Source organism: Pinus tabuliformis, chromosome 8, assembly GCF_031772625.1.
Source record: "Pinus tabuliformis cultivar Carrire ecotype Pingquan chromosome 8, CPIR1, whole genome shotgun sequence".
Taxonomy (NCBI): domain Eukaryota; kingdom Viridiplantae; phylum Streptophyta; class Pinopsida; order Pinales; family Pinaceae; genus Pinus; species Pinus tabuliformis.
The window spans coordinates 1,871,893,046-1,871,965,134 of record NC_142294.1 but is presented as its reverse complement, the minus strand read 5'-3'; the positions used below and the strand labels follow the sequence as shown (position 1 = coordinate 1,871,965,134).

The window sequence follows — 72,089 nt, the reverse complement described above, 5'->3', positions numbered from 1 at the left end:
ATCGTAGCAATGAAATCAGATAAATAAATTGAAATTTTACTGTGTTTTTTGTATCTCTTCTTATGTCTTTGATTCCCACCATACTAGTGTTTCACCCTCCAGCCTCAAGGAAGCTAGTTTAATCTTTATGCCATCCTCTTGAAGGTTTTGGATTCTGCAATAGACCTACAACTGAAAAACCCAATTGTTAAGCTTCTCTGCATTCACTTCATCATTATACATGGGCAGTTCAAATTTAACATCAAGTTTTAATAGGAGTGATTTACCAGTTCCTTTTGAGGTATGTTGATGAGTATGAGTAAAGGCTGTATTAGTGGAAGAGGGTGAAGATGCTTGTGAAGAAGAAGATGAAGAATATGGTGGAGAGGGTGTAGGTTTATCTCCATTTCCATTACCTCCTCCTCCTAAATAACCTTCTACTTTGGGAGACTTGGAGCTCTCACCTTACAGTCTGGTATTCGTCTCTTCATAGAGGACCTTCACCATCTCTGTTATATCAAAGAAAGCCTTCCTAAAGACCTTCCCATCTTTTGTCATATTTGTAGGCTCTCCTTCATGAGACATGCTCATTGAAGTCTCAACTGCAACTTGAGGAAGAACTAGTGGTGGAGATTGTGGCAACCTTGCACTCCTTCTACTTGACCCAACTTCAAGGATTTCAACCAGCTTCCCTTCTCCTCTCTTGAGCTTCAACCTTGTAAGCATGACATTCACTTACAAACAGTTAAATCCTTCTTGCACAAAGAAAACCAAGAACTATGATACCAAACTTGATTTGATTGGGAAAATTAGTTTTGTTGTGCTAAATTGCTTTTCAGAATATGTTAAATGTGCTTAAGGATTCATGAGATTATTTGCAAGTTTAAAACATGCATTTTTTGTTTCTTTTATGTAATTTTTTTTTCTGCAAATTAACATAAACAAATGACTGAGTATCAACATATAATAGACATACCATCACCATAAACAATATCACAACAACACATGATGAAGGAGTTCGCCCCTCCTAGGCTACGTCTCCTTGGTTCAACTTCCAATGGCTTGGCCCTCTCTATTATGCTAACAATTGTGAATACATCAGTTTACAATGCTTAGAAAGATCTGAAACTTGTTCCATTAGCTCTAGAATGCCCAAAAATGCTTGTGTAGCCTCTTTCTGCTCCTGATTTGGTCAAAACTTAAAGGAGTTATGGCATTTCCAAGTTTTATGCTAATCACAAAGCAAATTCCCAAAAATCCGGCACCATTCTACAAATTTGCCCCAAAATGCACTAACGGAACGACTATTTTGTTGATTTTCAGGCGAAATTGTTAGACACTTTAATTAGCCTCCAATGCCTATAATCCGAACAATTTGGGCACATTGGGGCCACGTGCCCGAAGCTAAGGCCAACGGCCCACCCCCGCCAGCCGGGCCCCCTTTCCTGTCCGCTGGTGGTTGCATTGTGGTGGTGTGACCAAGGGCTAGCCACTACACCTAGCCCTACCCCTAAATGGCATGCTTATAAAATTTAAATATACATGAAGAACTTATAAGGTTAAGTTCTAATGCTATGGCATATTCGTGGAGGCTTTGGAATTGTGTTGTGAGGTTGCCGGTTCGACCCCCATTGCTGCTGCACAGACTCTACCCATAATTTTGGTGGCCCCTGGGCTACTACGTGGCGGTCTCTCACTAGGCCACATGTTAGCCCGTGGTTGGCCACCAATCCAACCAATGAAAAATCGTTGAATTTCATCCAATAAGAACGTACCACTTAGCACAATATGATTCATCGAATAATGTTGAGTAGTCAACCTACCACAAAGGCATGCATAGTTAGTGCCACGTTAGCAATACGGATTGCTAACTGGGCTGCAAAATTTTTACAAAAATTTGCTTGCTTGGGAATGTGAACAGAACATGATTCTGGGAGCATACGGTCTCTATTTCGCGCATAACAAGTTGCGCTGAATTCAGGATGACGAGCACTACGCGGCCGTCCAGGTTCCACACCAATCTGTCAACTTTAAATTTTGAGCTATTTTTTTGAGCACCTGATCAGGACACCTTAGCCTAGCCCATCTCTTCCTTCCCTCACTGTTATCACCCACCAGTGCACTCATAGCCAATGGGGTGGTAGAGGACATGGTAATGTTGGGGACTCACGAGCTCAATTCTATGTTGAAGATTATGTGGGTCACTTTCAGGGCCACATTGTCCCTGAGTTTCAATTAGAACTCCAAGCTACAAATGATGAAGTAGATCATAAACAACAAAACATTCAAGACATAGAGGGTCTCGATGGTCTCGTTGCATGTGAACATAGTTACCGATCAAACGAGAAAATGAACTGATACCCGTTTTTTTGAGGTAGCAAAAAATTACTCGATTTTGAAAAGTGGTGATGCGAGAATACAGTTTTTTAGCATATTTTTGGCACTTTAATTTTTCTTATGTATCAAGTATGAACATTTATTTTTAGATGTTAGTGATTTTCATGCTGATTTTGAAAAGTGTTGATGCATCATCAACCCTTTTTTTTAGAAGATTGATTTTTTACACTTTAAATTTTTTTATGTATCAAGTATGAACACTTTTTTTAAATATTGGTGATTTTTATCTCGATTTTTAAAAGTGTTGATGTAGCGCCAACCCTTTTGTTTAGAGGGTTTATTTTTTTATACTTTAACTTTTCTAATGTGTTTTTTTTTTTTTGTCGTTAAAAAACTAATTCTATTAGGAGAACATATGGTACAATGCATGCTTACAAGCAAGAGAATCAGGAACATAGGCCGCCGGAAAGGATAGGTAGTCCACTTCGGCTCCTAAGAGAGAAAGAGTGGAACATACGATGAACAAAAGAGCAAGAAGACAACTGAGCAGAGGCTTCTATCACAGAGCTACAGGAAAGACAAAAGACCGACAGACCGGAAATGATGGGATCATCAATCCTCGGTCTCGGAGGAAGAAACAAGCTCAGCTACAACAACAGATTCGCTGGCAAATACAAACTATCACGCTGTTATCCCAGCGGGGCAATGACTGCTCCACAAGATTTTTTCCCTTTCTTTTTGTTGACTTTCGTCCAGCCATCCCGGGGAAGATGGGCTAAAGCAACTTGAAGATTGGAGTTCTCTATCATTGGGGACTCCTTCTCTGAATCCGAGGAAGAAGTCTCATGGGGACGTTTCTGGGAGATTGCTGAGATCTGGGGGATCCCCATGTTTACCTGTGGCGGTTCCATCGGCTGCTGCGTCTGATCTGGTTCTGACTCTCTTTCCTCCTTCTCCATAGAAGGGGAGCTGGAGCATCCAGCTGGCTGCTGAGGACAAGGAGCCCAACGCTTGGGCTTAGAATGAGCGAAGAGTCCCTTTTTCGCTCTTGCTGACAGCAATGGGCAAGAGTGATGCAGATGCCCTGTTAGGTGACAGTGACGGCATCTGAAGGCAGTGTTTTCGTACTCTAAAAACTGGGTCCAGATGAGGTCCTTGAGCTTGAGATTAATATACTCTGGCAATCCCTTGCTTAAGTCAAGCTCCACACAAACTCTGGCATATGTATAGAGCCCCTGCCTCTCTCTCTGATAGTCTCCCGCGAGAAAGCTACCCAAGGTATTGCCGATTTGCCTGTATACTTCTGTACGCCACAGGTGAACAGGGAGATTTGGAAGCCTGATCCATACCGGGGCTTTGGTGATGACTGCTGTGGCTGGGTCAAAGTCGGGAAACCATGGAGTGAGGAAGAGGCCAGCTTCTTCCATGAACCAAGGTCCGTCGTCGAGGGCTTTGTAGCAATGCTCGAGGTCGTCAAACAACACTATGAAATATCCTTTTGCACAGAAATAAACCTTGCAACGGTCAGTCCAGTTTTTTTTGATCCAGTCATACAGATCCTGTGAGCGCGGCCAGAGCCCATTGAATCTGCAGATGATGGCTCTCTCAGCAAATTTCTGGGTGTCGTCTTCAAGATCAGGGTAAGAGATCTCAACTGAGGGGACTTCCTCCACTTTGTCAACCAAAAAAGGCTTGGGTGAATACTGCCTTGGTGGATCTGTCTTTTCAGTCTGTTTGGCATGGACAGCATCTTTATACGAAAAAGCCTTAGCTGTAGAAGGCTCTCCCACAGCTCCCCCTCGAAGCCGAAGGGTTAAGATAACAGATGCATCTTTCACAATGCCATAAGAAGAAATAGGGAACAGATCCTCAAGATGTTTACCTTCGAAGAGAAGCCTCTGAGCTGCAGCCGGGATCCCCAGTTTGATGTCCAATGCATGCTTGAGATTCCGCACCAGATCCGTCTGGCAGACCCATTGAAGCATAGTTTTGCCCGAAAGAAGCCTGATATGAATCTGGAAGGAAGAGGGGGTTTCTGAAAGCCTTTTTCCCCGATCGATCTGTGGAGAGGACAGGAAAATGCCTTGATGAATTTTCGGATCCCGCAGTTGTCTGGATGGCAAGGGCTGCGTGCTTCTGATAGACGCCATACCCTCCTTTCTGGAAGCTCTGGACAGAGGACAGGCCAAGGGATCTGCACGATCTATCTTGTTCGCTGCTGCATCCATCCAAAGGGGCCTGCATAGGCGCGCCGTGGAGACAGGGGGCCGGATCCAGGCTTTCCGGGTGCATTCGGCGAAGGGGTTTGCGGGTTCCTTTAGATCTGCAACACCCGTGATGATGGCTTGGGATTCTCGTATGTCTGCATTTGAGAGAAAGCCCTTTGATCTCTCCGTCCCCATCGCAGCCCGAACAATCTCAAACCCTGCGGCAGCATGAGGCATGGAGGCGTTGGTGCTGGGATTCAAGCTGGTGAATATGGCTAAGTCATGCTGCTGTTCTGCTTCTGATAGATGACCCTCAGGTCTTAGCTTAGAGCTCTCAAACCCCTGCTCACGCGGAGCATGCTGAGAGCTGTCGGCGGCCGAGGGCACTGGGGCGGAGGATCTAGGGTTCGCCATCGCTCTGTCTATCTCTCTTAATTCAACTTTTCTAATGTATTAAGTGTCAATATTATTTTTAAATGTTTGTGATTTTCATGTTGGTAACAAAACATTAAAAAAAAAAAAAAAAAAACAACAACAACAATGTGACAAAAAAACTCAAATAATAAAAAATATATATAAAACAAAAAAAACACCCACAAAAATGTAAAAATAAAAACAAAAATAAACTGTAGAAAAAAAAAAAAAAAAAAAATAAATAAATAAATAAATAAACAAATATATATATATATATATATATATATATATATATATATATATATTTCAAAAAACATATAATTTAAAGAAAAAATTTGAAAATTAAAAAAAAAAAAACACATTTATAAAGATTTTTTTTAACTAAAAAAATAAAAAAATACAACCACGTAATAATAATAATAATAAACACCTAAAAAAAATTGAAAAAAATTAAATATTTAAATTAAATAAAAAAAGGTTAACTTAAAAAATAAAAATAAAAAAAATCATAAAACTTATAAAATAAAAATAACAAAAAAATTAATCCAAAAAAAATTGAAAATAAAAAATACAAAAATTAAAAATAAAAAAAAAAAAATTGAAAAAAAATAAAAAAAAAAAAAAAAAAAAATTGAAAACAAAAAACAAAAAATAAAAGTTAAAAAAATAAATAAATAAATAAATAAAAGGAAAACAAAAATTAATAAGAAAAATTAACAAAAAAATTAATAATAAAAAATGAAAATTTGGGCCAATCGGCTTGCGAACCCTTGGGTGGGGTTGGCCATGGGCACGTGCAGGGAGGCAGACTGCATGCCCCTACCTCTACTCCTGCACCCACAGCCAATCATCCCCGTGGCCCAATTTTTTTTTTTTTTAACATTTATTTTTAATTTTTAATATTTATTTTTAATTTTTAACTATTTCAATTTTAAATTTATTTTTTTTCAAGTTGTTTTGTTTTGATTTTAATTTAATTTTTTAGTTTTGTATTTTTTTTTTATTTAAAAAAATATTTGTTTGTATTATTTTTAATGTTTTAAATTTTTTATAATATTTTTTTTTTGTTTTCTTTTTGTATTTTTTTGTGTTTTTCTATTGTATTTTTTTCAACATTTGGAATTTTTTGTATTATTTTTTGTGTTTATTTTTTGTGTTTTTATTTTTTTAATATTTTTTAAATTATTTGTTGTGCTTTTCTTTTATTAATATTAAGATTTTTGCTTTCTGTTGTATTATTTTTTTGTGTTTTGAATTTTTTTTAATATTTGAATTTTTGTTTTCTTTTGTATTTTTCAATTTTTTTTTTATTATAGGGTTTGTGTTGATGCTTGTCTAGCTACCCGATCCCATTATGGGCAATTTGATAGTTGATTTTAAAATTTTTCTTATAATGAATCGAGTATGCCCCCGCAATGTATCAATTTCATGATTGGTCTTTAAGTTTTCATTACAACGGGTCGAGTTCATCGAGACCGTGTGTCAATTTGATGGTTGATTTTTAATTTTTGTTGCAATGTAACGAGTTGTCTTAGGCTAAGATTTTAAAATCGCTACATATTTAGCATTTAAAGAATAAATTAATCTCAGGTGTTCATTTTCAAAGTTTTTTCATAAAAATTTCCATATGTCATGCTTGAAATATTTTGAAAAGTTGAGATTTTTTTGTAGTCATAATCTTTGGTTTTAATTGCATGGTTGAAAAATTATCAAGATTTTAATGTTTTTCTAAGTCATGATATTTTATCTTTAATGATATAGTTGAAAACAATTACAATTTTAGGTTTTTTTTAGAGTCAAGATATTTTATCTTTAACAACATGGATGGAAATAGTTGGAATTATCAGGGTTCGAGACATGATATTTTATCTTTAACATCATGTTCGAGAATTGTTGGAATTTTATAGTTTTTCAAAATCCAGATATTTTCTCTTTAACTTCATTGCTAAAAAATGTCAAATTTGTAACACAATTTTTTTTTTCTTATTCCAGAATAAAGACTTTTTTTAAAGATGTTTTTTTCATCTATTTTTCAAAACAAAAATGGTTTTTACTTCCATTTAAAAAAAAATGTTGAAAATTTACCCTAAAAAAAAAACATTGTTGGCATAAACAATTTTCATTTTTGGGTTGTTTTTTCATGTTTTTTTGGGGTTTTTGGGCTATAGTACCCATTTTGAGGTAGTAGTTCCCGTTTGATCAGTAACTATGTTTGTGTCCCTGGCATTGGGAAAATTGGGGTTAGACAAAATCTTTTCCTATATATGATTAATTTGTATTAACACTTAAAATATGCTTTTGGAAAAAGTATTAGTAGATGGGTGAGATGCTCAGGATGATATTCTTTATAAGCTAGATGAATTGAAGATGTTGATGATGGACATGTATAAGCCTGATGAATTGAAGATGTTGCCAATGGATTTCTAAGGCAATTTCCCTCATCTAGAAATGGGATCACATCTCCACTCAATAGTAGCATTGTCCCCACTCAATAGTGGCACTGTATGATAAGGAAGTAGACCATCCCATAGATTCATACACTTAGGCCAATCTTCTTGGGATGGTCTACTTCCTCTATGGGATGGTCTACTTCCTTATAATACAATATTAATCCTTGATCGATTCATACAACTATAAATTCTACAAGATCAATCCTTGATCAGCCTAAGATCAATGTTTAATAAATTCTAAGTAGTAACTAATACTCATTTGTATTTGGAATGATATAATACTTACTTGTAACTGTATTTGAGAAGTTCAAATTGACGCTAGAGATTCCATATTTTCCACCAACTTCCCATCGATTCCATTGCTATTCCGTTTATTGCTATTCCATTGCTAGGAATCAACGACAATACTTTGATTAATTACGTGCTAATCTATAGTTAAAGACATTCCTACAAGTAGGAATAGCTAATTTAATAGCTAGTAGCTAAATAATTTGTATTATATTAATAACACTAATGGCTAAATAGGGAATAATCACCATAATAGTGAATAGGGATCTTACAGTTATAAGGATTTGCGAATAGCAATATAATAGGTAGAAGCTAAATAGGAATAGTTAATTTAATAGTTATTATTCAAATAGAAAATTATTTAAATAGTTATTATAAATTATTAGATAAATGGTAAATATAGCTTTTTTTGGTAAGTAAGCATTTATGGGGAATTTGAACCAGTAATTTATCACAAGGAGTGCCTTAATAGTGCACCCATTCACCATCAATCCAAAACCCCTAGACTAAATGATAAATATAGTTATTTTCTAAAATTTAACTATTATTTTTTATATAACTAAATTAAATAATAAAATAATTGTTATTAGTTTCATTACCTGTACATATATATTACTATTCCTTGGAGATTATATAGAATGTTAGCTTTACTTGAACATCATGACTAAAAAAAAGGAAGTTGCTTTTAAAACAAGGGTATGAGATGTGGCAAATCACGTTGAATTTGTAGTACAAATACTTAGGCCACTCGACCGTACTAGGCCTCTCGACTTAATCGGTAACAAAACTATAATTACACAATAAAACCCTCAAACAAGTGAACTAATCAAAAAATTAAAAAATAATAATAATAATAAATTCATAATATTATAATAATTATAACGTGGACAATTAAATTTTGGGTCGGGGCTTAATAGTGTTTCTCCGTCACCTTGTAATGAAAACTAGAAATAAATTGTGCAATTTCATATAAAAATCATATTTCCATATTTAATACACAAATAGAGGGCTTTCCTGAAAGCGAGTTTTCAAATTCAAACCAAATCGAGCAAAGTTTAACAAATATCATAAGAATTTACATTACTGAGCTAGTCTACTTCTAAGATGACATGAGAGGTGTAAGGGCCACGGGCTGCAGCCTATACAAACGAGCTTGCACAGAGCCGACGAATTGAGGAGCAGTAGCATGGTGGGAGGAAATGCGCAAAAAAAGACTAAGTGTTCGTGGTCGTTTCGGTATATAGGCTGTGGGCGGTCCCGACAGGCCGACGGGCGGGCGAGGCCAAATGTGGAGACATGACACTTGGGTCGGTCGGTGGGCGAGCCGACCCATTCAAGAATTAAAATGAAGTTATATGGTGGGTCGGCCAAGCATGGAGTCACAACGGTTCATGGAGGGCGAGCCATATATATGGACGAGCTTTGGTGAGGAGCTAAGGCATCAACAAATGCACAAGTTTAGGGCGTTCAAGGTGGAACAAAGGCTAAAGTGTGAAGTGGTCTAAAATCTTAGCGAAAGTGTAGGTGGACGAGTGCAAGGCCGAAGTACCCAAGGCGAAACGAAGGAAGTCAATCGAAGGCATTCGTGCAGGATCGTTTGAGGGCGTTCAGGTCGGAAGGAAGTCATTCGAGGATGTTTGGGCAGGAAGTCGTTCAAGGGCGTTCGTGCAGGAGGTCGTTCGAGGGTGTTCAAGGAGGAAGTCGTTCGAGGGCGTCATTCAGAAAAAATCATTCGAGGGCATCGTGTAGAAGGTAGTTCGAGGGCGTTCGTGCAAGATCGTTCGAGGGCGTTTGGGCAGGGTCGTTCGAGGTCGTTCGAGGGCGTGACAGGGCATCCAGGGGAACGGTCGTTCAGGAAGTCGTTCGAGGGCGTGACTGGGCATCTGCCCGAATGACACGAGTTGGTGAACGACAATTCAAGTGAAGTCTTGAACGGGTGCACGGTGAATGACTCATCAGTGGAGACTTGGCAAGTTGGGTGTTCGATGGAGAGCGCCCGCTGGTGGACGAGTTGGACGAGTTGAACAAAACACGTTCAGTGAACGTGTAGAGGCAAACGAAGAGTTGGGCAAAGTAGTTCGGATGACCGTGTGGGCGTGTCGACGAGCTGGCTGAACGTGTTGTGCCGGTGATTGTAAAAATATTCTAGGTGTAAAATTGGGGTTTCCTCAAGATTGAACTTGTATATTGATATATTATTTATTACGGGCAGACTCATTACAGGGAGTTGCCCCTCCGAGTTATACTATTGTGCATTTCCTGTTAATGTTGATTCATGGTGTAATGAAGTTAATATGATAAATGGTATAACGAAATATATGCTTAGTTGTTGAAAAATAAACTAAGTATCGAAAGGAGGCATAGTCCACGATCGAAAGTATTGGTGAAAAGAAAGTGGTCGGTGGTGATGCACCTCCTATAGTGCAGTTGGAAGAGTACCGCCAGTGTAGGGGTGTGATAGGTGGTATTAGAGCTGGTGAAATACGACACAAAAGTTGATTCCGCTGCACTAATGTGATAGGTGGTATCAGAGATGATTGATGACAAGGAGCTGATCCCACTGCACTATCATGACAGGTGGTATCAGAGCTAATGGTGAATGAGGTGATTTAGAAATCTGAAAGGTGATTCAGATTTGCAGAAGGAAGTGTTATACTTCGTGAGAGGTTTAGCAGGGGTGAAGAATCATGCTTGGGCCAAGCTAAATGACAAGACATGGCAGGTTTAGAAGAATGCGAAGGGAGGATCTTGCTAACCTTGTACAGGTTGAAGTGGATGAAAGAAGAGAACCCACGGATTTGAGATGAACTTGAAGTCTTGGAAATGAATGTTGAAGACGAACTTCTTCGACTTGGTTGGGCAATGGAGCAAGTTGTAGCTGCAGAGTGTGATGATGAAGAAGAGGAAGCTATGATATTTGAGGATGTTGCAGGCATGAATACAATAGAGGAAGAACTTGAAAGTGTTCAAGTTGGACCAGGATCGTGCAGTTTGCAGATATGGGTGGATGAGGAAACTCATATGGAGGAGCCTCATGATGAAGTAAGTACTATTGATACTTGTGTTTCAGTGAGACTTTTGGAAGATGAACCATATGCAGGGAAGAGCAAAATCAGTTTTTCGATGCAAGGAGGGATCTTACCATGGATGTCTACGATGGGACCTTGTATGGAGAAGCAGGAGTCATTGACTGTTACAGGACTTGTTGGGGTTGTTTGTGACCTTATGGTAGAAGGTAGAAGGGCATGTGACAAGGGAGGAACGTGATCATCATTGCGGAGTAATGGGTCATGCTTTAGCCACATGTAGGATTGGCTAAGTGCCTGGCATGACTCATGGATAGATTGGAGGAGGGCACACACTTGAGTATGGTGATACTTGGGTGGACTTCTCATGGCCGAGACCAAGAGGAAGTCTTGGTGGAAGAGACTCATGTGATGATGATATGGTTGTGTGACCGAGTTCACTAGATCGATTTGCAGGCTTGGATGAGAATGATCAATTATTGAGATGGGTCTACTTAGTTGGACAACATGGGCAACTTGTGTCATGGACATCAGGTTGAAGACATGGAGCATGGCAGTGCTATGCAGGGACATTATGCAGGAGCACTTTTAGGGGTGTCACTTGGACATCCAATGAGGAGTGCCAAGGCAGGGATGTTGTGCAGGTGGACTTGCTGGTGTGACATGGAAATGTTTTACTTATGAGCCGGTGGAGATGTTGTGCACTTGGGTACAACAAAGCCATGGACTTGGTTGGATTTGTGAGCAGACTATGGAGCATTCCTACTACATCGAAAGTTAAGGCATCTTGCAGAGACCTTTTGGGTCGAGAGATGTATGCTTGCTAGGATGTTGGTTGGAGATGGATCATGGAGCTCATGGTGACCTCAGGTTGTGACTTTTGAGGACTTCATATTATGGTGGACTTGGAGGATCTGATGCATTGAGGAAATGAGGTTAGGGACTTTGATGCAAGATGGGGTGCATACTTTTGAGTGCATGTATGGGTGTGCTTGAAAGAGTGACTTGATGAGGAGGATTGATATGAGACACTTTGGAGTGATAGAGTTGCAATGATGATGATGCCTTGGTGGAAACACTTGGGCATGGGTTGAGTCGAGACTTAACCACATTTTACACATGGGAGTTGATTGGTCTATGATCATGGGCAGCACATGGGCGCTGAGACAAGTGTACACTTGTTTCTTTGGCAGACTTGAGGGATGTCACATTACAGATATGATGGAGGTTGCTTCATGGACCTGGATATGGCACATCGAGAGTCGGTTTTGATGAGAGGATCTCTTCATATTATGGAGATGGATTTTATATATGGATGATGATGTTGGGATAGATGCGGCTGATTTCATGCAGCACATTGATAGCAAACATCATGGACAACATGTTGCAGACGAGATGGAGACTACTTCATGGACCTGGGCATGGCTTATATGGAAAAGGATTCTTGAGAAAGTTGATGTTGTGACAGGAGTCTGAGAAATGACTGATGATGGCATGAGGATGTGCATTCTCATGGTTTGAGCGTGACAGTTGGACTGATCACCCAACTAGCTCGAGACATGGGGGCTATAGTAGTGTGCAGAGATGTGTTGGCATTATGTTGGAGTATCATGACAACAATTCACACGATGATGATACATGATGAGGTCGACACGATATGTTGCAATAAGCATGTAGCTTGAGTGGAGGGACTAGCCTTCCATAGTAGGGGCAGCATGTGGAGATTGCGATGGATGTGGTTGATGATCATGGATTGAAATGACTTTGCGATGTATGGCATACCAGTGATTTATATGGCATTGGTATGGATATATTGGTGACATATGGTTGTTGGGATGAGACATTGTCGAGGACGAAAATGATTTCAAGTGGGGGAGAATGTAAGGGCCATGAGCTGCAGGCTATACAAACGAGTTCGCATGGAGGCAACGAGTTGAGGAGCAGCAGCACGGTGGGAGGAAACGCATGAAAAAGACTAAGTGTTGGTGGTTGTTTGGGTATATAGGCCGTGGGTGGTCCTAGCGGGCCGACGGGCAGGTGAGGCTAAACGTGGAGACATGACACTCGGGTCAGCCGGTGGGTGAGCCGACCCGTTCAAGAATTAAAATGGAGTTATATGGTGGGTCGGCCAAGCATGGAGCCACAATGTCTCATGGAGGGCGAGCCATATATATGGACAAACTTTGGTGAGGAGCTAAGGCACCAACAAACGCACAAGTTTAGGACGTTCAAGGTGGAATGAAGGCTAAAGTGCGAAGTGGTCTAAAATCCAGGCGAAGGTGCTGGCAGACGAGTGGAGGACCAAAGCACCTGAGCCGAAACGAAGGAGGTCGTTTGAGGGCGTTCGGGCAAGAAGTTGTTCGAGGGTGTTTGAGCAGGAAGTCATTTGAGGGCGTTCGTGCAGGAGGTCGTTTGAGGGCGTTCGGGTGGGAAGTCGTTCGAGGGCGTCTTGCAGGAGGTCGTTCAAGGTTGTTCGAGGGCATGACGGGGTGTCCGAGCAAACGATCATTCAGGAAGTCGTTTGAGGGCACGACAGAGTGTCCGCTTGAATGACACGAGTTGGTGAATGGCAGTTCGGGTGAAGTCTTGAATGGGTGCACGGTGAACGACTCGCCGATGGAGACTTGGCGAGTTAGGCGTTCAAGGGAGACCACCTGCCGGTGGACGAGTAGGACGAGTTAAATGAAACGCGTTCGGGAGAACGTGCTGAGGCAAACGAAGAGTTCGGAAAAGTCGTTCAGACGACTGTTTGGGTGTGCCAACGAGTTGGCTGAACGTGTTGTGCCTGTGATTGTAAAAATATTCTAAGTGTAAATTTGGGGTTTCCTCAAGATTGAACTTGTATATTGATATATTATTATTACAGGCAGACTCATTACAGGGAGTTGCCCCTCCCAATTATGCTGTTGTGCGTTTCATGTTAATTTTGATTCATGTTGTAATGAAATTAATATGATAAATGGTATAACAAAATATATGCTTAGCTGTTGAAAAATAAACAAAGTATCGAAAGTAGGCATAGTCTATGATCGCAAGTATTGGTGAAAAGAAAGTGGTCGGTGGTGCCGCACCTCTTATAGTGTGGTTGGAAGAGTACTGCTAGTGTAGGGTCGTGACAAGAGGTGTTGAGAAGAAGCTCAAGTATTTCTCTGGAGGAAGAAGCCTCGGCCCGCCTCCGTAAACCATTTGGAAAAGCCACAAGGGAGGAATCGATGACGAAGCTTATTTTGGCCTTGAGTTCGATTAACGGCGTTCACACTGCCCCTCCACACCCATGAGCTTGCCTCCATAAACAGTTTTGAAAAGCCACAAGGGAGGAATCGATGTGGTCCCTAATGAAGCCTATTTTGGCCCTGAGTTCCGTTAACGACATTCGCACTGCCCCCTCCACACCCATGAGCTTAGTGGTTAAATAAACGAAATTTGCATAGTCTTTGTTGATCAACTCCACCAATTCGTTCTTTAGCATTAAGGTTCAATGTACAACGTGCATTTTTGGTTGTTGATCGTATTTAACTGTGCTATGTTGTGGTATGAGAATTCTAGTCCTTACCATACAAATTGATTTAACATTTAGAGTGTTTTTATTGGAGTTGTTTTCAATGTAATTTTTTAGATTTTTTGGAGCTAGTGTCTTATGGAAAAATCTGAGGTGAAATCTTGATTTGTGTTATTTAAACTAGTTTTTTTTTACTGTATATATGGATTCATCACTATGAAAACCCCTAAGGTTCTTTGATTGTGGAGGGGTTACTCATCAAACTTGTGATTTCAATAAATTCCTACTAGATTTTAGAGAAATTAGACCAGAAAAACCCACAACATTAATATGAGAATTCAAGTCCTTACAAATTGATCTTGAGTAATTTAACATTTAGTGTGTTTTATTAGACTATCACCCTATCATGTGATGGTACATTATCATCATTAATTATAAATAAAACCAAAATTAAAATAGGTAAAAAATAAATTAAATTAGCTTATAATATAAATTTTGGAAATAATTGTTTAATTTTTTTGTCAACCACTGAGTAATTAATAGTCATCCAATACGTTATACTTGCCTTTGGCAGGATAATAAGAAGTTGGAGCAGTATCTAATCTTAGACATGAATGAATTCCCCATGGAATTTAAAGGTCAATTAAATAAAAAGAAAACTGATACCATTTTTCATTGTTGGCCATTTTTATTATAAATTTGTATTTTTTTAATATATCGATTTTTAAGAATGTTTTTATATTATTAAAATTTATTGTAAATATTGAATTTATAGAAAAATGTAATTTCCATTCAAACGGAAAAACAAACTTATTGCAGCGTCTTCTTTTGAGTATAAAATTTAATCTTTCCAAAAATTAGTTATGTGAATATTAAATAAGAATATTTTTTATTATATGTAATTTATGTTAAACTAGTATAGATCAATCTTAAATAGATCAATTTTAAAATTAGTTATGGGAATATTAAATAAGAATATTTTTTATTATATGTAATTTATGTTAAACTAGTATAGATCAATCTTAAATAGATCAATTTTAAATATGGATATGAATTTTAAATGTGGATATAATATGAGTTGAAAGATTTAATTTCTTGATTTGTAATTTTTTTAATGTAGATATTATTTAAATGTTTTGTATAGTTATTTTATTTTTAGCTTTTTAAATTTTTTATTTTAGTTTATATGAACAAAATTTCAATTTTGTTGATGAATAGCCAAAATTACATATCATACTAACCTATAGAATAAACCTTTCTAATCAATAATAATATTTTTCACTACATGTAATTTATGTTTTTAAATTCTGCAAGTATCTTTTTCTGTTTCCATATACCATGAGAGTTTTGAAAGGTGATTGCTTTTTTGATGTTTTGGAAAGTGATTGTATTTTAAATTCTAAAATTTGAATATTTTATAAAAAGAATTATAAATATTATTTTAATATGCCCTATTATAATATAATTGAGAAATTATATATATATAAACTAAAACATCCTTTAAAGATTTTTGAAAGCATAAAATTTTAACTTCGTCCCCAACCATCTCATCTTTCAACGTGAGAAACTTAAAAAGAAAAATCCAGTGTCACAGCATAAATTCGTTTCAAGCCATATCCTACAGAAAACGCTAATATTCCATAAATCTCGCTTGCAGAACCATTACGGAATTACAGCAATAATACTTAATCCCGTTTGAAGAACCATGATAGCATTACAACAATCATACTATTTTAAACAACTGAAACAAACAAAACACGCAATCTAATTGGAGGAAGCTCCTCTTCCTCACAGTTCCAGAGATTACTTCTTAAATATTTAAGCAGAAATTACATCTCAAAAACAAAGCAAGCAACCTAATTGGAAAAAGGTAACAGAGTTTTTATCCACAAATCCTGCAAATTCACCACTTTCCATCAAGGGGATGATCTCTTTTGTATTTTTCCCATTCCGCCGACCATGTCATGAATCTGCTTCCTTTGAAGAAAACATCTGCAGAAATTTTGAGAGCGTCCTTCATGGTTGTCACATACTTTTCAAACTCTTCAAGACTTTGTAGGCTTTGGTGTTGGCCTTGTTTCAGATTTTCCAGGTCTTTCCAAGCCTCTTCTACATGTGCCCAAAAGCACGAGTCCTCAGTAAGGGACGCAGGCTTGCCGCGGCTTCTTTGACCTCTTGAACTGCGAGTTTTTTCTTTCGCTTCCATCCATTCCTGAAGAACTTTATGGCGTTTGGGTCTTCCATCTGAAAGATAGTTGCCGTTGCCGTTAGTGCGATAATAATATGCAATATCCAGAGGCTCTACAAGTTTTCTGTATGTAGTGCCAGCATTTATCCACTTATTTTGGGATTGGAAATCACTTGGCAACTCGTGTTTCTCCCACATTTCAATAATTTCATCCCAAAACGTTGCAAGCTTTACCCTACGCAAATTAGCCTCCATATCCATCAAGTCATGGTTCTTGAAGGCATCATAATATCCGATGTCACCGTCCTTCTCACAACGCTCTTTATACCATTCAAACTCTGCCATGCTACTTTGTTTTTGGCTTAATTGAATAGCTAGCTCTTCAACATTTGTGTTATACCTTTTTTCAGTTTCTCCAGCTTCACGTAGGGCAAGCTTTGCATGATCATTCTGCTCAAAGTTATCATCACCATTTCAACAACACCAAGAATCAATTAGTATGCCTGAACGAAAAAAGTAAAATTCAAAAGTGCAGATAAAAACAGTGGTACAATAGAACCTTATATAAAATCTTAAAAGGCCCTAAACTAGGAAAAACAACATGCACAGTAAAGACTGGGAGATCCTTAAATTGAAATCTTGTGACACAGAAAAACCCCAACACCAATAGTATTACCTGAGCTCCAACGCCAATAGCTTCAAGCTGCAATAAAATACCCATCTCGTAAGGGGATTCTGAATTGGAATTCTCTATTGATCGTATCCCTCTTATGGAGTTTTGCAAAACCTCCTCCAAAACAGAATCATACCTTATGTGCTCTGAAAGACAGGCCTGTACAATCTCATCAAAAGAAGTTTGTTGGCTTGGCATAGTCAAACTAAGCATTTCCAAAACCGTCTGAGCGTTTTGAATACAAGCTGCACCATTGCTTGAGCAAAGCATGTAAGTGCCAAAAGGTCTGTATGGGCTGCTTGGAGAAACAAAGATCTGATTCAGAAGAGTCCTGGCAGCATCTTGAATTAAAGAATCAGGCACATTTATGCCCTGCCAATAAGAACAAATAGTAGTAAAGGGCTTAGCAATTGACTCAATCGGTGCAAGGAGCATCCTAGGAACAATATCATGCTTGGAAACCACGTGACAAAAGTTGCCTCCCCAATTCTCACGCCCAACTGCTTCAACAAGCCTTTCATTCCCGACCAGAGGGCAACCAAACGTGATACAAAAGGGAGAGATTTGCCTTAGCCTCTTTTCCAGAACCCATAATGTGGCCAATGTTGCAATTGCCCCTCCTATGGAATGACCCACAAATATGATGGGCTTGAGTTTCCTTTGTTTGGAGTCCGCGTAAATCTGCAACTGATTGATCATGTAATACGGAGTACAATGTTACTTTTCTTTTTGAATTTCAAAAATTTGCTCCTAATGAAGTAAACCCTCTTTTTAAGAAACTAAGGTCATTTTGTCCTCACAGCTGTACATAGATATATCAATTTACCTTTGCTTGAAAATCAGTTTTCTCCATTATATGGAGGAACAGCGTAAGAGCTCCTGGATGAATGAGGGCTGGATTGAGGCAACCAGAGAAGACATTTTGAACGGTCTGTATATTGTCCTCTCCACATTTACTCTGGTTGACAATGAAATCTTCTACTCTTTGAAACGAAGCGAAAGCAACACATACGAAATCTTCGTACTCATTCACAGTAAAGCCCTCTGAATTGCTTGCATGAAGAGACTCTTCCCAAACCTTGGGCAGTAGTCCATATGAGACAAGAAAAGTTGCAATCTCCTGACCAACAGTGAACCTGCATCAACATTTCTGTAAATCAGCACCATATAGGCTCTATATGCAGGAATGGACCCTTCTGAATTTAGATTTGTGTGCATTAAATGGATAGAAATTGCAAAGCTTTGCAAGGTGAGAAATGTTGACCATGGATAAGTGAGCATGGAATCCTTGTCAACTTATATTTTTGTACACTATATGTGCCAGTTGGACACAGTTGGGTAAATAAGGAGAAATGGAAGAGATGACCAGATCCAACAAAAACACAACATTGATGTGAAGAACCAAGATGCGAATGAAAAAAATTAACAAAATATAAACATAAATAAAATTTGATGGTAATGATAATGCACAAATAAAAACTGAAAATGATGTATTATTAAAATAAATAAAAATGTAATTAAAATAAGCGAAAAACTTAGGTGTTGAAGCTAATGAATATAAATGAAAAAACATTCCCAGCCTCCACTCTGACAAATTAATTTCAAGATTGACACAGGGAAGCCTATGACAAAAACAAGCAGATCGTGCAAAGAGAAGAGAAAACGATTGTGGAAGCTCATGCTTACTGTGGAGTTTGCCATTCTGATTCCATGGTCTGTCTGCTATTGCCGCTGGATTTGCTTCGCAATGGTAGTCAGATCTAACACCTGAAATTTCGTTATAAATGCACAATGGGGCTCTTGCTTTATATAGAAATTGGAAGGAGACCAGTAATATCCTGGAAATATAGAAAATGGTATGAACAGAGTAGTATCGTGGAAATACAGAGGAAAAAAGGACTCCAAGATTTTTAATGGGTGGGTCCCGAGTTAAAAATATAGAAAATTCAAGGAACTGAGTAATATCGTGGAAATACAGAGGAAAAAAGGACTCCAAGATTTTTAATGGGTGGTCCCGAGTTAAAAATATAGAAAATTCAAGGAACTGAGTAATATCGTGGAAATACAGAGGAAAAAAGGACTCCAATATTTTTAATGGGTGGGTCCCTAGTTACATCGAATTAGTCCACATATTTCCGAGTTACATTGAATTAGTCCACATATTTGCAGGAAGCGGCAATATCTTGGAATTGGAAGGTTCCGAGAAATTTAATGAGTTCGAAGTTGTTAGGCAAATAGGTTGTAATTTTTCAAAAAATTATACAAAAGACTAAAATTACATCAGAAAAACTCATCACAATTTTTTTTTAAATTACACTGAAGAAAACGGGTAAATTGAAAAATATTGAAAATTTTGGATACACCCTACACTGGTTAAAATAGTGAATAAGTGGAGGAGAAAGATTATTCAATAATAGCTATCCAAAAAGAGAGGGAATTATGACGAATTATGTTGTACTTTTTGTGAGGGCCATCTGTTTATTATTATTGACTTGACTTCAAGTGATTCCTTCATAATTTTGTTTATTTAATATAGAGAATTAATAATAAAATAACTATATATTTATTTTAAGATAGCCATATGTAGTTGTACATTTTGTGAGAGTAATTTGTTTATTGTTATTGACTTCATTCATAAGTTTGTTTATTTAATATAGAGAATGAATAATAAAATAATTATATATTTATTTTAAGATAGCGATATGTAGTATTTTTTTACAATGACAAAATTATTATTATTATTTGTGTCAAACATATATTAATATATAATGATTTTTTCCATATTAAAAGCAATGTTTTGTTTATTTCTATAATTGTTGTAAGATGTATATTTTGTTCAATTAAATTCATTTTAATTTCAAATTTCTTAAGCATTAAATCAAATCAAATTTCAAAATATATATATGTTATCTTTTTATAAATTATTTTCATTAAAACTATATGCAATAAAAAGGAGAGTTAAAATTCCTTAACTATGAACACTTAACTAATAAATAATAATTACCTAAAAAACCTTTAAAGGAATCACTTGTACAGACATTCTAATATTATAAGTTTAAAGTTTTTATATATATTTAAAACTAGTGCAGCTATATAAAGTAAAATGGTTGCAAAGATAGAAAGGAGTCAAAACATTTATCTCCATACATCTCACATTGTTAAGATTAAAAAAATCTTAAAAGTAAACTAAATTATAGTTTTATTTTATATTATTGTTATTATTGTGATTAATTATGAAAATAATTAATATATGAGTTAAACATATATAAATTTAAAAAAACATGTAAAAATTTGACTATTTCTAAAAATATTTGAAGTAAAGGTTAAATTAAAATTTTGAAAATCCTATATCAAAATATACACATTCTTAACATAATTAAAATGAATTTCAATTAATTGAGAAAAACATTCTATATATTAATTAATCAAATTAACAATTTTTTAATTTATATGATTATTTTAAAATAATAATAATTATGTAATTAAATAAAATATTGAACTTAACAAGTAATGAAATTAATAGAAACTCATGTCAAGTTGGTGTAGCTTAGGTGGTAGGGAGGAGGCAATATTATTCTCCCCATCGTATTTCTAGTCCCACTGCTACATGAGGCTTTTTAAACCATTAATAAGCACATAACATATAAAATTTTAATTTGGTAGTCGGGATTATTTCGAACAACCCCCCTTAAGTAGTTGGGATTATTTCCAACACTCCCCCTTAATCACAAATATTGATATTAATGATGCTTGAACAACCTCTTACATGAACACAATTTTCTTTTGCTGATGGTTTGGTGGAGATGTTAGCATATTGATTTTGAGATCTGCAATGTTCCAAAACAATTTCTCCATTATTAATCAACTCCTTAACGAAATGATACCTTGTTTCAATATGTTTACTTCTTTTGTGAAAAACTAAGTTTTTGGATATCACAATTGCAAAATTGTTGTCACAATAATTTTTTGTTGTTCCTTCTTGTTCATGCCATAAATATTTCAACATTCTTCTCATCCAAATTTCTTCACATGTTGCCCCTATTATTGTGACATATTCATCTTCAACTGTGGAAAGAGAAACAATTGGTTGTTTCTTGGAAGTCCATGACATAACTCCCGAACCCAAATGAAAAACATAGTCTGATCATGTGCTCTTTCTATCATATACAGTTCATGTCCAATCATTATCAGTATATCCAACTAGCCTAAAATTATTTGTTGTAGTATATAAAATGTCATATACTTTGGTTCCATTAACATACCTTAGAATTCTTTCAGTTGCTAGACAATGTGTCTCCTTTGGTGTCTCCATGAATCTTGAGACCAAACTCACTACATACATTAAATCAAGTTTAGTTGCAGTCAAATACATCAAACTTCCAACCATGCTTTTGTAGTGTTGGATTTACATGGTTGCTACAATCTTCTTTATTCAATTTCAAACCCATCGTTATTGGAGTTGGAACAATCTTGTTGTTTTGCATTGTAAACCTCTTCAAGATGTATGTTTCATACTTTGCTTGAGACATAAAAATGTCATCTTCCTTTTGCTTCACATCTATACCTAGAAAGTACCTTAACAACCCCAAATTTGTCATTTCAAACTCATCTTTCATGACTTCTTTGAAATTAGCAATGAGAAGATCATCACTCCCAGTGAAAGTCAAATCATTTACATATAAAACCACAATTAAAATCTCACCATCACTTTCTTTGATGTAGAAGGCAGGCTCACCATCACTTTGGTTAGATCCATTGTCCAACAAGTATGAATTTATCCTATTATACCATGTGCACATTGCTTGCTTCATCCCATAAAGAGATTTCTTTAGTCTATACACTTTGTCTTCTTTCCTTTGAAACTCATAAACAGGTGGATGCTTCACATAAGCTTCCTCTTTCAGTACTCCATTCAAAAAGGTTGATTTCATATCCATTTGATATACCTTCTATTTGTGTTGCACTGCTATTGCCTAAATTGTCCTCACAATTTCCATTCTTGCAACTAGTGCAAACGTTTTAGCATACTTCCAAGCTATTATTTGTATCCCTTAACAAATAGCCTTTCTTTATGTCTTCCTATCCTTCCTTTCGCATTGCTTTTGGTCTTATAGACACACTTTACACATATCACTTCTTTTCCTTGCGGAAGATTCACTAATTCCCATGTGTCATTATTTTCTATTGCATATATTTCTTCATCCATTGTTGCTACCCATTTTTCCTACTTGATTGTATCTTCAAAATTAATTATATCATCTACGTGAGAAAATAAAGAAAACAGAAAATTCAAACTTGCACAACGTTCACCTTCATTTTGCTCATAAATATCACTCAATTTTCTAAATTTTTGTCTTCCCAAGCTTGCCAAAGATGGATTTTATGTGTAACTTGAAGTTGAACTTGGAGAGTGTGGAATTGCTAATATTTGTTGCGCACTTGGAGGAGTATTTGCTTGAATGCAATATTTTCCCATTACTTGTTGAAGGCATTACTTGAGGACTACTTTGTTGAAATTAAATAGGTGTAGGAGTCACCATTGAAGAAGTACGTATTGCTGCTAATTCCTCTTTATCTTCTTGTGGTAAATGTGACGATAAATTAATTGTCTTCTCCAAACTCCATATCATGCTTCCTCTACTATGAATTGTATATATCTACTAATTATGACCTTTTTGGTTATTGGATTATATAGCTTGTATGCCTTGGAATTGTCACTATAACCAACCAATATGCATTCCCCCCCTTGTTGTCTAATTTATTTCTTAACTCATCTGGGACAAGTGCATATGCCACACATCCAAACACTCTCATATGAGTAACACTATGTTTTCTCTCACTCCATGCTTGTTCCATAATCACCTACTTTACATATTTTGTTGGACATTTACTTATAATGTAAGTTGTACATGTTATAGCTTCACCCAAATATTCATTTAGCAAATCATTTTCTTTTAACATACTCCTTTCCATGTCCATAATTGTTTTATTTTTCCTTTCAACAACACCATTTTATTGAGGTGTGTACCTTGTTGTAAATTGGTTGGCAATTCCATGCTCCTTAAAAAAACGTAGGAAGTCATTTGAGATGTATTCACCACCTCTATCAGTTCTCAAATCTTTGATGTAGTTCCCACTTTTTTTTCCAACAAGAGCCTTGAATTGATGAAAGTGATCAAACACATCTTTTCTATGTCTTAGAAAATAAAACCATGTCTTTCTTGTGTAGTCATCTATAAATGTAAATAAATAATAACTTCCACTAGTTGAGAGTGTATGCATTGGTCCAAAAAAATATGAATGGACAATTTCCAAGGGTGCCTTTGCCCTTATTGACTTTCCTACTGGAAATTATTATCTATGTTGTTTGCCTAAGATGGCTCCTTCAGATAAGCTATCTAGTTTTTCTATGTTGGAAATATAGTAGCCATGGTTGGTACTTTCATCATGCAAAGAAATGAAAAAATTTAATTTCAATTTTTCCTCCAAATATTTCAAGTAGACCTTCTATTACTTTAAGTTGGTTGGGCCCCTAAGAGGCACCCATTCGACCCCCCTTCAAAGTATATATAAAGGATATTGTTGGGTAATGTAATTGCCTATTAAATTACTTGCATTTATATGTCAATCTGGTTACATGAGCTTGCGAAGTACACTACACCATATGTGCTAGGAGATTAACTTTCAATATTTATGCATAACTGAAATGAATTGGAAACTTCAAAAGGAAATTAGATTCTTTAATATAAACTATGAAAGTACTAAGTTGTTTGAAAGGAAATTAATGTTAAACAAAAAAACATAAAGATTACTGATCTAAGAAAACATGAGATTTTACCCTATGAAAGCATGGAGATTTTGTTCTAAAACATATAAACTTTAATCTATAGAATCATGAACATTTTAATCTAAAAAAATGTAAGCATTTAATCTATAGAAAGAATGAGTTTTTAATCCATGATAAGCATAAACAATTAATCTATGTAAAATAGCCCCAACGATTAGCTTAGTTGGTCAAAATCAGTTCCTCGCCATTGGGAGGTCACAGGGTCCATTCTCCCCGAAGCCCTTGGGGTCAGGTCTTGCGATAGGTCGAGGGGCGTCAACCCAGATTTTTCTATGGATGTAGCGCCACCCGTTGACCAGGGTGCCCATGAACCACTCTAAAAAGAAAAAGAAAAAAATCTATGTAAAACAAACCATGCATGAGAATATGAAAGAAATGGAAAACATCTATACTATTCTCACAAATATCCAAAGGGGCCTCTTGAGGACTGTGAGGTGTTGAAAACTCGGATCAAGAGAAGAGATTTAAATCACCAATTTCATTCAGAGCTGCACTATATTAAAAAAATCACATTCAATGGAAAAGAATAGAGTTCTTCTCTTTCAATTAACAACAACAATTACAAATTAGGATCATCCTTGACATCTTCTCTCTCCTCTCATCAAAGGGATTTAAATTTATAGATCTTTGAAACAACAACAGGCTTAGAGTTTTATTACTAGAATTCTGGTCATGGGATCTTTATAGATCAGTTTGAAAATCAAATCAAATCAAATTTTATGGATTTTTGGATCAAAGATCAACCCATATCCAAACAAACTTATCTTTATGCCATGAATCTTCTAAAGAACAACTCGTTCTGGCCTCTTTGTTGACTATGCATTGAATGATGAATTGGAAAACTGTTTATCCATGTAATCTCCAAAATAAGGCTCCAAAGCACCTTGAACATATCTCAAATGGTAACGAATTTGAGACAACTACTCATGAAGAACTTCGTTGGGCCCATGCTAAAAAATCCCCATGTTGTTGTTGTTTTTTTCTTTTTTTCTTTTTTTTTTTTCTTTCTGAAATTCATTTTCATTTGCTCGAAAAACACATTTGAAGTTGAATGTTCAAAACTGCTGCATTTTTCGCTTTGATCTTTTGCTATAGGTACACATGTGCGAGCTGGGTGGGGTTTGACCAACATAAATCCATATTTGAACTTTTAGAAACAATGTCCATGTACCGAATTTTGCTTCTAGAGTGGTGCTACTACCTCAACCATGGAGATAACTATGGAAACTTGACTAAACTACAGAAACTTGTATTTGCCAAACTGTCATTCGTAAACCATGTATAATTATCCTTAATCTACTGAAAATAAAGGAAAATGGTGTTAATTAACCACTTAGACATATAGATACACATCAAGAAGAATTATGGGAAAAATGGTAGCAAGTGAGGAAATGGTGCAATGGATGGTTGGAAGTGATGACTTAATGAATGACAAAGACAAGTGAGAATGATGACAAATCAGTGAGCCAACATCTCCCCCACACTGAGATATTTGCATGTCCTCATGCAAATAACAAAACTTGATCAACATATTTGCTCCAGAATATATCTTTGGGAATGACTTAACTTTCTTACACCATTTCTTAGCAAACTTGAATAGTTGTCTAGTATGCTTTGTCACTTAAATTTGTTGTGTATTCTGCCACTGACCAAGGCATTCACTGAGCTATTAGAGTGACAATATTCCTTCTTTGTTGCGCTGAATGGTGGATATCATTTCTCAACCTTTTTTCTATATTCTCCATTTTCTAGTTTTACTAGGACACTACTCAATGTTCATCAACCTATAATTTCACTTCAAAATTTGGAGGCTACTAAAAAATGTCGAATTGTGCAACTTAACACATTTTGACTTGTTCAATGAAGAAACATACAAAAGCAATAGAATTATGAACATGTAACTTAAAATTCTGGTTCTTGTAACATTGCTGCTCATGTAACACTTGTATGCACAAATGAAAATATTATTGATATGAATGGATGGATGGAGTGCCTTTATGAATTCAAAAAAAAGGATCAAAACCAAGTCAACAAGGTGAAAAAACAAATGAATTATTCACCCTTGTAGCCTGCTCATCATTTGAAAAATGAGATATCATGAGATATATTAGGTTTTAATGGGTTATGATAGATTCAAAAAGGCCATACAACATAAGTGAGATATATTTTCAATGTCCATATATTTTATGTTATGTAGTTTACTTCAAAGAAACAAATAAAATGTTACCCTTTTTCTCTTTTGACAAGATCTTTACAAAACTGGTATTTGATGTAAGTTGCCTTCATGTTGTTGATCATCATGTCATTGAAGCTTTTTTATACTTGATATATGATGTTGGAGTTAATGTTAAAGTGTATAAATGTGTCTCTTGCCAAAAACCTCAAACCATTCCAATACTTCATTCTCAAAGGTAAATGCAATATGTAGTACAACTAAATTATAATACCCATGAAATGATCTAGTAGCCCTCATTTGAAAATTAGAAGATAATTAATGAAGCACAACATTCAACTACCCATTCAACTTTTAATTATGTCATACCTCTAGTCTTCGAAGTAATCAAAGCTTGGTCCTCAAGACTTGTTGCTTGATTGTCTTCAATTGCTAGAACAAGTATCTTGATGTCAACATCTCTTCTAATTTTTGACGCAACAACCTGCCTTAATGCCTAATGAACAAAAAATTGTATTCACTTGAATAATTTCCAAGCCTCTTCTAGGCATCTTACAAAACCGTAAGCATAGGTTTTATTATGGTTTCATATTCTTGATTTTACTAGCCTTATTGATTCCATAATCATCTTTTAGTGAGAAAAACTTGCCAAGATGCTTGAAATTGTCTTCATTTCCCAACTTTTAAATTTGTCTATTGCAGCTTTGTATGGTGAGTTTATATTGCTGCCATAAATATTTATTTTTAAATAGAGGAAAATTTAATCTAAATGAGTAAAAGTGAAAGGGGTGGTTGATGGTATGAGTGGTATGCATAATGAAAGATATGGTGGCTAATAATGGTTGATGGAAAAGTGGAGGAATCTAGTTTATTCTAGAAAGGAAAAATCCTATCTTCCTCAGAGGTAGATACTATATTTCCCTTTTAGTTTCTATTTTGCGAGCAGCAAGGGTTTCAGCAAGTTGAAAAGGTTGATACTAATGGAGGGTCATAGAGGAGGGAGCTCCACTCCCTCTTATAAGGACATTGTAGCCAGCAGAGGTAAGTCAGCTCTGGAAAAAAATGTTAGAGGATCGGCGGAGGAAGGGAATAGGAAAAATGAAAAAGAAACATATGGGATCAATACCAAGGAAAACATTAGCACAAAAGACAAGGAGGAAGAAGAAAAAAGTTATGCAGACAAAAAACAAAAAGGACCTTGCAAACCCAAAGCAAAGATCACTCCTAAAGTAGTTTTAAATGATCCTGCTCTGCAGGCACACAGGGAACACATGGGGACTTATGTTATCATCTGTAAATTCATGGGACTATGGCCCACTGAAAAATCTTTACAGATGTGGATCAAATATCACTAGAAACCCAAAGGAAGCATTGACCTACATCTCGGATCAAAGGGATTCTTTACTGTGGTGTTCACAAACATCGAAGATAAAGACAGAATATTCGAAGGAGGACCCTACTTTTATGCAATGGTCGGCCTCTATATGCGGCCTTGGAAGATGAACTTTGTCCCAGAGCGGGAAACTTTCACTTCGGTACCAGTCTGGGTAAGGCTCTATTCCCTACCTCTTGATTATTGGTAAACTGAATCGCTAGCTGCCATAGGCAATAAACTAGGTCGTTTTGTCAAAGATTTTGAAGCCACAAGAAGGGGGAAATATACTTCCTTTGCAAGAATATGTGTGGAAATGGATCTATTAGGAGCTCTCCCAGATGATGTTATCTTGGAAGTTTTTGATGAGGAATGGGTGTAAACAGTAGACTACGAGCATATCTTGTTCAGATGTCGTAGATGCCACGAACATGGACACTTATTTAGAGACTACCCTCTTAGTAAAGCAGACAACAAGAGAAAGGCTAATATGATGAAGGACACAGAAATCTTTAAAAAAGCGATAAATAGAGGAAAAGGCAGTAAAAAATGGCCAAAGCAACAACATAATGAGGGGCAAAAGAGCAGTGAGAACAAGTTTCAAGTATTGGAAGAGAATGAAGAAATCACAAAAGAAGACCAATCTATGGAAGAAGGTCCTAATGAAAAGGAGAGAGAAGAAGACAGCAACCAAACACAAGATATTGGCAATCAGAAAGAGACTATGATGAGTGAAGCAGAACTGGAGATGGATCAGGAAATGACCCAAAGTGAAATAGATCTAGAGGACCATGAGCTACAGGAGATCCTTGAAAAGGAACACCTAGATCTGGAAGGGTTCTTGATGCAAGGAACCATGGGAGGGATAGATTCATTGCCTCAAGAAGAATGCAACAGAATACAACAATTGTTTTTATGGAAAACTCAGGAGAGGGGGTTGGATAAAGGAAAAACCATTGACAAGCAGGATCACAAAGGTGTGAAAACAATGAAATCAACTCCAAGTTTAGCTACTAGAAATCCAAGAAAGAAGAGGGGTAGAAAAAAGCAGAATGAGCTCTTGATGGAGTGTGGAATGCTAATGATAGATTCGAGTAAGATGAAAGATCTAACCAGCTACTCCTTTACAAATCTTTAATAATGAAGTTCACATCTTGGAATATCAGAGGTCTAGGTAGTAAAAGAAAACAAAGGTTACTTAGTAATAGGATGAAACAAGCAGCACCAGATGTGATCTTCATCCAGGAAACTAAATGTTCCATTCAAAAAATAAAAGAGATTCACAGCAAATGGCTCAATAGATTTGAGTTTCTAGAAGTCAAAGTAGAGAATACAGTAGGAGGCATTCTCACACTTTGGAACCCCCAAAAAATTAACCTTATAGATGCAGAGGCATCTAGGGATTATCTTTCAGTGGTCATACAACCAGTGGGAGATAAGGAAGTATACCTGGTCACGAATGTGTATGGTCCCCAAAGGATGGATGGTAAACTCAAGCTTCTAGATTCCCTGCAAGATCTCAGGGAAAGACATGCAAGAATCCCTTGGATCTTGGGGGGTGATTTCAATATGATCAAATCACTGTTGGAGAAAAAAGGGGGTACCAGAATTCTAAATAAAGACTCTTGTGCATTCCAAACCTTCATAGACAATATGAAGCTAGTGGATATTTTTATGAGTAATGGTACCTTTACGTGGAACAATAAAAGAGGAGGAGAGTCTCAGGTGGCCTCTAAATTAGATAGATTCATAATCTCAGAGGAACTTATACTCAAGGACAAGGATATAGTTGCAAGAGTGCTCCCCTTTGGAGGCTCAGATCACTAGTCGGTGCAATTGGAAATTTAGGGCAATTGTACCCCCAGGAATAGACCTTTCAGATTTGAAAACATCTAGCTCTCCCACCCAGATTTCATCAACAACATAGCCATATCATGGGTAGAAAAGTTGAATATTCAGGGCACAAGAATGTTCCTACTTCATAAATGACTAAAACATATCAAACTCAGGCTCAAGGAGTGGAACAAGAAGGAGTATGGTAATATTTTTGAAGCAAAAAAATCTGTTGAGGGAAAAATGCAGGAACTCAACCAAACCATTATCATGGAGGGTTTTGATAAAGATAGAAGTGATTAGGAAACCAAATATCATCAAGAAAGGGAGAACTTATGTAAACAAGAGGAGATTTTTTGGAGGCAAAAATCCAGAGTGCAATGGCTAAAAGAAGGAGAATGTAATCTAGATTTTTCCACAGATCAACTATGGAAAACAGAGCTCACAATAGGATTTCTTCTATCAAGGACGAGGGAGGTAATCTTCTCGATTCTCATGAAGAAATAGAAGTAGTGCTGGTTCAGCACTTTCATGGTATTGCACAGGGAACCTGTTGAGATAGAGAACAATCCATAGGGTTATATCGAAACATATTCCTAAGCTGGTTACCAGAGAGGACAATTTCAACCTTAATAGACCAGTGTCAGAAGAGGAGGTTAGTGAGGTCCTAAAAGAAATGAAAAATGGTAAGGCACCAGGTCCGGATGGGTTTAATGTTGATTTCTTTAAAGCTTGCTGGAACATAGTAAAACAGGATGTTTTGAATGTAGTGGAAGACTCCAGGAGGGACAAAACCATACTAAAGGCACTTAATACCACCTTTATCTCCCTAATCCCTAAATAGGATTTGGCTCAAACTCCTGATAGGTTTAGACCCATTGCCTTGTGAAATGTTGTCTACAAGATAATATCCAAAGTTGTGGCCAATAGACTCAAGCCTCTTCTTCCTACCGTGGTGTCGATTGAACAATTTGGATATGTGGAAGGTAAGCAAATCCTCGACAACATCATTCAAGCTCATGAGGTGGTACACTCACTAACAAACAATAGGAAAGTTGGAATGATCATGCAATTGGATATAGCCAAAGCTTATGATAAGCTGAATTGGACCTATATCAGAAAAGTTCTCATTGCCTTTGGGTTTGATCACAACTGGATTAGATGGGTAATGGCCCTAGTTACTTCTCCCATTTTTTCAATTCTTGTTAATGGATCTCCCTGAGAGACTTTTATTCCTTCTGGAGGCCTTAAGAAGGGAGATCCACTCTCTCCCTTTCTCTTTATTCTCATGATGGAAGGACTGGGTTGATCTATCAAGCATGCAAAAGTAGTTGGTAAAGTCAAAGGTCTCCAACTTTCTGAAGATGGTCAGGCCTTAACACATCAACAATTTGTTGATGATACCATGCTGCAGGGTATCCCCATGGTCAAAGAAGCTCTAGCTTACAAGAAAATCCTGAGAGACTTTGCCATGGCTTCAGGTATGGAAGTTAATCTCTCCAAATCTAAGATTTTTTTCTTTAATACTCACATTGCTATTCAGAGAAATATTTCCAGAATTTTGGGCTTTCAAAGGGAGATCCTCCCTTCAAAATATTTGGGAGTTCCTCTAACGACCAAACCTTTACACAAGAACATTTGGGAGCTAGTGATTAACAAATTGCAAGATAAAATCAGGAAATGGACTATTAGATCTTTAAATTTGGCTGGTAGGTTGGTGCTAACCAAGGTTGTCCTACAATCAATCCCAGTCTTCATGCTATCAGCTCTCCCAGCACCTAAAGGAGTCCTGCAACAATTCAGAAACATGCAAAGAGACTTTCTTTGGGGCAAGGGGGAAGAAAGAAAGAAATGGGCCTTGGTAGCATGGGAAAAAATCTGCAAACCTAAAAACTATGGAGGGCTTGGATTGGATGATCCTGAGATTCTAAGCAAGGTTTTAGGAGCTAAATTATGGTGGCGATGGGTAAAAGACCCAGAGGCTCAGTGGGCAATGATATGGAAAGAAAAATATGCCAGCACTTGGCAAAACAATGATCTAATAAGAATGTCAGGATATAGAAAGGGCTCTCACATTTGGAATAAGGCCTGGGATAACTAGGGCTTAGTCCAAGGAAACAACTTTTGGGAAATCAGAGAGGGAAACCTTGCCCTATTCTAGGAGGATAGATGGAAACAAGAACCTATATTGTTAAAAGAAGACTTGAGGGATCTCAAGGAAGATACAGACACCAAAGGGTTATCTAAAGTAAAAGACTTTTGGGATCAAACCAACAGTATTGGAAAATGGAGAACCTGGAGGAACTTTGATTTTAGGGATGATAGCCCCCTGAAGGCTAAAGCAGAGACTCTAAAAAAAATTTTAGAACAAAGGAAGATTTTGATGTTATAGGGGTAAGACCAGCTAAGATGGGGCAACAATAATGAGGGTGCCTTTAATCTTAAGGAAGAAAAACTCATTCTCCTTGACCTTAACTGACAAGCTTCGAATAAGATTTGGCAAGACCTATGGAGACATCAAGTCTGGATGAAAATTTAACTCTTCATTTGGTTGGTTCAGCATAAGAAAATCCTGACCTGGCATAAGACTAGGAAGAGGGGTGTCCTAGGGCCTTCCAGATGTCAGCTCTGTGAAGCCCAAGAGGAAACTATGGAGCACCTTCTCAACAATTGCATTTTCACCTCTAGTTTGTGGGATTCTTTTGCCACCATTTTACAACAGACTGATAGGGACAGAGGGATTATCATCAATACCCTAAACAAATGGAGAAGAAACTTCTCAGATAATGAAGTTCTTAGCTTAGCATGGGACATCATGCCAAGCTTCATTATTTGGAATGTCTGGAAAGAAAGGAACAATAGAATCTTCAAGAATGAAAAGAGGCCATCCCAATGCCTTTTTTAGCAGATCTTAAAACAACTCAAGGAAACGGTCGACACTATTGTGCGAAATCTCCCTAAGAACCCACCTTCAATAGCTGATTTTAGAATTCTCAACGAGTTGGGTTTGCAGGAACTTATTCCTCGGGGACTGGATAGGAAAGTAATCTCCCTGGATTCTGAGCAAGATTTCTGGCATCCCCCCCCCCAAGGGTTTTTTGAAATTCAACATTGATGGGGCTTCAAAAGGCAACCCGGGCACCGCGGGTTATGGAGGTGTGTTAAGGGATGAGAATGGAAGTGTCCTTTTCATCTTCTACTGTCATTTAGGAAGAGCCACCAATAACATGGAAGAATTGATGGCTATGGAGCAGTTTTTAGATTTCCTAGAATAGGATAACCGAAAAAATGTGATTGTTGAAGCTGATTCTGAGTTAATCATCAAATCAGTTAAGAGGGTCAGCTGGGGAACAAGGCTGGAAAAAGTCTCTAGGAACTCGCGGCTAATCCAGGGCTTTCAATGGATTTAGCATCACCTCCAGAGCCTTTGTATAATAAGCTTTAAATATGTATGAAGATCGGTCAATAAATTGGCGGATCTTCTGTCCAATCAAGGTGTGATCAGCACAGAGAACAAGGTTGGATTGAGCTGGCAAGAGCTGCCTCAGAGTAGGTTAAAAGCGAACTGTCATGACCAGGCAGATGAAAACAGGGTCGTGTTTCAAAGTAGGGCCATGGAGTCAGAGTCCAGTTGATTCAAGTGCTTTATGTTTCTCATATTTTCCACTATTAGGTATTCAGTGGGTTGCAGGCCATTTTTGACCATCGTAACCCGGGTAAGCACTGTTTTAGTGAATCTAGGTGATAGCCAGTCAGGTGGCTCTGGTTCTTCGAAGAAAGGCAGGTTGGCGGGAGTTTCGTCTTTCCTTGATTCTGGTAGAGAAGACGCATCGAAAGGTTGGTACCTGGGCACTCTCGGCGCCCTCAATACTACGAGTTTTCCGTCCATGATCATTTTACCGGGACGGGGGTGGTTTTCAGGCGGTCGCGGGCCTCGCAAGTAGGAAATGGTATTTCCGATTTTGAAGCGATTCCATACAGCAGGCTACATGTGGCGGTGGGGTCGGCTAGAATACCGCCCTCATCGCACGCTAATGTTCAGTGATATTGGCCGGTGCGATATGATCCTCAGTCGTCGGATCAGGCGAAGCGGATCGATGACTGGGATTGATCGAGCAGGTTGGTGGTCTAGATGGCGGGAAGTGTTAATGCGATCTTTTCTTGGCTGGATGAAAATTGTTCCAGGTAGGATACTTAATGTTATGGTGGGTCTCACGAATATGATATCCGTTTAAACCGTTGCTTTGGTTCTGATGTCGACTTCAACTTTATTTTGGCTTATATGAATTTAGAGGTTGGGTTTATACGGGTAGAAGCTTCTGCCTCGAGCCTGTGCTCTGTTTGGTTTTTGGGTCTCTTCCTTGGTCCATAACTCCTTGTGGATTCATGTAAATTTTTTATTTTATTAATGAAATAGAAGGTCTGACTCTTGCATTAGCAAAAAAAAAAATTGGTTGATGGAAAAGTGGTTATTCATCATATTTTCCTAATATTTTTAATAAACTAAAAAGCCTTATGCAAGTTTTTACCTCAAGTTTACCTTTTTAAGAACTTGAAATGTTGAAGTAGGGGTTGTAGATGTTGGAATAAAACAATTCTACCAAAAAATAAATTCTTGAATCTGTGAGCTTTTGAAAATTCTGAAAATGACTTATCATGCCATCCAATGTTGCACAAAAACATATGCAACAGATTTATTTTAAGGCCAAATTGAGTGCTTCAAAAGGGAAATGGTGTATTTTTACCTTTTTTACGCCACATGCCTTCAGAATCCCATTTTGATGAAGAAAAGGCATTGTTGTGAAAAAATACTAAATGTTGTCTTGATGTGCGCATAGTGGTGAAAAATGAAAATATGCCTTAAAAACCCACTTTAAATGTCTTGGAAAATTGCTTCTTTTTTTCTAATTCTACCCACGTCTTACTCAATTTATCATATTCTGAGAAAACCTAGTATCTCATAATTTTTTATTTCTTCTCCAAATTCTTGTAATCTTTGTGCCAAAACTACCTTTGGAACAAGGTATAACCAAAAACAAGCTGCTACAACAATAACTGCAGAAACTGCAACTTTCCGTAGCTGTCTCTATTTTTGTTTGGAAAATTGTTTTCTGTAAGTCTAATTTGCCAAATTTGGATTGTGTGATGTATGTTGAAGTAGAAACCATGAAACATAATGCCTGATGACTTGAAATTAATGTAATTTGCTTAGAAAATGAAATGAAATGAAATGAAGAAGAGTTGTAGTAGTGTGTCATCATGTTGCTATTGAATGACAAAAAGACGAACATGCTACTACAAAAAACTAATAAAATATATTGCTGCAAGTTGTTGTTGATTCCATAAAACCATATAGTCTTCATCAAAACCAAAATTCATGGTACAATTCTTACCATGCGAATGAATGTGTCGAAGTCGAGCATGAAAGGAAATCATTGGATTATCGATAATGCGAGACAACTCACCGATAATGTAAATGAGTATCAAGGTACCTGTGTGCATCTTAACAAGGATGAATGAATGTGTTGAATTCGAGTCACCTGCAAGATCTGACAATCAAGAGACATTTTTGTCAACGAGGAGGCTTATCATTGATGTATGCAAGTTCCAAGGTACTCCAAATAATCTCTGATCTTGGTCCCAAATAAGGTGTTGAGGTCGATGGGACAATATTTGTTGGAAGGTGGCATTGAGGAATCCCACATCAACCAACTTGAGCATAGAACCAAAAATGATTTGAAGAACCATAATGAAAGATTGAAACCATCATAAAATTGCAGAACTTATAGTGAACATTCCTCGCCAATTTCTTGGTTTTCAAGCAAAGCCCATGTCCAATTGCGCCAACAAGCTGGTTTTCACAATATGACTTATTTTTCACTTTAGTTTTTTTATTTTTTATTTTTTATATGTGCTACTCTACTTGAAAAATAAATCTCGTTCAAGTATATGAATACTTCCAATGGAACCATGTGTGTAACAAGATGATAGATAAACTCATATGCAGGTTTGAAATATATGCTTTGATATGTACTAATATATGAGAGACCAACTGCCTTGATTGAGATGATGTCAAAAAATATTAAAGAATTGAGCACTGAGATCCGATGAATTTCTTGAACCAAGATTTAATGTAATCTTGTCTTCCTTGGCTTCTTGCTATCATGCCATTCAAGTTTTCAGAGATGTGATCCCCATTCATAGAATCTGGTGATATGCATGCAAGAAACTTTTCAATCTCAGGTTCCAACAACTGCTCTTCTTCAACGAGCATCCATGATTCTTGGACCTTATTTGTATCTTCTTCTTCTGGTTGTTGTTCTTCAATGGCAGCTGGAGAATCATTTTGCAATACCTCAACATTGTAAGTGGATTGAGGTGTTTTATTATTGGGGATCTGAAATGGTTGTGCAAGTAGTTGAGTGGGAATGGATCTTTGGGGTGATTTTGTGGTTGGTAATGGGAAAGGTTGAATTGAGGTCAACTAAGGGTGAAAATAATGTTGTGGTGGAGTTGAATGGTATGCATAGCATTGATATTGGTAGTGAGGATAGTGAGGATAAGATTGAGGATATGGTGGATTTCCTCTTTAAGGCCCTTGCCAACCTTGTTGCCAAGATTGGTTTTGGGGTTGGGATTGAGATGGCCAAGGTTGTTAGGGTTGGTTTTGAGGTTTAGATTGAGATGTCCAAGGTTTCCAAGGCAAGGGTGTTTTCCAATTACTTTGAGATTGTTGTGCATAACCCTAAAATTGTGAAATAAGATGTTGCATCATACTAGGTTGATGAGGCTACCATGGACTTCTTGGAGCTACATAACATGATTGTTATATTGTTTGATTTGTTCCTTGGAAAACCTCCTTTAAACCTGGTAATGATGGATAATATTTAGTAGTGAAATTTTAATTTTATCACGTGGACATTCATGCAAAGCATGTTTATTTCTACATTTAGGGAAAAATATAAATGAAGTAGCAATCTATACTTTTTTCTTGTTTCTCATTCTTAGCATATCAATTTTCTCATTTAAATTACCAAGTTTGACTTACCAATCCTGATGCCGACTTACTTACTCTTTCCATAACTAAATCCTGAGGGGATCTTCCATGCTTTGCTTTTCCTCTTGATACGTTCTTGTGCAGTTCACAAATCTCTTGAAATGACAATTGAGAGACATCTCATTTTCCCACCAGGTTAAGAAGATCAATCCATTCATCCTTTATAGCTTTTAGTAGGAGAGTTTTTAATGTGTCTAATCCTAAATCATGCAATTTAGATCTTTTGACATTATAAGTAAATCTCTCCACTAAATCTTCTAGGATTTCATCCTCTTTTTGGTTCATCTTAAAGACTTCATTTCTAAGGTCATGGTGTATGCAATAATATTTATATTTTTCCAAAAATACTCTTTTCATATCATCCCATGTCCTTATAGAATTTGTTCCTAAATTCAAGAACCACCAAAGAGATTTACCCTTCAATGTTACTGGAAACAAATTCAATTTTTGACTGTGTAATGAGTAGCCATAAGATCTACAAAGTATTTCAAATTCAAAAAGAAAGGTTTCCAGGTCTTCAGATCTCATGCCTTTGAAGTTAGGAAGTATGGATGGAGGGATGTTCTTCATATGAACGTTGATATCAATTTCTTCAATGGGAAATCCAAAAGGATCTTCCTCATTGTCATCGTCTCCATCCATTTCTTCAACCTCTTTTTCTCACCTCTTCTTCTACCTACAAAAATATGAATTCATGATGTGGAATATGATGTGGCCCTTACTGCACCACGTGATTTTGGGGGGGTGGTAGGTGATTGAAGTCTTTTTTTATTTTTTAATGAATCTACCTCTATGATGTACTAAAATGAGACTAATATTATGTAGCTAAATTGATGCAACGAAGAATGAGATGAAATTGAAAGGCAACACCTATGTATACTTCCGCAGCAGTGACACCAAAATGTTGTGTAATTTAATTAACTGTTAAATTAGTGGCATTTATATGCCAATCCAAGTACGTGAGCTTTCAAAGTACATGACACCATATGCGCTAGGATATTAGCTTTCAATATTTATGCATAATTGAAATGAATTGGAAACTTCAAAAGGAAATTACATTCTTTAATATAAACTATGAAAGTATTAAGTTCTTTGAAAGACAATTAATGTTAAACAAAAAAATACATAAAGATTATTGATATAAGAAAAAATGAGATTTTACCCTATGAAAGCATGAAGATTTTTTTCTAAAGCTTACAAACTTTAATCTATGGAATCATGAACATTTTAATCTAAGAAAACATTAGCATTTAATATATGGAAAGCATGAGTTTTTAATCTATGATTAGCACAAACAATTAATCTATGTAAAATAAACCATGCATGAGAATATGAAAGAAATGGAAAACATCTATACTATTCTCAAAGATCTCCAGGGGGGCCTCCTGAGGACTATGAGGTGTTGAAAACTCAAATCAAGAGAAGAGATTTAAATCACCAATTTCATTCAGAGTTGCGCCATATAAAAAAAATTACATTCAATGGAAAAAAATAGAGTTCTTCTCCTTCAATCAGCAACAAAAATTACAAATTAAGATCATCCTTGACATCTCCTCTCTCCTCTCATCAAAGGGATTGAAATTTATAGATCTCTGAAGCAACAACAATCTTAAAGTTTTATTGCTACCATTCTGTTCATGGGATCTTTATAGATCAGTTTGAAAATCAAATCAAATCAAATTTCATGGATTTTTGGATCAAATATCAACCTAGACATGATCAAACTTATCTCTATGCCACGAATTTGGTAAAGAACAATTTGTTCTAGTCTCTTTGTTGATTGTGCATTGAATGGCGAATTGGAAACCTTTTAACCATGTTATATGCAAAATAAGGCTCCAAAGAACCTCCAAAATCTATCAAATGGTAACTAATTTGAGAAAACAGCTCACAGGGAACCTAATTGGGTCCGTGTTGAAAAAAAAGGCATGTTTTCATTTTCCAAAATTCATTTTCATTTGCTCAGAAAACGTGTTTGAAGTTGACTGGTCAAAATTGTTTTGCTTTTACTTTGATATTTTACTGGTGTTCCACACGTGTGAGTTGGGTGAAGTTTGACCAACATAAATCTATATTTGAACCTTTAGAAACAATAACCATGTGCCGGATTTTCTTCTAGAGTGGTGCTACTACCTTAACCATGGAGATAGCTACAAAAACTTGACTAAACCGTAGAACTTGAATTGGCCAAATTGTCATTAGTAAACCATGCATAATTCTCCTTAATATACTAAAAATAAAGGAAAACGATGTTAAATAACCACTTAGACATATAGAGACAAATAATGAAGAATTTTGTTAAAAATGGTGGCAAGTGAGTGAAATGGTGCAATGGATGGTTGGAAGTAATGGCTTATTGAATGACAAAGACAAGTGAGAATGATGAAAAATTATTGACCCAACAGATACCTCTCCTCCACATTTGGCACATCGATCATGTCTTTTTTATGTATGATCCTACAAAGTTGGGAGCAAAAGGAGGAGGTCGAAAATCTGAAGTAAGGTTTGGCACATGGCTTGACACTTGATCTAATTGTTGGTTAGTGGATTGGATATTATATTTTTATGGTTGTTTCTATTGAACTCTCTCTCTCCCTCTCTCCACCATAAGGAAATACCTTTTCTGGGATTTCCCCTTGTGGTTTTTTCCCTTGTCTAAGGCCTAATTTATGTGTCTCTTGTCTGATTGTCTCATGGTTATTTTATTGTTCTTTCTGATGTTTATCAATTGAGTTTTTCTTTTGTATAACTTCTTAATGATATTGGATATGTAATTGACACTAAATGATCATTAGAAGTGGTTATCATGATGAAGAACAAATTATTTTAGCTTATGCTCTAGAAATATCAACATGATATTATAGCACAGGTTGAAGAGCACTCTAAAGAAGACAAGCACTAGACTTCAAAAGGAACCAAGCTATCAAAAAACTCTCAGCATAATCTCTTAAATACACATGTGACCAGGATCAAGTAAATTCAGAAGAGGGACAAGACCCATGGTAAAGTTGGGATGTAAGGCCAAGTTAAGGCGGAGTTGCCAAAAGGATCAACGAGGCATTGATTCTCTATGGAAATAGGAAACGCTTATGTGGCATGGTATGCGAATTTCCTGAGGCTCTTTACTTTTGTGACAAGAAAATATGTGAGTTTTATGAGTCGAGTTCATATGTGGAATATTGAACCATGCACATTTCACTGAGATATAACATAAATGAGGTAGGTAATGTACCCGAAGATCTAAAGTTTGGTTTCATTGTACACAAGTTCCGAGGCCTTTTAATTCTCTAAAGGATTTAACCAAACTGACAGATCTGTGAACATTGCGAGGTCTAAATTAACCTTGTAATAAAGGACATGTCACCTATTTTCTTATGCAAAGTTCTAAATATGAAAAGGGATGTGATTCATACACTATAAATATGTGAAGTTCTAAGATATTGTTGCAAAGTCTAAGCTCCCTCTATGGGTGATCCAAGATTCAAGAGACCAAAGTTCTAAATTGCAAAAGTCTGAGTTGTTATATGGAATTTATACCTGCGGATAAGTACATCTTCCCTAAGTGGGTAGTTACACTTAGAACAACAGAAAGAAAGTGGTTTTACCTTTTCCTACAATAGATAGATGAGATGAAGGAACCTACTTGTGATCTTTCACTTCCTTTGATCTCCTTTGAATTGCTCCTGTCGCTCCTGCTCGAACTGAATTCACTCAATTGGTACCTACCAACATAAGAAGAAGACAACAATGATCAAAGCATATGATCTATCTACTATAAGCAAATGGAATCGACAACATTTAAACATATATGAATCATAGATATAAACAAGAATATGCGAAAAGGTACAAACAACTTTATTGATTGATAGAAGGAGGAGTTACACCCAATGTGGTTCAATCCCTTATCACTCATCCAACTTAGTCCAAACCCTTATCACACCAATAACACATCAATCCAAAAACATAACATTACTTGACAATGATCTCAAGTCTCAAACCAATAGTATTTCTCTTCAATATTCAAATTCCAACCCTTGATCACTATGATGAGTGGTCAATTTATAGGGAAATGCAAGTGGTTTTGTCATAAATTGGGTATTGAATGGTTTTCCAAAATTGGAGTTAGTTTCCATGGAGAAAGGGATGAGAGGAAAGAGGGCTAATTGATCCATAGCCTATCCAAAGTCGAGCTCATAGGATGAGATAAGAGCTGGGAATCCTTCTAAAATGCTCTAGAATCAAGGAATATTCCCAGAATCCTATGTCAATTTCGCTCATTCTCACCCAGCGTAGGTCAAAGTGGGCCTAACTGCACTGCAGTGCATGCCTGAATGGGCCTACCTACTCTGCAGCACAGTTACCCTTGTCCAAGGTTGCGCTGGTGTCCCAAGGAGGCATTTCAACGGCGTTTCAAGCTAGGAAACTTTCATGGATGAAAGCATTCAATTTGATGACTTGTCTACGACATGTAGCAATTGAATTAGGGTTTGATGAGCCCTAATTGTACTGATCTGATTTTCGGGAGTGATGTGCCCCAATAGACCTGTAACAGCTGCTCCCTAAAGCATGAAGTCAAAAATGATAATGTTGAATGATATGATTTATGATGTGATGAGGAGGATCTAAAGCGGATGGTGACCTGCATCAATTACAATACATAATATCATGATATCTTTGATTTTTTCATGAATTGTTGAGGGAAGGCATACCCATACTCAAGATATAAACTTTTCATTACATGTACATAAATCAGATAGTTGTCTACAGATATAGACTCATGATAGGATGACCATATGTGTAAAGCCATCATACAGATGATTTAATACTCTCCTGAAATCGCAACCCGAACAGATGAAACTAGATCTGGGGTCTTCTATCTCGTCCAATTGTTCGCTCAAGTATGAGTCTAACCATGTGAAAATGTGATCTGAAGTCGAACATGGGAAGACACCGTCTGATTACCAACAAATGATGTAAGCTATTGACAGATGCAAGAGAAATCACCGATAATGATAATGATTCTCAAGGTACTACAATACATTCTTCATGGTGTGAATAGATGTTTTGGTGTTGAACACCATATAAAGTCTTTTAGTCGAAGGCCCGTGATTTCAACCTGTCGCCGGAAGCGAGAAAATTTCCATTGATCTATGCAAGCCTCAAGGTACTAGAAGGGTGTTTCTAAGTCAACTTCTTGGATAATGTGTTGATGTCAACAAGAAGCGACTCGTCGCAGGAGGGCCTTAATGTATCCCCCATCAATGACACGAAACGAGTGTAGTTATTTTGAAGACATAATGTGACTAACGACACAATGGTAAGGAATGGCGGTCATGAAATTGAAGGTTTATGATTATTGCAAAGGATGAAATTTACTGATTGACTTCTCTTAAACATGTCGGTGAAACTGAATGAATTGGCGGCATTGACCCAAAACCAAAGTGATGGATGGTGTGATAGACCATAGGTATGATAACCATGAAGCAGATAACCCAACTCAAATAGTCACAAAGATGAAGTGAAAGTGTCATGTTTAAGAGCGAATTTCTACCTTAAAGAGATTTATCCCTTTTCCCATTTTCCCTAGTCATTGCTGACCAATACCTATTTATTTTTTAATAAGCTTGAGGAGGATAACATATGCTTGTAGTATAATTCCACCCTTGGGGTGAATCCATCGCTATGTGATGTTTTAACGAGTCTAACGAAGGTGAAACTCGGCCTTGTCATGATGGACAAGTTTGTCGCTATTTGATGTTTTAATGAGTTTAACGACAATGAGAACTTGGTCCTTTTCATGTTTAGAGAGTTTGAAAAGGAACAAAAAGAAAACTCCACAAGTTCTTTTTCGTAAATTTTCCTCTCAAGTCCGAAAAAGCATAAAATAATATAAGAGATAACCTATTGACCATGTTCGATCAACGTATCCCTTTTTCGTAAGTAATCTATCTCGGTCTAGAAAAGTGTTAAACTTATACTGAGTAGATGTCGTTTCCAATCCGTTTACGAGCTGAAAAGGACAAGCGACCGACAATCTTTCATGTTTAAAGAGTCGGAAAAGAGCTTAAAAGTAGACCCCCTATTTTTTTTTTCTTTTAACAAGTCAAAAAAGGAAAATACTTGGGGATCTTTTCATTTTTTACGAGTTAGAAAAGAGCTTAAAGGTCACTTGTCTTAGAGGAAAGAGTGGTGTCTAAGATAGAAATTGGTTCCAGTGATGTTGAAACTTATCAAAACATGTTGATTTATGTGAAGAGGCTGGCTAATAAGACTGCTCATTGTAACTGTTCCTCAAGAAAGGTAAAAGAACCAAGTGAAAGTGTATGATCGGCCAGGCAGATAGCGAGGATGGAAGGAGAAAAACCAAGGATTATCTAACAGAAGAGGCTGATAGAATGGATATCACGAGGGTTAAAATGGAGATGGGTTCATTTTTACAGAGGCTTGAACCATAGGGAACTATGCTTGGATCTAGTTTCATGTTTACACAAGCTAGAAATGAAAAACTATGCCTGAGATTGGTTTACATACCCCTAGCATGATGACTCGATTCTAGGTACATGCCCCCCAAGCTTCATTACATTCACCAAAGTAGACTACTTGTGGCTATCATGTGGATGGAATGAAGGTTCATTTACGAGATCAAGTGAAAGACTCAACTGGTATTTTACGAGATCTAATCAAAGACTCGAATTAGAACTTTGCTCGAGGGGACCTTGTTTCATTTTTTAATGAGCTTGACACAAGACAAGGAACTCTGCTCAGATTCCTTGTTTCATTTTTTAATGAGCTTGACACAAGACAAGGAACTATGCTCTGATTCCTTGTTTCATTTTTTAACGAGCTTGACATAAGACAAGGAACTATGCTCTTGGACCTGTTTCATTTTTTAATGAAGTTGACACAGTAAAAGAACTATCCTCATATTCATTGTTTCATTTTTTAACGAGCTTGACACAAGACAAGGAACTATGCTCATCATTCATTGATCATGACCCATAAGAGGTCATCACTTCCCAGAGGTTCTCATCAGATGGGAGAACAATTCTCTGGAAGGGATACGTAGCAAGGAATCCATTAGAGAGATATGGTTCCAATGCCCCCAGTACATAATGCACAACATCACGAAATTGATCATCAATTGATGTAGGCATGGAATGGGTTGCCACATAATTGACCCGTGGTGGGGAAGATACCATTGGGACAAAATGACCATTTAGGGAAGATGGTTGACTGGAAGCCATATTTAGACCAGGAAATGAAAGCTGGTCAACGGTGACAATTCTGCCTTCATGCAGGAAACACATCACTCAAAAGAGTGTTGAAACAATAGCTCCCAAGTCATAAACATAGTCACACCCAAGAAGTAAATTGTAATCTAAAGGGCCTGAGACTACCATCACATTGAGATAAATAATTTTTCCTCCCAAAGTAATAGGCAACTGAGGAAGGATCCCTAATGGTTGACTGGTTCCTCTGTTAAAAGCCAACAAATTCTGCGTAACAGGCACAAGTGGTGGTGAACCGAGTGCCTGCCAAGCAGTGGAGGAAAGGATACTCACAGATGCACCTTCATCTATAATAGTGTCAGATACAATCATATTATAAATCTGTACTATGATCTAGAAAGGCACATAAGAAGGAAGACGACATCCTATCAGTGGATTCCCATAAAAGGAAGTGACCAGATTACTTGGAGGGAGAACGGGAGAATTACCCCCTTGAGTTATGAGAACAGGAGGATTTTCCTCCTGTCTTGATGGAATAGGAGGGTTGCCTCCAAGCTCATTGGAATCTAAAGAAACAAAAAGAACCTGAGTGGTATCATACTCACTCTCTATGGGAAAGGTACGATTAACTGAAGGTGAAATCGGGTCAACTGTTTCCTTGACCTGTGATTGGTCAGGTATAGACTCATGGGATTCACATTCAAAGAGAATGGGTTTGACCGATGGTTGATTTGGGTCAGTCACTTCATCAACTAGTGAAGGATGAAGGGAGAGTCTCCTGAAACTAGATGGAAGTCGCTACGGAGAAGCCAGACGGTTATCCAACACTTTTTGGGCATCACCTAGATAGGGAAAAAGGTGAATGGGGTGATTCCCTTCTCATAACCTACAGGGAAACTTAACTTTACCCTTCTTTCCATGAACTTTACTACCACTAGTTGATGGTGTGTCACCAGCATGATCTCCAGAAGTTGATGGAATAGGATGATGTGAACAAGAAGACCATTCTTCTAAGATCTGAGGAATATCATAAAAATTTCGAAGAATATGGTCTCTCGTACAAATTTTGCAAGGATATCGAAGTTTGTGAGGCTTAATGGATGGTTTCTCATCAGAAGTTGCATTCAAAGCAATGGTTGCTTAGTTGCCTCCCTGCTGAATTTTCTCCTTCTTCTTCTTCTTCCATTTCTTCTTCTTCTTATCCAACTAGTTACTAGTGTCAATACTTTCATCAGGCGAAGAGGAAGAAGGGGAGGAAGAAGCAACCAACGAAGAAGGTAAAGGGTCAACTTTAGGATCAAATGGAGCTTGATTTTGTCCAGTTGTAGGAATATTCAGTTGCAGGGCCAAGGAGGTTAAGAACAACCATACTGGAAAGCCAATGGTAAGCCTTGGAAGGGCCAATGTAGCCATATAAGGAGCACTAATATTTCTGAAAGGAGGAAAAGGACTAGGATTCCCATCAAAAGGAATTCCTTGATCGGTGGACTCCGGAGTTGTTGCCATATGTCTCAACCTAAGATCAACTAAGGAGTGACATGGAGGATGTTATCCATGTTCAGTTAATTTTATTTTAATCAAAATAACATAACAAAACAAAATATGGATAATCTAGGCAAAAGGATTACCAAGTAACTGTGAACTGCAATATACTGCCTCAGTAAACTAAGGACTTAACATATGTGCAGGCAATCTCCCAAAATGTTGTTTTCGGTGTATCACAGTATACAAGGCGGCCGACTTAGTTACCTATGGATGGATAGCAACCTAATGTAGTTCTCCCAAATATTCCTGAAAGTATGCGGAGTCCCAATCCGTGTTAGCACTATTTAATGCGAAACCGCACAGTGAGAGCATTCCTTTATAATTTTCGTACTATAACACCGCCCGATATACCCGAACGTACGTGGATGAGCTACGATATACTTACGTACGTGGATTGAGGTATCACACTCAGAATGTATCGCAGACCATTAGCGACAACTGCTATGTTTAACAACACCAGAACACGTCTCTAGCCTAGACCTCTAAATGTTATGCATTAAGTTACAATGCTCCATTAGGTTAATTGAGATAAATTTTAGTTGATCTTGTTTAAAAGTTTGTCTTTCAGGTTCACCGCATGATGTTTCTGAAACCCTTAGAATGCAACTATGATGAGAAACATTCTTTTCATTTGATTTAAACAATGAAAACCGTAACTAAAAGGGATATAGCAATTAGAATCTTTAAACAAAGAGCATAGAGCACATCTAATGCAACTCTCCCTATACTATTCCTACAAGCACACACAAAATTCTAAATGCATTATGCATGTTTTTCTTTTCATTCCTTTAATGTTTAGATGAACATAAAGAAACTGAATGCACAAACGATCAATCAATGCTTTTCACAAGAAACGAAGACCTTACAACAGTTTATTTTTCAAAGAAATGAAGACTTTATGACAATTCTTTTTTAGAAAATTAAAGACTAATCAATGCTAACTTTGATAATGAATTGATAATGATAAATAAATCTCTTAAGAAACACTAAAAAATCAAGGTCAAAGTAGGTCTAGGAGAGGAAATACAAACTAATTTCAGTTCAGCAACAAATTTGGAAGAAAACAAGAAAAATATGGGTTTTTTGGCTTGAGAGGGATCAGCGCAGCCCTAAGTGGGAGACAATGCACTGTAGAGCATTGGCTCTAAGCCAAGGGTGCACTGCAGTGCACTGTCCCCTGACCAAGGGTGCACTAGTAACATAACATTCCTAGAATAGGCATTCTAGTGCAATTTTTTTACCAAAAAGCTTCAAAATGACTGAAAAGAGATCAATGAAGTCAAGTAAAGTCTACTATGATGTAATATGATAATGGTAGACTACCAGGAACGACAGTCGTTCTCCATTGGAGTGGCCAATTTGTTATATGGAATTTATACCTACGGATAAGTACATCTTCCCTAAGTGGGTAGTTACACTTAGAACAACAAAAAGAAAGTGGTTTGACCTTTTCCTATAATAGATAGATGAGATGAAGGAACCTACTTGTGATCTTTCGCTTCCTTTGATCTCCTTTGAATTGCTCCCGCCGTTCCTGCTTGAACTGAATTCGCTCAATTGGTACCTGCCAACAGAAACAGAAGACAACAATGATCAAAGCATATGATTTATCTACTATAAACAAATGGAATCAACAACATTTAAACATATATGCATCATAGATATAAACAATAATATGGGAAAATGTACAAACAACTTTATTGATTGATAGAAGAAGGAGTTACACCCAATGTGGTTCGATCCAGTGTCACTCATCCAGCTTAGTCCAAACCCTCATAACACCAATAGAACATCAATCCAGCTGCATAAAATTACTTGACAATGATCTCAAGTCTCAAATCAACAATATTTCTCTACAATCTTCAAATTCCTGCCCCTGATCACTATGATGAGTGGTCAATTTATAGGGAAATGCAAGTGGTTTTGTCATAAATTTGGTATTGAATGGCATGGAGAAAGGGATGAGAGGATACAGGGCTAATTGATCCATAGCCTATCCAAATTCGAGCTCATAGTCCATGAGATAAGAGTTGGGCATCCTTCTAGAATGCTCTGGAATCACGGAATATTCGCAGAATCCTATGTCAATTTCGCTCATTCTCGCCCAGTGCAGGTCAAAGTGGGCCTAAGTGCACTGCAGTGCAACCCTGAATGGGCCTACTTTCTCTGCAACGCAGTTACCCCTGGCCAAGGCTGCGCTAGTGTCCCAAGGAGGCATTTCAACGAAGTTTTAAGCTAGGAAACTTTCATGGATGAAAGCATTCAATTTGATGACTTGTCTAGGGCATGTTGCAACTGAATTAAGGTTTGATGAGCCCTAATTGTGCTGATCTGATTGTCAGTAGTGATGTGCCCAAATAGACCTGTAACACAAGTTCTATTTGAAATTGATGCAAGTCTATTTGTGACTCATATTATCCTCTTTTGTCCATATCCTAAGATATGGTTTAATTTAAGTGAGAGCTCTAAGATTTGTAGTTCGTACGAATCACATCTCTTATGAGAAATTGCTCCTAAGGATGTGGTCTATGTCTATGGAATCTGTTGTACCTGAGCTCCAACACCAATAGCTTGAAGTTGCAATAAAATACCCATCTCGTAAGGGGATTTTGAATTGGAATTCTCTATTGATTGTATCCCTCTTATGGAGTTTTCCATAACCTCCTCCAAAATAGAATCATACCTTATGTATTCTGCAAGACAGGCTTGTACAATCTCATCAAAAGAAGTTTGAGGGCTTGGCATAGTCAAACTAAGAATTTCCAAAAATGTTTGAGTGTTTTGAATACAAGTTGCACCATTGCTTGAGCAAAGCATGTAAGTGCCAAAAGGTCTATATGCGCTGCTTGGAGAAACAAAGATCTAATTCAAAAGAGTCCTACAAGCATCTTGAATTAAACAATCAGGCACATTTATGCCCTGCCAATAAGGAAAAATGGTAGTCAAGGGGTTAGCAATTGACCCAAGCGGTGCAAAGAGCACATGAGGAAAAATATCATGCTTGGAAACCACATGAAAAAAGTTTCCTCCCCAGTTCTCACGACCAACTGCTTCAACAAGCCTTTCATCTCCGACCAGAGGGCAACCAAACATGATACAAAAGAGAGAGCTTGCCATAGCCTCTTTCCCAAAACCCATAATGTGGCCAAGGTTGCAACTGCCCCTCCTATGGAGTGACCCACAAATATGATGGGCTTGAGTTTCTTTTGTTTGGGGTCCATGTAAATCTACAACTAATTGATCATGTAATACAGGAATACAATGTTACCTTTTTAGAATTTCAAAAATTTGCTCTTAATGAAGTAAACCCTCTACTTAAGAAACTAAGGTCACTTTGTCCTCACAATTGAACATAGATAGATCAATTTACCTTTGCTTGGAAATTTGTTTTCTCGATTATATGGAGAAACAACGTAAGAGCTCCTGGATGAATGGAAGTTGGTTCACCATCATTACCCCTGAGGCAACGAGATAAGACCTTTTGAATAGTTTGTATATTGTCCTCTCCACATTTACTCTGGTTGACAATGAAATCTTCTACTCTTTGAAACGAAGCGAAAGTAACACATGCAAAATCTTTATGCTCATTCATAGTAAAGCCATCTGAATTGCTTTCATGAAGAGACTCTTCCCAAACCTTGGGCAATAGTCCATATGACACAAGAAAAGTTGCAATCCCCTGACCAATAGTGAACCTGCATCAGCATTTATGTAAATCAGCCCCATATAGGCTCTGTGCAGGAATGGACCCTTCTAAATTTAGATATGTGTGCATTAAATGGGTAGAGATTCTAAATTTAGATTTGTGTGCATTAAATGCGTAGAGATTGCAAAGCTTTACAGAGTGGGAAATGTTGAGAATGGATAAGTGAGCATGGAATCCTTGTCAACTTACTTATATTTTTGTACACTACATGTGCCACTTGGACACAATTGGGTAAAATAAGGAGAAATGGAGAAATGACCAACTCCAACAAAAACACAACATTACTCTGACTACGTGATGTGAAGAATTAAGATGCTCTTTACAAAAACGCATTTCACGTACCAAACCGTTTTAGCTTTTATAAACCAATTTTTTTATTAATAATTATAAATAAATAATTAAAAAAATATTATTTATTAAATTTATTGATAATAACACAGACTTACAAGTTAATGAGTATGACAAAGAAAAATTCATTCGCAAAAATATGAAACACTTACCGATGCGAATGTAAAAAATTAACAAAATATAAACATAAATAAAAAATTTGACGATAATGATAATGCACAAATAAAAACTGAAAATGATGTATTATTAAAATAAATAAAAATGTAATTAAAATAAGCGAAAAACTTAGGTGTTGAAGCTAATGAATATAAATGAAAAAACATACCCAGCCTCCACACTGAAAATAAATTAATTTCAAGATTGACAGAGGGAAGCCTATGACAAAAACAAGCAGATCGTGCAAAGAGAGGAGAAAACGATTGTGGAAGCTCATGCTTACTCTGGAGTTTGCCATTCTGATTCCATGGTCTGCTATTGCCGCTGGATTTGCTTCGCAATGGTAGTCAGATCTAACAACTGAAATTTTGTTATAAATGCACAATGGGGTCCTTGCTTTATATAGAAATTGAAAGGAGACCAGTAATATCCTGGAAATATAGAAAATGAAAGGAACTGAGTAATATCGTGGAAATACAGAGGAAAAAGGACTCCAAGATTTTTAATGGGTGGGTCCCGAGTTAAATTGAAATAGTCCACATATTTTCAGGACGGGAAAATGTGCTGGAATTGGAAGCCTCCGAGAAATTTAATGAGTACGAAGTTGCTGGGCAATTGTGAATAGACTGTCATCTCATCGTGAAAGTAGTGAATGGGTGGAACGTGGAGGGAAAAAATTATTCACTAATGGCAACCCAAAAGCGGAGGGAATTATTAGGAATTATGTTGTAACTTTTGTGATGGTAATTTGTTTATTATTATTGACTTGATTTGAAGATGTTCATTCATAATTTTGTCTATTTTATATGGAAAATCAATGATAAAATAATTATGTTTTATTTGAAGATAGCGATATTTGATATAGAGAATTAATAATAAAATAATTATATTTTATTTGAAGATAGTGATATGTAGTATTTTTCTATATTTAAATACTTTTAATACACAGAATCAATGACAAAAAAAACTGTCAATCATATATTAATATATAAGGGTTTTTTCATATTATTTAATTTTGTATAGTAATATATAAAGGTTTTCTTCATATTAATTTAATTTTATTACATGAAGGAAAGTTTTGTTTAATTCTATAATTATATTATTGTGAATTGTTTTGTTAAATAAAAATTAAATTTATTTTAATTTTAAATTTATCAAGTATTAAATTAAATCAAATTTCAATTCATAAATTATATATATATATATTTGCCTCCTTTATCTAGTATAGATAACATAGAAGACCTATATCATAATTTTACTACAACCCTCTCATATTCTATTAAAAAGTTCTCAATTGAAGTCTCAAATAATAAAAGAAATAGCAAAACCAATCCTTGGTACGACAAAGATTGTAAAAATGCGAGGAGAGCAATTAAGGAAGCTGTTGATGATTCTCTTAAAATGGACAAGATAAGAATATACAAAGCCCTAATTAAAAGGAAAAAGAGGCAATACATTCGTCAAAGACAGGAGAACCTCTTACACCTCTCTAAGGTAGCTCCTAAAAAATTTTGGAGGCAGATTCTGACTAGGAAGACTAAGGATAACAATAAAATTGCTCTTCACGATTGGAATTCTTATCTTAAAAAGCTTTATGAATCTCCTAATGTCACGGATAATTTGGAAACCCTGCTCACAACGAAAGAAGTCTTCTCTTTAGAAGACATTAAGTTTGGGGTTAATCGCCTCGCGAATGGGAAAGCTAAGGACATTGAAGGCTACCAGGCAGAAATCTTAAAAATTGGAGGCCCTGTCCTCATCCCCCACATCCACAAGCTTTTCAATCAAGCTGTTAAGCAAGGGTTCCCTAAACCGTGGACTGAGAGCCTCATTATCCCTATTTTTAAAAGTGGAGATACAAATAACCCCTCTAATTATCGAACAATTATGATCAGCCCTCTCTTAGCCAAATTATATGGTAGTATTCTGGAAAAAAAGTTAAGCATATGGCTTGAAAGTGAAGGTAAGCGGGCTAAAGGCCAAGCAGGTTTCAGAAGGCATCACTCAACAACAGACCACCTTGTTACGCTAAGGATCATTGCGGAGGAATGTCGTAATGATAAATCCAATTTATTCTGCTGCTTTGTAGACTTTAGAAAGGCTTTCGATACGGTTCCTAGATACAACCTTTGGAATAGGTTAGAAGAGCTAAAGGTTCCTCTTGAGTTAAGAGCTGCTGCTATAAGGCTATACGAGAATGTAATTGCCAAGCTAAAGAACAATGAGGGGTGGTCAAAAGATATTAAGTGTAACATCGGAGTTAAACAAGGTTGCCCCCTCTCCCCTACTCTATTTGGCATTTACATCGATAAGCTCGAAGGTTATTTAGAAGAAGCAGGATGTGGTGGCACAATCTTAGCTGGGATAGTCATTATCCTTCTTCTCTATGCTGACGATATTGTTCTTCTAGCAAGGTGCCCTTCTGATCTTGATAAGCAACTCAAGCTTCTTAAGGATTTCTGTTCTACCATGGGTATGACTGTTAACACAAACAAAACAAAAGTTATGATTATCAAATCTAAGAAGGACACTTGCGCTAATTTTACGTATGACAATAATAACTTGGAGGAAGTGTATTCTTACAAGTACCTAGGAATTGATATCCATCACAAGCTCAACTGGAACCATATCATTGAGAAAAGGATCAATGGGGGATGGAAAGCTTATTTTGGTCTTGAAAATAATTGTAAAACAGCAAACCTCGTAATGTGGGATAAAAAGAAGTTCCTCTTTGAAACTTTAGTCACTCCTGTTATCTTATATGGCTGTGAAGTTTGGGGCTGCAGCATCTCCAGAGAATCATGGAGGAAGATTGAGCAAATCCAGAAGCGTTTTATAACTTATAACCTGAAAATTAAAAGTAATACACCCTATCCTATTCTCCTTATAGAAGCAGGTCTTTCTTCTATTGAGAGCCTAGCTATGCTCAGGTTTCTGATGTACAAGCACAAGCTCAATAACATAGACAATCATAGACTTCCTAAGCTAGCTTTAAATTCCAGCCAAAATCACCTAAGGCTTAATCGAGGATGGCATAAGGACTCAAGGGCCTGGTTAAACTATTGGGAGATCAATGAGAATGATGCTTTGCAAAACATAAATAACATTAAAGATATTGTTACTTCTAAGTTCAAAGAAAAATTGTGGTGTGAGAAAGATTTAGCGTCTAAAAGAAAATTAAGTTATTATAAGAAGGTCATCAACCCCACCCTTGAAGATCAAAAGTATCTCTCTATTCTAACTAGCTCAAAAAAGAAAATTAATATAGCAAAGATCAGAACGAATTCTCATGAGCTCCATAGTGAAACTGGCCGCTGGGTAGTTCCTAAAACGCCATGGATGGAAAGGATCTGCCATATTTGCGAGAATAGGAGCATCGAGGATGAAAACCACTTTTTCTTAGAGTGCCCTGCATACAACCACATTAGATCTCAATTTCACAACCTTTGTTACAATACTGACCTTCCTAGCCTTTTACAATGCCAAAATTATAGTGAACTCGGGAGGCTTCTCTCCAAGCTTTTTGAGCATAGGAATAAAATCTTAAATCAAAATAAATAATTTGTCTTTTTAGGTCCGATAGATCATTATTTGGTCTTAGCGGACGTTAACCATCATCATCATCATCATCATCATTATATATATATTACAAAAATTATATGTAATAAAAAACACATTTAAAGTTAACTCTCAACAATTAATTAAAAAATAATAATTACCAAAAGAACTTAAAGGAGTCACTTGTATGCACATTTTAATGTTAGAAAGTTTCTAATATTATTATATCTATTATATTTCCAATAACAATATATCTAAGATTAGTGCAACCCTATAAAGTAAAATAGTTGTAAAAAAAATAAAAACGTATATCTCATTATACATATAACATTGTTAAGACCAGCATAGATCCATTTTAAATACGGATATATCTCATTATACATATAACATTGTTAAGACCAGCATAGATCCATTTTAAATACGGATTCCAATATGAGGCGAGAGAGATCCAATTTCTGATTCAATTTTTTTTTAATGAGTCTACACTATTTAAAAGTTTCGTATGGTTATTTATTTATTTATTTTAGACTTTTTAAATTTTTTTTATTTTGGCCCATATAAACAAAATTTCAACTTTGATAACAGACTAACAAAGTTACACATCATATTCAGCTATAGAATGAACCTCTTGGCTTAATTAAAAAAAATCTTTAAAATAAGCTAAATTATAGCTTTATTATTATTATTATTATAAAAATAATTAATGTATGAGTTTTATATATATATATATATATATATATATATATATAATTAACTTTTCATTTATGTCTATTTCTAAAAATATTTAAAGTGAATTTTAAATTAAAATTTTAAAAATCCTATTTCAAAATATACACATTATTAACATACTTAAAATGGATTTATATTAATTTAATTGAACAAAACATTCTATATATTAATTAATAAAATTAACACTAATTTTTTTAGATAATTGATTAAAAATAATAATAATTATGTAATTAAATAAAATATTAAACATAAAAAGTAATGAAATTAATACAGAAAAACTCATGTCAAATGGGTTTAGCTTAGGTGATAGGGAGGAATCAATATTATCCTCTCCCACCCTCTCAAATGGGTTTAGATTAGGTGATAGGGAGGAATCAATATTATCCTCTCCCACCCTCTCAAATAGATTTAGTTTAGGTGGTAAGGAGGAATCAATATTATCCTCTCCCACCCTATTTCTAATCCCACTGAAATTGCATACTCACATATTAATTAAGCAGTATGCTTGCAATATCATGTTGCCCAGTTTAAATGATACTAATTAATTTTTAAATGATAGATGTGTAAAGATGGCAAACTTAGACACAACTCAAAATTTCATTTACACTCCCGTTCCTGGAAATATAGAAAATGGAAGGAGCTGAGTAATATCTTGGAAATACAGAGGAAAAGAATACTCCAAGATCTTTAATGGGTGGGTCCCGAGCTACATTGAATGAGTTCACATATTTGTAGGACGCGGCAAACTGGAATTGGAAAGTTCTAACAAACTTAATGAGTAAAGAGTTGTTAGGCCATTTTGAATAGATTGTAATTTTAGAGAAATTAGATAAAAAAAAATCACCCGAAAAGCTTTTAAAAAATAAAGACAACTAAATTAAAAGACCCGTACAGGTAAGCAGTGAATAGGTACAAAGGAACGATTATTTACTCATGACTATTGAAAAGAAAGAACGAATTATTAAGAATTAAGAATGATGTTATATTTTTTTGAGGACAATTTGTTTATTATTATTGACTTGATTTCAAAATGTTCATTCATAATTTTGTCTATTTAATATAGAGAATCAATGATAAAATAATTATATGTTATCTGTGATATTTTTTCTATATCTAAATATTTTTAACATCATCAATCACAAAATTATTATATTTTTTTTAGTGTGAAACATATATTAATATATAGTGATTTTCTTCATATTAATTTAATTTCATTACATGAAAGAATGTTTTGTTTAATTTTATAATTATTGTAAAGTGTTTTGTTTAATTAAATTAAACTAGCAATTATCTTTGCAAACAATTTTTTTTCATTGTAATTCAATTATATATTCCAACCATATTTTTATTTTATATAAATTTTCTAATTACAATTTATAGATAAATAATATTAATAAAAGTAAAAAAAATAAATAAATTTAAAAGAAAAATGAAAAATAACACTAATTTGCGAAAGATAATGTCAACCAACCACCACTCCACTTAAAATGCCATAGTGAATAAATATGGAAATTGTCCTTTTCCCTCACCAACACCCTCATCTCTTCATGTGATATGCTAATTTAACGAACACTATTAATTCTTGTATGTGATATGTCGAATTTATCATGAATAAACATACTTTCTTTATATAGAAATACTTTTCATGAAAAAAATAAACATATTTATAAAAAATAAAAATAAACATAATTATAATGAATAAAATAACATCTAATTAAAAATTTGATGTGATCCCTACTTTACCAACTATAAAATTGAGTATGAATCTGTAGAATTTTTTGCAAATTCTCTTCAAATCTACCTGTGAGATCTATGTAGAAAATGTTACTGTAGATTAACTCGATAATACAATATACTAAAGCAAAATACTATAATCTACTTCTACTATCAAACTTGCGGAAGCTTAATAGATCTAGCTGAATCAAAGTTGAACACATATAACCAGAAGAAGAATCAAAGCACATGAAACATAGAAAATACTTAGGGGAAAGCCTCAGCTAAAAACTCCACTATCTATATTATCATATAAGGTGGAAATACATCAGAATTACACAAAGCCTTAGCTCTCACAGCTACCCAGCTCTCAGTACAATCTTCCTGGATGATCATAGGCAATCAAGACTTATCCTAAGCCTCCTCCTTTGCTCTTCAAGCCTCCTATTTTCTTGCGCAATTTCTCCTGGGTGATCCTGCTGTTACCAAGTGTAACACTGATCACTCAAACTGATCTCACACCCTGTAAAACTACGCAATCCTTAAGGAACCTCTGCCTTGACTGCATGGATGAGTTTCCTTTATAGGAAAACACATGCAACTAATAGTAACATGTCCTTGATATTTAGTTCAACTGGGTCTTTCTCTGAATAGACATGCATGATTTATTCATGAGAGAATCTTCAGTTATCTGGAGTACAGTAGTTTGATGCATGCATGCATTAACTAACTGAACTCACAATTAGTTCTTCAAACTGTTTGGAACTAATTTAACTGGACATAACTCAGTTAACTGAGCTAACTAATTATAACTCATTCTTATCTCCTTAATTAAGGGATAAATTCCTTAATTTAAGGGATAACTATTGCATGACTTCACAAAGACTTCTAGCTTGAATTTCTCCAACTAATTAATCCAAGATGAATTAATTAATTATTTTTCAAGCAACTGGTGAGACTAAATTCGAATTTTAATTCTCAATTTTAATTCAAAGACAAATTAAACTTGGAATATACTGGATACTATTTTTAACATTTCTATTTTTAGAATTTCTTGTTGCTATTTTTAACACTCCCTCTCAATAAGAAAGGAATTCAACTCAATCCCGATCCTGAACCTTTGGAATGTTCTGCATGCAACACTTCTCTCTAGTGTTGTTGCTCTAGCAACTCTAGAAGCAAAAAAACATCCAACCTGAATCAGAATGATGCCTCTGTCATCAAAGTCTCTGATTGCTATTTCCTCTGTCGACTGAAAACTCTGCACCTCTGTGCTCTTCAGTATCTGACTGCTCTAGCCTCTGTCGCTTTGATCTCTGACTGCATCAATCCCACTGATTCCTCCCACTACTACGTACTTTGGGCTCTTGTAGCAAGGTACGATCCATGAGATAAAACCTCTCAATGGACCCTGCCCAATTTTAGCCTTCTTGGGACTATCACTTCACATCGCCCCACCTCACACATGGAGGTATGGCTGCATGTGACCCCTCTGCCCACCTGGCTCAAAATTCCCCCCTACTGGAGGTCTCTGGATGAATGGATGCCTCCACTCGGTCTCCTCTTGGCTTCTCCAGTTGTGGCTGCTCCACAACTTCCTGAAACTGCTTCACCAGTTGTTGTTCCTCCACAATTGTCTGAGACTTCTTTTGGGACTGCATGTTGAGAGGTAATCTACTCTCCCTCTCAACCACCAAGTCTCTAACATTTGCCTTGCTCCTCAACACTTTGCATGCATCTTGAACCTCAAGAGCATACAGGTTCTTAACCCGTGAACCGATCTGTTTCACCTGTCTCGTGGTGATGTGTCTAAGGAAAACCTTTCCCTTACTGAAGACAACATCGTAGCCTTTGTCCTCCAACATCGCAATTGATACCAAGTTCTTCTTCAGTCCAGGCACATACTTCACATCTGTCAAGGTGATAAGAGCTCCATGCTCCCTCTGAAAAGCAACCGTGCCCACTCTTGAAACACTATACCTTTCATCGTCACCCATCTCTATGCGCATCTTGAGGTCTTTCTCCTCCAAGGTACTGAATAAACTTTTATCGTCGGTCATGTGGAATGAGGCTCCACTGTATGGATACCAACCAAAACCCATCGTCGACGACACCATGCATGCAATGAGGGTGAAGTCCATCTCGAACTGAGAGGCTAATGCCTCACCTTCAGATCCTTCCGAGGATCCATTCTTGGACTTCTTCGATGGGCAATTAGTCGCATAATGACCCATCTCGTGACAATTAAAGCATCTCACTTTAGACTTGTCACCCTTCTTCCCTCCATGAGAAGAATTCAATTTGGAATGAGAATCCTTCTCCTTCCCTTTCCTTGCCTTACCTGCTAAGGCTAGATTTTCTTCATCATCATCCTTGGGTGAAGAACCATTTCGTGTGCTCCTCCTGATCTCCTCCTGCATGAGATCCGACCACAATCATTCCCAATCCGACAGTTTCTCCCTTCCATTCACAGAGTCCTGGTAACTATTCCAGCTCTTTGGAAGGCCGAGGAGATCAAGGCTCACCATATCGTTATTGGCAGTAGTTATTCCCACACTACCAAGCTCATCTCTGCAAGTGGTGAGCTTGTTCAGATATGTGGAAATAGTATCGCCGTTCTCCATCTTGATTCTTCGAAGCTTGTCCTTGAGCGCCAATTTCCTCTAGTCACTACTGTTCTGGTAGAGGTCCTTCAATGTCTTCCACATTGAATATGGAGTATCCTTCCCATGGAAACTCGAGACAATATGGTCTCGAACTCCGTCAAGGATGATCTGTCTCTCCCTCAGCACACACTTCTTCCACTTAGCCAACTCTTGTGCATTAGTTGAAGTTGGATTTTGGATTTCTTGATCAATGAAATCCTTCAAACCATTATCTTCTAATGCAGCCTCCATGCGATCTTTCCATGCTATGTAATTCGAGCTACCATCCAAGGCATACTCGAGTCTCAAGCCATAGAACACCATTGACCAACTTTGAAGTATGAGATGAATTCAATTTGCACCTACAACCCTGAACTTCAAACTTCGAATTCTCTTCCCAGTATACTGTTCACAGCTCCGATGAACTCAAATTTGATGCCATGTAGAATTTTCTACAAATTCTCTACAAATCTACCTCTGAGATCTATGTAGAAAATCTGACTGTATATTAACTCGATAATGCAATATACCAAAGCAAAATACTATAATATACTTCTACTATAAAACTTGCGGAAGCTTAATAGATCTAGCTGAATCAGAGCTGAACACATATAACTAGAAGAAGAATCAATGCACATGAAACACATAAAATACTCAAGGGAAAGCCTCAGCTAAAGAACCCACTATCTGTATTATCATACAAGGTGGAAATACATCAGAATTACACAAAGCCTTAGCTCTCACAACTAGCCAGCTCTCAGTACAATCCTCCTCGATGCTCATAGGCAATCAATACTTCTCCTAAGCCTCCTCCTCTGCCCTCCAAGCCTCCTATTTCCTTGCGCAGTTTCCCCTGGGTGATCCTGCTATTACCAAGTGTAACACTGATCACTCACATTGATCTCACACTCTGTAAAACTGCGCAATCCTCAAGGAACCTTTGCCTTGACTTCATGGATGAGTTTCCTTTATAGGAAAACACATGCAACTAATAGTAACCTGTCCTTGATATTTAGCTCAACTGGGTCTTTCTCTAAATAGACATGCATGAGTTATTCATGAGATAATATTCAGTTATCTGGAGTACAGTAGTTTGATGCATGCATGCATTAACTGACTGAACTCACAATTAGTTCCTCAAACTGTTTGGAACTAATTTAACTGGACATAACTCAGTTAACTGAGCTAACTAATTACAACTCAATTACAACTCATTCTTATCTCCTTAATTAAGGGATAACTTCCTTAATTTAAGGGATAACTGTTGCATGACTTCACAAAGACTTCTAGCTTGAATTTCTCCAACTAATTAATCCAAGATGAATTAATTAATTATTTTTCAAGTAGTTGGTGAGACTAAATTCGAATTTTAATTCTCAATTTTAATTCAAGGACAAATTAAAATTGGAATATACTGGATGCTATTTTTAGCATTTCTTGTTGCTATTTTCAACAGAATCTATACACTCTACCTTCCCATTTTCATAGGCCTCAAAACCTAGCAATGGATTTACCATGCTGCTTCAAAATACATTGCAATCAGGACACTCACGAATTACAATCAGGACACTCACGAGGCCAAGCAAGCAACGGAGGACCCGCTATTCAACTTTAGCGAAATATGCAGATAAGACGAAGCATCACATATTTATTGAGGAGTCCCAGGTAATTGCGAAGATTGTTCTTTTTCATCACCGTAAGTTTAGGGAGGCCATTGAAATTGAAAGGAGGCCAAGCAATCTTCACAGGGATGACGGCTGGAAAATCAACAGTTGTTGGATCCTTGCCCTTTCCTCTTATCATCACAAATGCATTGAGGAGTCCTAGGTAATTGCGAAGATTGTTCTCTTTCATCATGGTAAGTTTAGGGAGGCCATTGAAATTGAAAGGAGGCCAAGCAATCTTCACAAGGATGACTGCTCGAAAATCAACACTTGTTGGATCCTTGCCCTTTCCTCTTAGCCTTTCTTTATCCTTGTGGTTGTTTTGATTTCTTTGTTTTCCCTTTGTATTTGTATTTGTATTTTTATTTTTAATTTTAACCTTTGATTGAAAAGTTTTTTTTTTTTTAGGGTTTATTGACTCCTCTTTGGTCCCCTTTCCTTTGTTAATTTTGTCCCTTTAGTTGTTTTTCCTTTAATTTATCTTTATTTTCAACCTTTTATATTTGGACGAGATTAGACTTTTATATTTTTTGAGTTTTCTTTTATTAATCTTTTCTAGTAAAATGTTTATATCCAAGTATCTTTAGTTTATTTATTTTACCATTTATAATTTATCTATTTTAAATTATTCCAGTCCTCATATTCCTCATATTGAAGATGGGGTAAAATCCCATCCTTATTCCTTATTTTCTTAATTATATATATTTTATTTAGTTATTTATTTGGATATTAGTTTTTTCCTATTCTTTAGTCCAAGTCAAACAACTTCCAATTTGTATATTAAAATAACGTCTTAGATATATTTTATTTGATTAATTAAATTATTATATAAATAATTTTTTACCTAATTTCTACTTAGTCAAATGTAGTTGTTTCATTTTAGTCATTGGAATGATTTTCCTTTCTATTTAATTAATAACCATGATCTAATTCTTCATCTAGTATTGACCATAAACCACACAAGCTGATCCGAAACAAGTAGACAAATAAATCTTAATGTAATTTTCACTTAAAAAAATTCAAAAAATTATTTTATTTTATCAGGGTTTCATTTTACTTTTATATTAATTACATAATTAATATATTTTTATGGTATATATATAATACTAATTTAATTAATTTTTATGTGGGTTTTCTTACACAATTGAATCAATTTCTACATTCGTATGCTAAATAGGAGATATTCCTTGCTAAATATTTCTTCCATGTTGAGGAATGGGTTGCCTTCATGTAAATGTCTTGCGTGATTGTTAGATAAATCTTAATAATTAAGACATGGCATGGCTAACACTTCTGTGCTAAAGTTGTGTGATGAAAATGTCTTATATAGTCCTATATACCATCTAATACGTTAAAATATTCGCTATCCATACAAATCATCACATGGGTAGTGTTACGAATTTTTGGAAATGTTGAACAAGTGTAGCGTTTATAGGGTGCCTTCAAAGTTTAGACTTTTGGAATATATATTGTAGTCCAATTTGATTAGAGGGGGGTTACTCTTGTGATTGATAAACATTGTTTTATGTTTAACAATGACTTTTCCAAAATATTCCAATGTAATTTCCAACGAATATCCTTTACAACTTCTAGAATTTTTTTCCTAAGTAAATATCAATGGAGTTTTATCATGATAATGATATATTGGTTTTGAATTTTGGATTTATTATATTAAATTAAAAATGAAAATAATTTTTTTAATTTCAGTTTCTATAATTTATATTATGAATATTGAGAGATTTTTCGATAAAAATTACATGAAGAAATTATAAGTCGATGCGCTTCGAACTATCTAGTGTGGTTCATCTTCAGGACAACATGAAGAACCAGATGATGGCATTAGATTAAATAGATGAAGAGAGATGTTTTCTAGTCATTAGAATATAACAACTAATTTTGACTAAAGAATTACCGTTATTTAATAAACAATTTTTTTTAAGTAAAATAAAGTAATAGATAGAACTAAGTTGTAAATAAAAAATTACATTAATATTATTATTATTATTATTATTATTTTACAGAAACGGGTAGTGGATATATTAGAATCTTGGCCTTAATGCCAAAGAGCGGATTACAAAGGGTGAGTCTAAAACGATAAGTGCCGAGCAGCCTTGCAAGACCGTGGCATTTATGATTAGCTCACATCTTTTCTTAGCTGCAACTATGTGATCAATTTCAGAGATTTTCCCAAGCTTGTGGGTACAAACAAACTGATTTAACAGAAAGCAATAAAACATGACAATGTTCTAAATTAAGGGATTGGTTCCCATATTTCCTGTCCGCCTCTGAGCAGAGCACCAGCCGTAAGAAGGGCTGCTTTGTTAGCTTCAGTGTCCGCCTCTTTATTATTGGCTCTCAACACATGATAGAATTTTAAATTCTGGAAAGAATCACCAAGGTCTGAAATTTTGTGAATCAACCTTGCTAGCCTTAGGTCCTTTGGCTTAGAATGAGTCACCATAGTATTAATAATAACCTGAGAGTCTCAAATAACATTGACCTCCCTGATGTTTAGCACTTTCAACATCTTGAGTCCTTGATAAAGAGCCAAAGCCTCCGCTTGGATGCTGGAAGCGATGCCCAAGCCCCAGGCGAAATTGTAAATCCTAGATCCAGCTGGGTTAAAAATAGCTCCTCCAACACCAACTCTTCCAGGATTGCCCTTAGCAACCCCATCAAAAAATAGAGGGTGCCTCTAATGGTTTGCAATCCATCCCTGGAGCTCGTTTGCTATAGCCCTTATTTGCTAAGCTTTTGGGAGGGAGATGCTCTTTCCCAAATTTTGGAACTGTAGATCGAGCGAAGAGCCCCAATTTTTATCTTGCTGAGTGAGATTTAAATCATCTTTGTGGTCTCTCAGGCACTCTTTTAACTGACATTTAATTTTAACTTCCACTAGCTTGATGTCTTGCTCATAGTTTCTGAAAATCCTTTTGTTTTGCTCAAGCCAGATCTGCCAGCAGGTAATTTTAGGGAGGATAAACCAAGCAGCTCTGATAATTTTGTTTTTTGGAGGAGGACTAGGGTACCTTTGCAGCCATTTGTCAAAAAAATCAGCAGTGGAGGAAGGCAACTCGAAGCTGGCACTCAAAGTATTCAGCAGCGTGGACCAGATCTGCAAAGTGAAGGAACATTCTAGCATCAAATGAGAAACGCTTTCCTGATTTACCTTGCAAAGTCTGCACCTTGAAGGGCCATGGAAGCCACGCTTCTGCAGATTGTCGTCAGTCAAGATTTTGGAGTGGCATAACAACCAATTGAAAAAATCAATTTTTGGCAGAGAGGGGTGGTACCAAATCCCTTTCCAAGGCTCTGGATTCCTGGCCACATGGGGGCGCTCGCATAGCTTGGCGTATCCCTGAGCAACGGAATAACCACCAGCCTGCACACCCCAACCTCTAGAATCCCTGCTTCGCATTCGTGTTGTGGCCAATTCGTGAAGCTTGGAGAGCAGTTCCTCGCGTTCTATAGCCAAATCTGGGGGCGTTTCAATTTTCCATCCAGCCCAGCGTGAATCCTGCAAGGCTGAGATATCCCACAGGGAATGCATTCCAACATCGTTCATCCAACTGTGCAACGCATGAAGAGAGGGACAGTCTCCCAGTGGCTCATTGTTCATAATTCTGTCTGTCCAAAGGTTGATCCTTTTTCCATTGCCAGGGACCCAGAAGGCATGAGTATTTATAAGGAGACAGGCTTTTGAACAGAGCTTTTGGAAGGGCGAGTTCAGGAGCGGCAGAGGATGGTATAGACAGCGGGAACGCTTGAATATACCATACTTGAGTGGATTTCCTCTTAGACCAGCATGTAGTTGTCCACTATCTGTCTCCCTTGAATGAATCCTCCATGGTTTTCCGAAATGACTTTGGAGAGGATGAGCTTAAGTCTATTAGAAATAACTTTAGTAATCAGTTTATAACCGATGTTACATAGGGATATCGGACGAACCCTATTGAAAGTGTTGGATCCTTTCTGTTTGGGAACGAGAGCAAGAAAAGCAGAGTTTGTGCTACCTCCGATTTTCTGGCAAGCTTGGGACTTGATAACCATTTTGTATAGGTATTTTTCCACAATTTTCCAGCAAGATTGGAGGAATCTGGCTGTAAATCCATCTGGTCCATGGGCTTTGTCCGGGTCCATGGCGAAGAGGGCATCCTTGAATTCATTCTTAGTGACTTTAGCTTCAAGAAGGTGATTCATTTCAACAGTAATCAAGGAGGGAACCACGTCAATCATATCAGAGCTTTGGTCCAGATTTTTATCTTCGCTATACAGGCTTTGAAAGTGAAGAGAGGCAGCTTTTTTGATGCTTGCATTGTCTTTATGAGTAATAGTGCCATCTTTGATTTCAGAAATGGCATTGGTACATTTCCTTGCCTGAGCTTGTTTATGGAAGAAGGAAGAGTTCCTGTCCCCTACTTTAAGCCAAAGACTGCGTGACTTAATTCTCCAGTACTCTTCCTCTGCTAGACAAGCCTTGTGGAAGTTTTGCTAGAGCTGGGCTTCTTTGTCTAGAAATTCTTTAGTTATATCAGCTGTTTCAGCATGGAGGTGGTGATTTTCTAGACTGCGTTGAAGATTTTTTCTTTCATTTGCTGGATTGGGCAGAGTTTTAACCCAGGTTTTTAAAGCCCTTTTCACTCTTCTGAGCTTCTCCTCCCAGACAAAAAACGGGGAGCCTTTTACCGGCTACATCCAGATGTCATTAACTAAATGCATGAAGTTTGATTCATTAATCCAGAGTGGGAAAAATCTGAAGGGGATTGGAACTAGGTCAAGCTGAGACACTAGTTCTAGCTTGATGGGTTTATGATCTGAAGTGCTACAAGGGAGAATATGAACTCTAGCCTCTAACCCAAGCAGAAGAAAAGAGATTTGAATTAAGAATCTATCCAATCTAGCAGCAATATGACCAGGGCCAATTCTTTTGTTAGTCCAAGTGAACTTACCAGAGATTGTCTTGATGTCCAGGAGGTCCCAGTCCTGCATAAGATCCTCTGCCCATTCCCTTGCCGGATCTCGAACAATGCTGCCTCCTCTCTTGTCTGCTGATAAGAGAGTAAGATTGAGATCTCCTGCTATGATGATATTCTCCAGGTTAACTAGATCTGCTTGGGTTCTTATGGAGTCCCAGCAGGCCTTTTTTTCCACCGTGTTCACAGGGATGTACACGTTGAAGAGGCTGATAATCTCTTTTGAGTCTAAGTGCTGCAATTTTAAGAGCAGCCAGTGAGTATTGAGGGTCTCAGAGACGAATGAGAATTTGCTAGCATTCCAAAGAGTGGCCAGCCCTCCAGAAGCCCCTCGAGCTGAGATAGCTTTCGCCTCACATTTGCTCCAAATTTTCTTACTTGCCTGAAGGAAGACGGAGTCTTCCAGTTTGGTCTCCTGGATAAGAAGTATGTCAGGAGTTTCTGTTCTTATTAAACTTTTGATGGCTTCTTCTTTGATTTTGCTCCCCATACCTCTACAGTTCTAGGAGACTATCTTCATCATTTGAATTTCTGGTTGGCTCCCTTGGAGCCTTGGGGCTGGTTTCTCGCCATCTTTGCTTTTGATGCTAGGAGCTTCTCAAGGGTTGGCTGGCTGCCTTGAAGTTTATCCTTAAAAGTTTCCTGCTCTCTTTTTTCCCGGTCTGATTTGCAGCCTCTTGTGTATCTCCTTATCGAAACTTGGGATTCTCCTATTTCCCCTTCTTCCTCTGAGCACTCCGATTCATGCTCCTCTTCCTTTGCTGCGATAGTGTTTCCTTTGGAGCTCTCTGCTATTGCCAAATCTATTGCTGGAACACCACTTTCAGCCATTGCCTCTGTTGCTGGAACACCACTCCCAGCTTGATCAACTCCATTTCCAGAACCTTTGGGGGTGTCTTTGGAGGGAGGGGTTGATTTTTGATTTTCTGGTTCCTGAGTTTCCTCTATTTACGAGCTTAGAGGGGCAAATTTGTTTTCTTGATCCTTTCTGGGAGGGGGTTGCTGAAGGGGGGCCTGAGGACCTATTTCGTTTGGACCAGCCTGCTTTTGGGTTTTCTTGGCGCGCTTGACCTGATTCCAAGCTTCTTATTTACCCTTTTCTGGTTCCACATTGGTTGGGAAACCTCTGGCGAAGTGGCCATAGACATGACATTTTCAGAATTTGAAAGGCAGCTGCTCGTAGTCCAGCTTCTGCAAATGGGACCAACTTCCTACTTTGATTTTGATGGCTTCCGGGAGACCCACCTCTAGGTCTACTTCTACGCAGATACGAGCACAGTCATATTGATCTTTGCTGTTTGCCCTATCTATGAATTTCCCAAGGGCATTTCCGATGTGTTTCAGCGAGTCCCAGTTCCAGCAATGGACTGGAAGATTAGGAAGTCTGACCCAAACAGGGACAGTCGAAGGGACATCGACTGCAGGGTCGAAATCCGGCGTCCATCTATTGAGATACAAGCCCTGGGGGCCCATGAAATAGGGGCCATTCTGGAAGATCAGATCCTTGTCCTCCTGTGAGGTGAATTCGAAAAGGAAATACCCTCGTCCTAAGAAGTAAGAGGTGACGCTGCTCTTGATCAAAGGAGCCCAGTTTCTGTTTACCCAGGACTTAGTGGTCTTAGGGGAAGGCCATAGACTAGTGAACTGGCCAACAAGAGCCCGCTCAGCTAAGGAGAGGGCAACTTGAATCGGGGTCTCTGGCGGTAGGGAGATTTCAGGAATGTCTTCCAGCCTCTTGACAAACTTGGCTGCTTCGCTCTTCTTCTTCTGCGGCAAGCCGACCAAGAGCCGAGAGAAAGCTTCGGCAGATGAGGGCAGGCTTGCCTAGGGTGAGCTCGGGACCTCCATGAGGGCGAGCCCAGCTTAATCGTCCCGCCCAGCAAAAGACGGGCGCTCTGAACCACAGAAGCTCAAGAAGGAACGCTGAGAAGGAGGGCAAAGGGCCCAAAGCCACAGGCCGCAGAGCAGCAAGGGTGCAGAGGCGCCGGGGCGCAGCTAGGGTTTCATCTCCAGAGCTCGCGCGATCCTCATCCTCTGACAATTCTCATAACTCCTTATTATTATTATTATTTTAATCAAAACAAAGGTCAGTAATAATAATGTCAAACTTAATTATTCTAAACAAAAAATAGTAATAAGAAAATGAAAAAAATATAAATAAAATAAATAAAATATAAATCAAACTAATTAATTAACTTAATTTTATTATTTAAATCCAAAATAATAATAATAATATTGTCAAAAAAGAAAAAAATGAATAGTAAATAAATAAAAAATAAAGGAATACCAGAAATCTTGATTAAAATAAATAGATAAATAATTAATTAATTATTATAAAAACTTAAAAATGCAAGGTAGGGATCCAACACCTGCTAATATTCCAACCATCGTCTCTATTCAGATTGATAGACCTCTTTTCAATTTCCAAGGCCTCCCTAAACTTATGGTGATGAAAATGATCAATCCTTGCAATGATCCTCACCACTTCAATGCAGATGTGATGGTTTGTCTTTTTTGGATGTTATGCCAAAGCGGAGGAGTGGGACCTCCATGTTTGATGTCAGTTGCATGCTTAAGAATCCTCTGATTAATTGAGTGACCAATTTCACCAATGTATAGAGTTCCACAAGAGCAAGGGATGACATAAACACCTTTCACATCTTTAGGGTTCACAGGGTCCTTCACTAATCTCGGGGAGTTTCGGATAGTGTTTACTGGCCTAAATGTCAATGGAACCTTATGCTTCTTTAGGACCTTAGCAATCTTGTCAGTGGTTCCTTGGATAAATGGAAGATGCACCCCTGAAAACTGATCTTTAAGATCATCTTTAATCCTAGGAAATTTTTTAGACTTAAGGAAGGCTTTAAGATATTGGAACTTAATATAACCATTCTTATTAAAGAAACTAAGGAGATGAATGTTTTCATCATTGAGGTGCTTTTCATCAGAAACTTGTAGTGCCCGAGTGGCTAAGGTGTTCAAAACACCTAGCTTTTGAGCGGGAAAATTAAGTGAATTCACATGAAGATATTGTTCGGTGTGAGTTTTCTTCCAAAAAACCTAGTGGGAGAAAGAACCATCATCTCTCTTTGAAATAAGAATGTCGAGGAAAGGGAGGTTTCCATTGATTTCACATTCCATAGTAAACTTTATGGAACTAGATTGATTGTTAAGATGCTGGAAAAAGAGCTCCAACTTTTCCCGACCATGAGACCAAATGATGCAAGTGTCATCCAAAAACCTTTTCCAAAGCTTATGCTGGAATAAAGCTGAGGATAAGGCCTTAGATTCAAAGTCGTCCATAAAATAATTAGCCACTATTGGGGAAAGGGGGGAACCCATGGAAACTCCACAAGTTTGTTCATAAAATTCACCTTCAAAACTGAAGAAAGTATAAGTAAGACAAATTTCAACCAAATAATATGTATCTCGGTCTGTAATGCGCTTGATGAATTTAGTGGCCTTGCTAATGGGGATATTAGTGTACAAGGAGACCACATTGAAACTCACCAAATTATCACCAGGATCCAACCTTATACCCTTTAATTCGTTGAAAAACTAAGACGAATCTTTGACAAAGGATTCAGTCCTGCTAACAAGAGGTTTTAGCCTATTCGCTAAAAACTTAGCAAGAAGATAGGTCGACCCTCCAATGGTGTTGACAATGGGACATAGGGGAGCCCATTCCTTATGGATATTTGGAAGACCATAAATCCTAGGAGTGAGAGGGTTGCTCTCAATTAGCTTTTGGCTAAGAGAGCTAACAATGCTACTAGATTTTATGGCTAGAGCAACTATTTTAGAAATCTTCTTTAAGGGATTCTTATTAAGTTTTTTATAGCTCCTGATATTACAAAGATGATCTAACATTTTTCTCCAGTAATCTTCCTTATCTAAGATAACAACAACAATCCCTTTGTCAATTTTAAGAATAATGATGTCCTTGTTATTATTCAAAGCCTTGAGAGCCTCAAACTCAAGTTTGCTAAGGTTGTTCTTAGGGGGCTTAGCCTTTCTCAGGACAACCACACATTCCTGTCTAGTGATCTCCTTAGTAGAGTCTGGTAAGTCCCTTATCTCGAATTCAATGTCAGATAATCTCATCAACTCGGATTTTTCTAGGAACAAAGGAAAAATTTAAACCTTTCTCTAAAACACTATAAACAGGAGGATAAAAAAAAAACGCGAAAAATTAACAACTCTATTATTAAAAGGGGTGAAATAAATTATACTTTTATTATTAAAATTAATAAAAAAAATATTATTATTATTAGCATTAGAATTATAAGTATTATTACTATTATTATTAATATAAAAGATATTATCATCGTTATTATTTTTATTATGGTTAATGTTATTAATACCAATTTCTACGCAACGAGTGGAATGAGAACAATCCGCAATGTTGGAGAACTCTAATTATATGAACTTAAATAAAATGACACCATGTGTAAATGATATAAATATCTTATTCCAATGTAGTTTCCTATGAATATCCTATCTTTTTCCCAAATAAATATCCATGGAGTTTTCTTATGATAATGATATTTTCGTTTTGAATTTTGGATGTATTATATTAAATTAAGAATGAAAATAATTGTTTACGATAAAGAGAGTCAAACTATATGAACTTAAATAAAATGACTCCATGTGTAAATGATATAAATATCTTTTATGGATTCTTGGTATGGAGTTCAAAGCCCAGGCCTAGCGTGTAAATGGTTACGTAATATTATGATAATTACGTTTTTTTATATACCATGTGGTATGCTCTCCATGGTATAATCAAGATGTTTAAACATCAATTTGAAATTTAATACAAAGATACAAGCTACTTTTGGAGAATGCAAGAGGGGCTATGTGTCCACTAGAGAGGAAGAGAAAGGTGGGTCCAAGGGAAAGGAGTAATTTTATGTTTCCTCAATCATTTCTTATTTCTTTTCTTACCATGTGCATTTTTTAAAACTTAAGGGCCGTATTCGAATTATAACCAATTGATTCAATGCATGTGGTGCTTCTTAGGTGAGGAGCCTACACATGTAGGGTATGGGGGTTGAGTACAATCATCTTGGATTTATGTAATGGACCTCACCCTCATGGAAATTTAAACAACCTCCATCCGTATGTACATCCTTCCACTCTAATTTGAACTGAATTCTTCACTCTCACTATTCTCATGTTTCAAATCATTGAAGTTTTAACAACTACAACTTTATGCTCTCGAATAATATACAAAAGTGATCAAATCTAGAAAGGGGTGACTAATTTGTGGGGCTGGAAAGAGAGATAGATGGTTAAAGTAGAGCATAAATGATAAGTTGTTTAAGAAGCCTCCCTTTTCCTTATTAATTGTTGTGAATTTGATACCTTATAGAAAATGTTTAATTATTCTAGGTTATTACAAAATTTAATACATGATGGGTTCTTCTTACCCACACTAACCACACTATAAAGAGACTACTACATAGGTACCATGGATAAGAGAATGGAGATGTATTTGTTATGTTTTATGGATAGTGGATGATACTTCAATGGTTATTTAGTGACTCAATGATTTCCTAGAGCGTTTAGATGTTAACAGGCAAGAAATATGATATTATTAATGAAATTGAACTGAAATTAAGAGACATATATTTATTCTACTATTTTTCAGAAAGGAAAACAAATGATAGAAAAAACATGAAATAACATACATCCATAAAAACACAAGGAACACGATGATTTTACAGGGGAACCCAACTGGGAAAAACCCCTCCTGTGCTTTGTATTAATTCAAATGAGAATGAGAAACAATTACAATATCTTGCTTCAACTCTGAAGCATACCCTGCACTGTAATAATGTTCTCCTACTTCCTGACCTGCTCTAGCCAACACTTAGCCAATTCAAGCCTCAACCAACCTCCTATTTCCTTACACAATCTAGGAGGAAATTAAGTCCTAAATAATAGGGAAATTATGTATTTCCTTACGCAATTGTTAGAAGAATTGACCACCTGCTCAATGCAAAATCAGTGTACATTGAACAATATACAATTATAAATACAAATGTACCTTTTCCATCCTCTCAACTAGGTATCTTGATTTCCATGCATGACTGGGTCTATTTTTATCTGATTGACTAGTTAACTGAGAGATTAGTGAGTTAACAACTTGTTGACGGTGCTGGAAACCACCAACATATAGGGGATCTCCCTTATATAAGGTCCCAATTAAACCTTACATTGTTTGGTATAGGAGTCCCATCTAGAATACGACCCACCTATCATTTACTTAAATATATGCGTTGACTTTAACTGTCAACAAGGGATAGAAGCACAAATGTTCTTTCAAATGAGCAAGCGAGTGTGCCTTGTGATTGTCCAATTGTAGATGTATCAAGGTTTTTTCACTGTGGAGGGGAAACAAAGTGAGCCTCTAAGAGAGAAGTGATAGTACTACCCTGATGGAGACACTGATAGAAAGAGAAAGGACCATCTAACATCAAGTGAAATAGCTCACATAGATGCGACGACCACTATAAACATTACAACAGAATTCCAATAAGTTGAGAACCAAAATCACCGAAATAATTCAAATACTCCAGTACATATGAAAGAAAACATGAATAATAAACATCCAGAGAATAGTCTTAGAAACATTCACAATCCATGTGTGAAATTGCGTTGGCCTAAAAGGCTTCGATATTAAGAAAAAGTTCCAAGATACACAAATACAATGGACATCACTGTCTCCTATAGTGGAGTGCTAGAGCCACTACTTGCTCCCAAAAGTACTAACTCTATCTCTCTAATGCCTTATGGGAGAAGCCAAGGTTAAAATTCCTTTACGTGAGAAATGAGGATCCTTTTATAACTTGAGGCATGACTTTTCACATCTCCATGACTCTTGTCTTTCCAACTCCTAATGGCCTTTGGACTTCTAAGACCTTTGGACTTCCAAATGACCTTTGGAATCACATATGAATTTTTATATTACATGTATTTTGGACTTCGATGGATATTTTGTCCATACATGAATTTTGGACTTCCACTTGTTTTTATTTACAATGATTACAACATTACATGATGACTTCCACATCATCATATGATGAAAACATCACATATCACTATCTTTGGTGACTGGGACTAACAGTGACTAATGACATGGAATTTCCTTAGTGGTGACATGACTTCCACTCTTGTCTTTGTTCTTCATACAACTTTTGATCATCGATGCCTTCATCCTCCAAAGGGCCTTTGATCTTAGAGCCTTTATGGTGCTTTGATCATCGAGCTTTCACTGTGTTCTTGGTTATTTGATGCTTCCTTTGATTGTATTCTTTGTCCAATTATCCTCATGTATGATTGTCATGATGTTTTTGAGATACCTAAGGCTGCAATCACTCATGACAAGCAACCATCAACCTAAAAATCTCATATTCTAACATGTTTTATGCATATTTTTTGTTCATTCCTTTTCAATGTGCTTTAGAGGGACAAT

General features: G+C 36.6%; 1 protein-coding gene across 4 annotated transcripts; it reads right to left on the bottom strand.

Moving 5' to 3' along the window:
* Positions 1-15,816: 15,816 nt before the first annotated feature.
* LOC149243822 (lipase-like PAD4) lies at positions 15,817-49,717 on the bottom strand. Of its 4 annotated transcripts, none has more exons than XM_089374634.1 (4): positions 49,611-49,717; positions 17,888-18,197; positions 17,065-17,748; positions 15,817-16,838 (listed from the first exon to the last, which is right to left on the bottom strand). In XM_089374634.1, the coding sequence occupies exons 1-4, from the start codon at positions 49,634-49,636 to the stop codon at positions 16,104-16,106; spliced, it is 1,755 nt and encodes a 584-aa protein (XP_089230760.1). In that variant the 5' UTR covers positions 49,637-49,717; the 3' UTR covers positions 15,817-16,103. The 4 variants fall into 4 exon arrangements, with proteins under 4 accessions (XP_089230760.1, XP_089230758.1, XP_089230761.1 ...); XM_089374632.1 differs by lacking the exon at positions 49,611-49,717 and adding an exon at positions 18,748-18,903; XM_089374635.1 differs by lacking the exon at positions 49,611-49,717 and adding an exon at positions 18,748-18,903 and having other exon boundaries at positions 17,065-17,742.
* Between the last annotated feature and the right edge of the window lie 22,372 nt (positions 49,718-72,089).

What these genes read in the sequence shown, in the direction of transcription:
- LOC149243822 (XM_089374634.1), bottom strand. Translation starts at nt 49,636, where the DNA reads ATGGAATCAGAATGGCAAACTCCAGA. An exon ending in TCAGAATGGCAAACTCCAGA is followed by an intron (nt 18,198 to 49,610) that starts GTAAGCATGAGC and finishes ATGTTGATGCAG; the next exon opens with GTTCACTGTTGGTCAGGAGA. An exon ending in CTATTGGCGTTGGAGCTCAG is followed by an intron (nt 16,839 to 17,064) that starts GTAATACTATTG and finishes AACTTTGAGCAG; the next exon opens with AATGATCATGCAAAGCTTGC.